This window comes from Mustelus asterias, chromosome 23 (assembly GCF_964213995.1).
Source record: "Mustelus asterias chromosome 23, sMusAst1.hap1.1, whole genome shotgun sequence".
NCBI classification, from domain to species: Eukaryota; Metazoa; Chordata; class Chondrichthyes; order Carcharhiniformes; family Triakidae; genus Mustelus; species Mustelus asterias.
Genome location: NC_135823.1, coordinates 51,516,811 through 51,580,775, shown reverse-complemented (window position 1 = coordinate 51,580,775; position 63,965 = coordinate 51,516,811). Strand labels below are relative to the sequence as shown.

At 48.0% G+C, this 63,965-nt stretch overlaps 2 protein-coding genes across 5 annotated transcripts in view; one reads left to right on the top strand and one right to left on the bottom strand.

The window, feature by feature from the left end:
• trrap (transformation/transcription domain-associated protein) overlaps positions 1 to 1,615 on the bottom strand; it is a 210,915-nt gene extending 209,300 nt beyond the window's left edge. For 3 of the 4 annotated variants that reach the window (XM_078240635.1, XM_078240637.1, XM_078240638.1), the window contains exon 1: positions 1,418 to 1,455. The gene's annotated coding sequence lies outside the window, so the exon portion shown is untranslated. Of the gene's footprint in view, positions 1 to 1,417; positions 1,456 to 1,537 lie in introns of those variants that run through there. The other variant, XM_078240636.1, reaches the window with a different exon arrangement.
• Positions 1,616 to 9,460: 7,845 nt separating this feature from the next.
• Positions 9,461 to 29,540, top strand: tmem130 (transmembrane protein 130). The gene is made up of 8 exons (XM_078239833.1): positions 9,461 to 9,574; positions 9,882 to 10,193; positions 11,208 to 11,379; positions 12,542 to 12,684; positions 14,161 to 14,245; positions 17,858 to 18,063; positions 23,737 to 23,849; positions 28,751 to 29,540. The coding sequence occupies exons 1-8, from the start codon at positions 9,526 to 9,528 to the stop codon at positions 28,970 to 28,972; spliced, it is 1,302 nt and encodes a 433-aa protein (XP_078095959.1). The 5' UTR covers positions 9,461 to 9,525; the 3' UTR covers positions 28,973 to 29,540.
• The last annotated feature ends 34,425 nt before the right edge of the window (positions 29,541 to 63,965 follow it).

Sequence of the window (63,965 nt, the reverse complement as noted above, 5' to 3'; positions counted from 1 at the left end):
TGGGGGGGGGGAGGGGGGTGGGTTTGGGGGGGGGGGAGGGGGGGGTGGGTTTGGGGGGGGGGGAGGGGGGGTGGGTTTGGGGGGGGGAGGGGGGTGGGTTTGGGGGGGGGGAGGGGGGGTGGGTTTGGGGGGGGGAGGGGGGGTGGGTTTTGGGGGGGGGAGGGGGGGTGGGTTTGGGGGGGGAGGGGGGGTGGGTTGGGGGGGGAGGGGGGGTGGGTTTGGGGGGGAGGGGGGGTGGGTTTGGGGGGGGAGGGGGGGTGGGTTTGGGGGGGGAGGGGGGGTCTGTTTGGGGGGGAGGGGGGCTGGGTTTGGGGTGGGGAGGGGGGCTGGGTTTGGGGTGGGGAGGGGGGTGGGTTTGCGGGGGGAGGGGGGTGGGTTTGCGGGGGGAGGGGGGTGGGTTTGCGGGGGGAGGGGGGTGGGGTTTGCGGGGGGAGGGGGGTGGGTTTGGGGAGGGAGGGGGGTGGGTTTGGGAGGGAGGGGGGCTGGGTTTGGGGGGGAGGGGGGCTGGGTTTGGGGGGGAGGGGGGCTGGGTTTGGGGGGGGAGGGGGGCTGGGTTTGGGGGGGGAGGGGGGCTGGGTTTGGGGGGGGAGGGGGGCTGGGTTTGGGGGGGGAGGGGGGCTGGGTTTGGGGGGGGAGGGGGGCTGGGTTTGGGGGGGGAGGGGGGCTGGGTTTGGGGGGGGAGGGGGGCTGGGTTTGGGGGGGAGGGGGGGTGGGTTTGGGGGGGGAGGGGGGGTGGGTTTGGGGGGGGAGGGGGGGTGGGTTTGGGGGGGGGAGGGGGGGTGGGTTTGGGGGGGGGAGGGGGGGTGGGTTTGGGGGGGGAGGGGGGGTGGGTTTGGGGGGGGGAGGGGGGGTGGGTTTGGGGGGGAGGGGGGGTGGGTTTGGGGGGGGAGGGGGGGTGGGTTTGGGGGGGGAGGGGGGGTGGGTTTGGGGGGGGAGGGGGGTGGGTTTGGGGGGGGAGGGGGGGTGGGTTTGGGGGGGGAGGGGGGTGGGTTTGGGGGGGGAGGGGGGTGGGTTTGGGGGGGGAGGGGGGCTGGGTTTGGGGGGGGGAGGGGGGTGGGTTTGGGGAGGGGGGGTGGGTTGGGGGTAGTTTTGGGGGGAGGGGGGTTGGGTCTGGGGGGAGGGGGGTGGGTTTGGGGGGGGAGGGGGGCTGGGTTTGGGGGGGGGGGTGGGGGAGGGGGGCTGGGTTTGGGGGGGGGGAGGGGGGTGGGTTTGGGGGGGGGGTGGGTTTGGGGGGGGGGGAGGGGGGTGGGTTTGGGGGGGGGAGGGGGGTGGGTTTGGGGGGGGAGGGGGGTGGGTTTGGGTGGGGGAGGGGGGTGGGTTTGGGGGGGGAGGGGGGGGGAGGGGGGTGGGTTTGGGGGGGGGGGGGGGGGTGGGTTGGGGGTAGTTTTGGGTTTTGGGGAGTTCCCGGTTTCTCTACCTGAGCGCGAGCCCGGCGCTGCACGGACTGCCCGCCAACCGCCTCACCCCCCCACACCGCCGCGCTCCCTCCGCCATCGCTGTGAATTCCACCCCCCGGACTCAGCCACACGGCCTTTACCCCGGGCCTGGCATCCCCGAGCGGCCTCTCGCAACTCCCACCCGTCCCGACCGGGCTCTTTCTCCAGCGCTGGCTGCACAATAACCCAGCACTGATTCTCCGCGGCGGAGGAAGCAGCGAATGGCGGAGCGGCGCTAAGACCATCGAATTCGAGTGTCTTCGGACGTCATCAAAGCGCGACCACGGGCGCGGAATTTTGAAGAAACTTTATTGATAATTGTTCTTTGCAGTTTGGAGCATTCAGGTGGGAATGTGGGTGGGAGAACTGTCCAGCTGGGTTCATCTGTCAACTGCAAGAATTGTTTGGCAGCTGATGCAGCACAGAGGATTGATGAGGATATGGGGTCTATGAGCTGTAAATGGACTTTCGAAAGACATTTAATAAAGTGCCACATAATAGGCTTCTCAGCCAAGTTAGAAACAAGGGCTGAGTGGCAGAAAACAAATAGTAGTGGTCAGCAATTTTTTTTGGACTTGTGGAAGATATATGAAGGTGATTCCCAGGGAGCAATATCTTCTCAGGGAAGAGAGGTCAAGAACTTCTCAGACCATGATTTGGACACCTTATTGCATGAGGTTGAGCAAAGGAGAGTTCACATTTTGGGCCGTGGAAAATCTCAGTGTGTTTATCATTAGGATTCTTCTGCCTTGCTTACTTCAATTATAATAATATCAAATTTAACACTTCTGTTTTGATGTTTCAATAAAGCATTTGTATGCAAAGTATGTAGATGTTTTGTTTTAATATTTCAAAAGAACAATAGAATTTTGTCAACTTTACTGGAAAACATTTAACAAAAATAATATTATAAATACAAAGCTTTGATGCCATGTTAACATTTAACAAAACATTTTATTTGAGTAGCTGATATTTAATTGCCTCATCTTTTCAAAATCCTTACAAAATATATTTTTCTCTTTAAGCCAACGATCAATAAAATATTTTTATACATTAACACAATAGTTCTGTTGTTTCTAAACAAGGAAGTAAGGGAGGGAGGGACATGAGGAGGGTTAAAGAGGGTGGGGGAGGGTTTGGACATAAAATTGTACATTTTATATGTTGCCTGATTCTTCTGCACCTATGTCAAATCCTCAAAAAGTTTGAGTTAAGAAGCCAAGCTAAAAATGTGATGTACCAGCGGTGATGAAACACGACTGCAGATTTTCAATCTGCACTGGATTCCGCAATATCCATCATACAGAGAGTTCACATCAGTTTACAGGAGACCTGCATATGCCCTCTTAAGGATTACACTTTCCTAAAACATTTGAAATAGCCAAGTTGCATACTTCCCACGATAAATGTAGAACTCTTTTCACCAAGAGGCTTTGGAGGATCAACATTGCATCAGAGAGACTCTTAAAAGTGAGATAAACACTGATTAAAATACATAGCAAAATCCAAATGGACTTTAGCTGAAACTTATTGCAGACACTAACATTCACCTTGTAATATATGAACATACTTTTTACTGGAAATAGTATGTCATGACAATGTTGTAAAAAGAAATTTATAATTTTTTTTCACTTTGCGCATTACATATATTTTAAGAATCTTTTTAAAATATTCACAAAACATGAACTCACCCAAAGAACATCTGCTGCCTCTACTCACTGCACCTGGACCAGAAAAAAGTGTGTAAGTAAATAAGTGCAAATACTCACCTATCCTCAGGGCAAGTGAGGGAAGTTAGAAATCATAGAAACCCGACAGTACAGAAAGAGACCATTCGGCCCATCAAGTCTGCACCGACTACAATCCCACCCAGGCCCTACCACCATATCCCTACAGATTTACCCACTAATCCCTCTAACCTACGCATCTCAGGACACTAAGGGCAATTTTTAGCATGGCCAATCAACCTAACTCACACTTCTTTGGACTGTGGGAGGAAACCGGAGCACCCGGAGGAAACCCACGCAGACACAAGGAGAATGTGCAAACTCCACACAGACAGTGACCCAAGCCGGGAATCGAACCCAGGCCCCTGGAGCTGTGAAGCAGCAGTGCTAACCACTGTGCTACCGTGCCGCCCTTTAGGGAGAGACTGCAGTGCAGTGCTTTAATACCTGCATCTTTACAAAACCGAATCAGAGGCTTCAACTTGGCGTGCTTCCAGCACGCATGTTAATGCGTTGGGACTTCCATATTGTCCCAATGCGCATGCGCTGTGCACAATCCACTGAAGTTAGGATTCGGGTCAGAGGTTAGGGGCCAATAATTTTTCTTAAATAAGAGGACCAAAACTGCTCACGGTACCCCAGATGTGGTCTCACTGGTGTCTTGTACAGTTGAAGCAAGACTCCCCTACTCTTATGCTCCAACCCTGTTGAAATAAGGGCAATCATTCCATTAGCCTTCCTGATTACCTGCTGTACCAGTGTGCTAGCTTTCTGTATTTTGTGCACAAATACCCCCAAGTCCCTTTGTGTTGCAGCTTTCTGCAGTTTTTCTCCATTTAAATAACCCACACTCACTCTGGCTGTGTCTCACTCAGAATGTGCTGTCTCCCACTGCTTGCATGCAAGCTCACTGGTGGACATGTGGGTGAGCCAAATATCCTCATTCTGTTCTGTTTGTTCTATGATCCTGCTCTATTATGCTAATGTGATGATACTGTGTCTTTAAGAAATGTATTTGAGCCACGGTCTTGTTTAGAAACATAGAAAAACTACAGCACAATACAGGTCCTTCAGCCCACAAAGTTGTGCCGAGCATGTCCCTACCTTAGCGATTACTAGGCTATAGAAACATAGAAACATGCTTCTAGCTAGAATGTTTCTAGCAGTCTCTTCCATTTTATCAGTGCCGTTCTGTCTACAACCGGTAACCTCTATTGTTGCTACAGCAGCATAATTGTTCCTAATAGCTAGAGGGTTGGTTATAACCTAAATGCTCTTCTGCTGTTTTCCCCTGGGATTTTGCAGAGTGGGGCTTGATTGGGATGATTGGCAGTTATGGTCATGTGACGGGGAAGCTGGACTTACACAGAATATGCAAGCAACAGGGCGGCACGGTGGCACAGTGGTTAGCACTGCTGCCTCACAGCACCAGAGACCTGGATTCGATTCCCAGCTTGGGTGACTGTCTGTGTGGAGTTTGCACGTTCTCCCCGTGTTTGCATGGGTTTCCTCCGGGTGCTCCGGTTCCCTCCCACAATCCAAAAATGTGCCAGTTACGTTGATTGGCCGTGCTAAATTGCTTCTCAGTGCTAGGGGGACATCAGGAAGATTAGCAGGGTAACTGCATGGGGGGTTACGGGGATAGGGCCAGGGTGGGATTGTTGTTGGTGCAGGCCTCCTTCTGCACTGTAGGTATTCTATGATTCTTAGATGCTGATTTTTAAGTCGCGAGAGAGCAGAGTCTCTCCTTTCCCCTCTCTGAAGTAGGAGACTGGAATTTGCCAGGAGATAAGTTTCTTTCTTGGAGATTCTGCTGTGTGAGAGTAGATTTTTCTCTGAGAGCTGCTGCTTTGGAAACTGCTGTCTGGATCGCTGTCCAGAAGTGTTAAAAGATTGAAAGTTCAGTATTACGTCAGCATACTTGTTTTTGTGCTACCTAATTCTGAAGAAGGATGTACGTCTATGGGACATTGCTTTAAATTGGATCAGAGATAGCAAGCTGTTAAGGATTATACTTTGCCAGTCTAAGTATTTTAATTGGTAGAAGTTATACTAATTCTTTCTGGTATATTCGGACTGTGTTCTTAAATAAAGTTTGTTTTGATGAAAGCTTCCTAGTGGGTCACTTGAATCATACCTGGAGTGAAACACCTTTTGCTCACCCGAATGCCAAAACCAAATGCAAAAGTTGAGGTATAGGCTAATTTACCTTGGTGTTTCTGGTCTGGGCCTTAACACTCAGAAAAAGGTTGTCAAGAAACATTCTTCAGGGAACAGGCCCTCTCGGTGTGAAAGCTCTTGCACAAAAAATGCCAACTGTCTCTAACTAAAACCAAACCTGGGATCACTTCCTTGAAGCGTATTTGTGTCAGGTGTACCCCAATAGATGCTGCACCAGATTTCTTTTTTGTTCAGGAAGCAGGAAAAAGATTGCAAGGTCACTTCGTTTTTAAGCACTTTTGATGTGCCTGGCACAGAGAGATCAGGAAGGAAGACTTGTACTTGTCCAGTGCTTTACATGACAGCCTCTGAACAATATTGTTCCACGTTGGGTCCATTCTGCCTTAACCACTGGCAGAGTGAGATAGAATGACTCATTTACCTATGGGTCTCAGGATATTCTGAAGCATTTTACAGCTAATGATGTACTTTTGAAGTGGAGGTGATGGCCTAGTGGTATTATCGCTAGATTATTAATCCAGAAACTCAGCTAATGTTCTGGGGACCCGGGTTCGAATCCTGCCATGGCAGTGTGTGGAATTTGAATTCAGTAAAAAAATCCGGAATGAAGAATCTACTGATGACCATGAAACCATTGTCGATTGTCGGAAAAACCCCATCTGGTTCACTACTGTCCTTTAGGGAAGGAAATCTGCCGTCCTTACCTGGCCTGGCTTACATGTGACTCCAGAGCCACAGCAATGTGGTTGACTCTCAACTGCCCTCCAAGGGCAACTAGGGATGGGCAATAAATGCTGGCCAACCAGCGAAGCCCATGTCCCACGAATGAAAAGAAACTTGGTGGCCAATTTGTGCACAGAAAGCTCCCACAAGCAGCAATGTCAAGATCATTCTTTTTCTAGGTGTTAATTGAGAGATAAAGAGCACTAGGGAAAACTACTCTTCTTCAACATCGTGCCATGGGATCTTCTATGCTCACTTGACAGGGCAGATGGGACCTCAGTTGAATTTTCATTCAAGAGATGGCACACATTCAACACCGCCATGCACTGATGTTGGAGCCCAGGTTGAGAATGTTAATTGAACCCCCAACCTTTGGACTCAGAGGCCTGGCTGTAAAGCATGATTGCCAATAATTCAAGAGGTTTCACCACATGGCATCACGCTGCCCACCACCTCATCTGGGCAAGCAGCCCTTTACACTTTCTGATATGTTTATAAATAATGTGAGCACATTCAAGGCAAGTTTAAGAAACATGTGGTGCAGCTCACAGCAATGCCCTGGAGGTTCGCCACTAGAACTGGGAATCCCAGGAGAAGCGTTCCTCTCTTCAGAACCACCCCTAGTTCTGATCCCATCTGGAAAAAGCTCAGAAAGGAAAGGTGTCCACCTTACTTCCTGAGGAAAGCACGGTGCAGGTCAGATGAGGCAGAGACTTGCTGTCTGCAAGCCCTACCCCAAACCTCTGCTCCCGCTCATCCCTCCAGTATCCCAGATCCACCAAAGGAGCCAGAGGATCATTGGCACAAAAACGTTTTGCCTTTTAACTTACACAGCAGGTTTTCTACATGTCCATTGTATTCCAGGCCGCAGCACTAATGTTACTGGATGAGTAATCCGAGGGATGTTGCAATCATCAGAGGGATGTGAGTTCAAATCCCACGCGGGACAATTTGAATTTAATTTTCTTTTAAAGATTTCGAATTAAAAAGTCAGGATCTTTTAAAGTGAACATGGAGCTTTCATAATGTCCTAAAAATCCCAACGGGTTCACTAGTGTCCTGTAGGGAAAGAAATCTGCTGTTCTGACCCAGTCTAGGACCATATGTGACTCCAATCCCACAGCAGCATGATTGACTACTCCCTGAAGCAACCTAGCAAGATGCTCAGTTGTATCAAAGTCAGGCCAGCCAACTCGGGATGGACAATATATGTTGCCACTGATGCCCAAATTCTGACAATTGAACATAAAACTTCAATCATCTCCTGTGTAGTTCTGTTGGAAGTGTAGGCTGTGTGAGTTCATCTTTAGCCTTTCCAGCTCCACTTCCCTCCCCCCTACACCATCCTGAGTAATGGGGGAGTGCTGATGGAGAGGTGCGAGGTGGGCCACAGCTTGGTGAAGCCAGGGCTGCCCAGGAAGTGTGAACCTACGCTGCCTTTAGCTGTGGTAGATCAGTGATGGATCTCCCTGGGGAACAGCCACTGGGGAAGGTAGCAAGATCAGGTGGAGTCAATGCCCTGAGGACATCTGTACTTACAGGGAAGTGTCACCCACTGCGACTCCCCTACTGCACAGTCAACAACAACAACAACTTGTATTTATACAGCACCTTTAGGATCCCCATGTGATTCACAGGAATAACATCAGACCAAATACGGCACTGATTCACATAAGGAAACATTAGGACCAGTGATCAAAAACTAGGTAAGGAGATATGTTTTATGGTGCATCATGAAGGAGTATTGAGAGGGGAGAGGTTTAGGGAGGGAATTCCAGAGCTTCAGACCTTCATCACCAATGGTGAAGCAAAGGATCTTGGGAATGTACACAAAGTTGGAGATGTGCAGATATCTCAGAGGGGTTTTTTTGTTCATTCAAGGAATGTGGGAGTTGCTAGCAAAGCCAACATTAGTTGCCCATCCCTAATTGCCCTTGAACTAAGTGGCTTGCTAGGCCTTTTAGAATCATAGAAACCCTACAGTGCAGAAAGAGGCCATTCGGCCCATCGAGTCTGCACCGACCACAATCCCACCCAGGCCCTATCCCCGTATCCCTACATATTTTACCCGCTAATCCCTCTAAGTTACACATCTCAGGACACTTAGGGACAATTTAGCATAGCCAATCAACCTAAGCCGCACATCTTTGGACTGGGCATTCAAGAATCAACCACATTGCTGTGGGTTGTGAGGCTGGAAGAGGTTGCAGAGATAGGCAGAGGTGGGGCCGTGGAAGAATTCGAACAAGAGGATGAGCATTTTAAATTTGAGATGCTGGTGGATGGAATGTCAATGCAGGTTATGAAGGATGAATGGGTTGCTGCGGGCAACAGATGCTGATTAGGTTATGGGTACCACACCTAATAGAGAAAGAAAGGATTGCATTTAGACAGCAACATTTCTGACCACAGGAATCCTAAAATGCGCTTAAACTGTAGTCATTGATGTAGTGTAGGAAATTCAGCAGCTAATGTGCGCACAGCAAGATCCCACAATAGGAATGTGACTTGAATCTGCTTGTGGTGTTTGCTGAGGGATAAATATTGGCCAGAACACCAGGAATGGTTGTTTGTGTCAGATTGGGAGGGCAATAGGGGTCTCCATTTAGCATCTTATCTGAAAGACAGCGCGTCGGACAGTGTGGCATTCCCTCACTATTGCGCTGGAGTATCAGCTTAAATTTTTTGACACTCAAGTCACTGGTGTGGGACTTGAAGCCACATCATTCTGTCTGAGGTACAGCTGACCTTCGTTCATGGAAGGTGGACGATGGGTGGACAACAAAGAGGGGATGGGAGTCAAAAAACAGAAAATGCTGGAAAATCTCAGCAGGTCTGACAGCATCTGTGGAGAGAGATTAGAGCCAACGTTTCGAGTCAGGATGCCAAAGAGTTGGCTCCATTCTCTCCCCACAGATGCTGTCAGACCTGCTGAGGTTTTCCAACATTTTTTCTGTTTTTGTTTCAGATTCCAGCATCTGTAATATTTTGCTTTTATCTTAGGAGATCGGAGTAGTCTGGTTTGGAGATGACAGAAGTTTGGATGGGGGTGGGGAGGGTGCGGTCTGAGGGGGTTTTGTGGGAAGGTGGGGAGGCTGAACAGCACTCACCTGGGCTGTGACAAGGCAGGGCAGTCTCAGAAAGTTGAATAAATAGATAAACTGATGGTCACCAGAAAGTTAAAAAATAGAACAGTAAAACGTAGGAAGTGATTGACACTGAATTGGTCTTGTGTATCTCCAGGAAATGAAACTCCAGGAAAAGTCATTTCCCAAGCTTAGCTGGCTTTTGGTTCTCCTTTTCTCGAGGCACAAGGTGGTTTGGACTGACAGGCTGACGTACTCGGAAGTGTAGAGAAAGTCAGCTTGCTGGTGCTGATGAAGGGGTGGGGAATCTCAAACTCTCACTGACACAGAGAGAGAGAGAGAGAGAGGTAGAAAACACTCACTCCATCAACCATGACTTCTCTCCGGCTCCTGTTCTTGGTGCACACCCAAGTGTTATCAGGTGAGTGGGGTGGAAGGGGGAGAGGAGACCACCAAGACCTTAGATCATAAATTCGGAAAGGAGAGACAGATTTATTACTTAATAAACAGGAAACAATCTGGGAGTGTCGCCGACTGCTTTTTAAAATAGCAAATTCAAAGCCATTTATATCCCCATCACAGTTAATCAAACTCACTCCCAAAGGACTCAGTTTGAGGATGAATTATATTTTATTCCCAAGGTTGAGATGTTTTTTAATGTTGTTTTTTATTTAATTGGAGCTTGGTTTCTGTTGTGAATGGCCAGACCTTTGTTTCCTTACCTTTAGGCTTGTGCTGGCAGTATGACCTGGTACTGAGCAACGATGGTCCCGTCACCACTGGTGCCCAGGGGAGGGTGGCGGCCAGACTGGTCCCCAGGGCTGGGAGCCGGCGGGAGCCTCTCCAGCCACCGTACACCTTCCACTGGTACCTGGAGAGCCCACTCTCCATCCTGCGGAGATCAGAGCAGGAACTCGGATCCTCCATCACCGTCCACAGCCTCACCCCCAAGCTGTACGCCCTGCGTGCCTGGGTGACCCGAAAGGAGTGTTCCTGGTGCCCCACAGTCGCCCATGGTTCCACCAAACTCCTTGTAACAGGTAAGAGCCTAACATGTGGCTGTCATTGGCAATGGAAACTGTTGTCTCCCATTCAATGGTTGACATATATTTGCAACAAATTTCAAAAGACTGATCAAATATTTCTGGATCAGCTTTAACAGCTGTTTTTAGCTGCATCATGTTGATTGTCATTGTTAATTACTAATTGATTATATTCCGTTATTAGTGAAAAAAATGTGAGCATTAATGACACCAGGTTGTCGGCGAATATTGTTCAATAACTACGTGTTATTTCACTATTGGTGAACGTTGTTGAATATTGTACTTGGAGCAAGTTATTAGTTTAATATTGGCCAATAACTGTTCTCACAGCAAGTTATTGGTGAATATTGTTGAATAACTGTACTCGGACCCATGAATATTGATCAGTAACTATATTCAGGCCAAGTTATTGGTGAATATTGACAAATAATGATTTTTTTCATTCATTTGTGGGACATGGGCGTCGCTGGCTGGTCAGCATTTATTGACCATCTCTAGTGGCCCTTGGAGGGCAGTTGAAAGTCAGCCACATTGCTGTGGCTCTGGAGTCACATGTCGGCCAGACCGGGTAAGGATGGCACATTTCCTTCCCTAAAGGACATTAGTGCATCAGATGGGTTTTTCCGACAATCGACAATGGTATCATGGTCATCAGTAGATTCTTAATTCCAGATATATTTTATTGAATTCAAATTCCACCATCTGCCATGGGGGGATTCGAACACACATCCCCAGCTGTGTTTCTGGATTAATAGTCTAGCGATAATACCAAACTTGGACCAAGTTGTTAGTTTAATATTGGTCAATAATTGTACCAAGTTATTAGTGAATATTGTTGAATAACTACTCAGACCAAATTATTGGTGAATATTGGTCTATAACTATAATAAGACCTGGTTACTGGTGAATGCTGTTTAGTAAGTAATTATACCAGGTTATTAGTACATCATCTTTAATAACTATGTGTATTCATTGTTGGCCGTTTGTGGCTGTTTCTCTTTCCCCGGACAGACTCTGTTGTCGGAACTCTTTCATTGCTGCAACCAAATGGCAGTATTACTTCCTCAAGCAAGGAATATGATCTGGCCACCCAGACCCCGACAAAGATCTCATTCATTCTGTACGATCCAAGCGATTATTTCAACACTGCTACATTCCAATACTTCTGGCAGTTTGGTGACGGGTAAATTCTTGACCCTTCATGTTGCTGTAATCCACATTTCGATGAATTAATTATCAGATCATTTTTATACAGCTGAAAGTTTGCGTGAGGATTTATAGATCCGTCCTTGGCCAAACAATCCCTTGTTGGGGACTGCGCGCGCAAAAGGACTGGGTGAAATCATTAGCTTATTTCAAATCATCGTGCTGGATCCCATTTTTCACCTGATGGATGTGTTGATCAAATGCAATTTGTAATGCGCAGAGTACAACACTAACCCCCTCATACAGCCTCACACATCTCAGTCATAATAAAAGGCGTCACAAAGATATCCCAAGAAGGGAAGCTTTCTTTCAGCCTCCCTATTGAATTTAAGAATAGATAAAGAGAAATATTTTACCCAGTGAGTTGTCGTGTTCTGGGATATGCAGCCAGAAAGGTGTTGGAAACAGATTCAATAGTAAAGTTTGAAAGGGATTTGGATAAATACATGAAAATGATAAATTAACAAGGCTATGGGGAAAGGGCAGGGGGAGTGGACTAATTGAAACCAGGTTATTCAGGTCCAGGCATCACTCTCCATTAGACAGAAACAATTGAATCATAGAATCCTAGAATCTCTACAGTGCAGAAGAAGGCCATTCGGCCCATCGAGTCTGCACTGACCGCAATCCCACCCAGGCCCTATCCCCGAAACTCCACATATTTACCCTGTCAATCCCTCTAACATACGCATCCCAGGACACTAAGGGGCAATTTAGCATGGCCAATCAACCTAACCTGCACATTTCTGAACTGTGGGAGGCAACCGGAGCACCCGGAGCAAACCCACTCAGACATGGGGAGAATGTGCAAACTCCACACAGACAGTGACCCAAGCCAGGAATTGAACCTAAGTCCCTGGAGCTGTGAGGCAGCAGGGTTAACCACTGTGCCACCGTGCTGTATGTATGAGGGGCCCCATTGCATAGCATTAGAGAAAGGTAACATAAGGAGACAGTGAACCACACAGCTGGTATGGGGATTGAACCCACACTGTTGGTGTTGTTCCGCATCTCAAAAGGCCAGCGCAGATATGATAGGCAGAATGGCCTCCTGCAAGATTCTAAATTGATTGTTGAGTTTCAAAAAAATAACTTTTGAGGTGGAACATTTACAATTGCTTTCTTGTGGCTGCATACAGGGAGCGAATGGTCACAAATAAATCGTGCACTCTTCATGTCTATCCAACACCAGGGATTTACCAGATGCACGTTGATGTTGTTGCATATCTCAATCACTCTCAACAAAAGACTGGAGTTTATGGCGCTTCACTGAAACTTCTAGGTAATGTTGCATTTATTTATAATGTTCTGCTGGACTGTCTGTGCTGAATTTTCTATCTGGAGTTGGGACCATTTCCAGGTCCTGACCCAGCGCGATGATGCCTTTAACAAAAAGGCCAATTGGTAACCATGGTGAGTGCTGTCCATCCAATTACGGCTCAAGGGGCTCCTGTTGACCCTTCTACACTTAGAAACAGCAGTCCCACTGTCAGAGGTGGGATGCTGCTAATGTAGGTAGGATGAGAGACAGCACGTCCGTCTTAAACTGCTGTGGTAATTTCTCAAATTCAGAGGCCACAGCCCCACTGCACAACCACGGCCACGGCCCAAGGGTATTGTGGGTGTGTAGGGGGATTGGGGGGGGTGGGGGCAGTGGTCCAAAAGCTGGATGGAGTGCCGCACCCGCCTACCATCATCGTTCTGCTGCCAGGAATCTGCCTAAATTTCTTGGCCTTAATTTGGCCTCAGCAAGGGCCTGAACGCCAACTGGAAAATTGATTACTGCCTGTTGGGTGACCTTAAGTGGCCCTCGAATTGGTCCAATGTGCAACCCATTGCTTGCGGGGCCAGTAGTCATCACTGCCCCAATCCTGCCTGAACAAAAATGGACCAGAGATCCAGGATCCTGGCGAGAAATTGGCATGCTGAGGGGTCGCAGGAAGTTGCAGGTCCATCTCTCTCTAGTCCCCCCCCCCCCCCCCCCCCACCCCCCCACCTTCTACCTCTCCACAGGCAAACAAAAATTCTGCCATTCGTGTGAACAGCACCAAGGCAGTAAGTGAACACACTTTACAGTATCTCTTCGCTGGAGGGGGTGCAGAGGAGATTCACCAGGATGCTGCCTGGGATAGGACACTAAAGTTATGAAGAGAGGTTGGATAGGCTTGGGTTGTTTTCATTGGAGCAGAGAAGACTGAGGGCGACCTGATCGAGATGTACAAGATTATGAGAGACATGGACAGAGTGGATAAGGAGCAACTATTCCCCTCTGTTGAAGGGTCAGTGATGAGGGGACATAGGTTCAAGGTGAGGAGCAGGAAGTTTAGGGGGGATGTGAGGAAAAACTTTTTTACGCAGAGGGTGGTGACGGTCTGGAATGCGCTGCCTGGGAGAGTGGTAGAGGCGGGATGCCTCACATCCTTTAAAAAGTGTTAATGATGTGATTGTCATGATGAGCACTTGGCACATCATAACATTCAGGGCTACAGGCCAAGTGCTGGCAGATGGGAATAGGTGGGAGTTCAGGTGTTTCTAATGTGTCGGTGCAGACCCGATGGGCCAAAGGGCCTCTTCTGCGCTGCATGATTCTGTGGTCAAACCAGTCAGTGCTAACCTTGTGATCCTCTGTTTGGGGTGACTCAAAACAAGGAAAGTTCTATGCCCTCCCATGACCAGAGTTGTGAAATAATCATTCCCTAATAAGCATGACGATGAAGTAATGGTATTACACATTCTCTACAAATCTGACTCATTCCAGATACCATCAAAAAGATTGAAGTCAAGAGCGTAGAAGACACCCAGGCAGACCACAGAATGGACTTTTACGTGTATGTCAATGGCAGGTAAGAGAATTTGCCAGCCGATCTCTCCTGACCTTCAGGGCTGCAAGGTGTCGGAATAAATCAAATTCTGCTTTTACTACATAGTTTTTTCACCAGTGATTTTGGACAAGCAGTCCAACCATTTCTGAACACATGTTACACGTACCTGGGAACACCACCACCTGCAAGTTCCCCTCTAAGTCACACAGCGTCCTGGCTTGGAAATACATCATCATCTCTTCACTTGTCGCTGGGTCAAATATACTGGCCGGAATTTTATGGGAGACCCGGAACGTTCCTGGAAACCCCATTGGTGGGACCAGAAGATCTCGCCGCCGGTCAATGGTGGGCCACCTTCCGCCGCAGTGAAACACGTGGCGGGATGCGCAGTGAATCCCGCCCACTAATTATTTATATCATTTATGGCTACATTGCAAATAAAAATCGTAATGAAAAAGTTGACAACGGGAATTAAGGTTTTGTAGACGGGACATGACATAGCATTTACAGCACAGACACAGGCCAGCAATTCCCGCCCGTGACTATACTCCACATGAACCTCCAGTCCTTTCCATCTCATCCTTTGATTTATTAACTCGTGGAACGTGGGCCTCGCTGGCTGGGCCAACATTTATTGTCCATCCCTAGTTGCCGTTGGAGGGCTGTTGAGAGTCAAACACATTGCTGTGGCTCTGGAGTCACATGTAGGCCAGACCAGGTAAGGACAGCGGATTTCCTTTCCTAAAGGACATTAGTGAACCAAATGGATTTTTCCGACAATCGACAATGGTTCCATGGCCATCAGTAGATTCTTAATTCCAGATATTTTTCATTGAATTCAAATTCCACCATGGAGGGATTCGAACCCGGTTCCCCAGAACATTAGCTGAGTTTCTGGATTAATGGTCTAGTGATAATACCACTAGGCCATCGCCTCCCCCATATGCTTATCTCGCCTCTCCTTAAATTAATATAAGTTATTTGTGTCAATTACTCCTTGTAATAGCAGGTTTCACATTCTAACCACTCACTGGGATTCTCTGGATAGTTAATGTATTAGATAGTTATAGGTACTGTGGTAACTTGACACCACAATAAAGGCAGTCGAATACATCGTTTAAAAGAAGGATCTCCTTCACATAATAAACTAACCAAGTTTAACAATAACAGTAACTCAGCAGAACGGTAATAACTGTAATAACTATGAAAACAGGAGCACTAGTAAAACAGGTCTCGTTTGCAGGACGTTCTCTTACAGACTGAAAAGCCCTCCAAAGATATGAACTCTTCGGTGTATGTCTGAAGATTAATCTCTGTCAGAGTAAGGCCTGGCACTCGGCTAGAGTCTCACGTTGACTTATAGGTCTTTTTATTAATTACGGATGTACAGGCTTCTGTGTCCACTTCCATCTCGATTTGCTTTCCATCCACCTCCACCATAGTATAAATACGCACTTCATTAACATTAAACATGTAAGTACGTTCCTCTGCCTGCTCCGAGCTTTTCATATAGGATGTAGCTGCTTGCGGCTTCCTCTAATTTAAATGTTCTTGCTCAGCCTTTGTCTTGCCTTTTGCGCCTCTGCATTTCTCTGCTAAATGCCCCCTCTTGTTGCTTCAGTGACGCACAGCGCCCATAAATTTGCAATGATTCGCATAGAGTGGCCCTCCACACCTAAACACTCCACTGCTTTCACCTCTCTGCTTACAGCTTCTTTCTGTGCTTGGTGTAGAGCCTCTTCCTGGGCATCAACATTAGCTACTGAATAGCTTTAACATTGCTGACAGCTATTTCCATGTGTTGTGAAGTTGAGTTTGTAAAGATGTAAAGAATATTTAGAAAGATGTAAAAGAATTGTAAAAGCTATTAGAGAGAAAAGAAACAAACGTGGTCCCTTTAAAAAGCTGTTTTGTGTTCAATGCTGAAATGTTTAAAATGCAGGTATACAGAGTACACAAATGGCAACATTTGTTTCAGACCAAAAGCACCAGGGTTGCCTTGGTAACTGGCTTTGCAGGTTTTTACATTTGTGTTAGCCTATGAGCTTAAAGAAGACACACAGCTAACAGCCAATGGGTTTAGAGAAAACCCTCAATGATTAAGACCTATCAAATTTGAATTTACTATTGTTGCCAATCTCAAGCCAATCCGAGTGCAGGAATGTTAATAGGTCATAAGGACTATAAAAGAGGAATGCAACTTGCGGGGAGTTGAACCAGAAGCAGGGCCAGACCTTTAACTGAAACAGTTAAAGGCAGCGAAGGGCAGTTAGATTAGCTGGAGCAGTTAATTCTTAACTCTGCCAGTTTCAGATAGGTCTAACCAGTGAAAGGTAAAGACTCCAGCAGCACTTACCGACAACAGACAACTATAGAAGAACTCCAGAAAGCTTCCAAATTCCATCAAGTCTGGTTGCATCATTTCTTTGAGAGTTACTCGAATTCCGTTATTTCTGCTTTGAGTAATGAATATTCCTTGTGTTATCCGAACAGCATTTTAGTCGAATTGTACCTGAGTTAATGTGTAAGTTGTTTAGTTAAAGTTCCTGATTATTTAAATGAAATATCTTGTTGATTCTTCACTTAAAGCAAGCGTCGGGCCTTTATGTTAATGAACCTCCAAACATTAATTAAGAACAGTTAATACCTTCCCAAATAATTAAGCAGATGTGAGGTAAAGGGGATTAACCTCTGTGTCGTAACACACACCCTGAGAGATTTCTGGAGCCTTCTTAAAAGTCAGTGAGGCTTCCCTGAACAACCGATGCTGAATGCTGTCCTCGCTAATGGCACAAACTAATCTATCTCTGAGCATACCTTTTAAAACTGCTCTGAAATAATCGTAGAATTCCTACAGTGCGTAAGGAGGCCATTTGGCCCATTGACTCTGCACTGACTCTCTAATAGAGTATTTTACACAGGCCCTCTCCCCACCCTATCCCGATAACCCCAAACATTTAGCATGGCTAATCCATCTAAGGGCAGCAGAGTGGTTAGCATTGCTGCCTCACAGCACCAGGGATCCAGGTTCAATTCCGGCCTCGGGTGACTGTCTGTGTAGAGCCTGCACGTTCTCCTCGTGTCTGCGTGGGTTTCCTCCGGGTGCTCCTGTTTCCTCCCACACTCCAAAGATGTGTGGTTTAAGTTGATTGGCCATGTTAAATTGTCCCTTAGTGTCAGGGAGATTTGCAGGGTAAATATATGGGGTTAAGGGGATAGGTCCTGGGTGGAATTGTTGTCGCTGCAAGCTCAATGGACTGAATGGCCTCCTTCTGTGCTGTAGCGATTCTATGATTCTCCTTGTCACCAGAAAGATGCAGTAACTTGAGACAATAAATAAGGTCGTCGAATGGATTGTTTAAAAGAAGGATCTTTATATAATAAAATAACAAAGTTTAACAGTAACTCAGCAGAACAGTGAAATCCTATGAGAACAGGAGCACTAGTAAAACAGGTCCTGCTCGCAGCCTGAGAAGCCTGGCAAACCTGCACATGTTCAGAACCCTCAACAGGACACCAGTGAACGCTTATAAAACCAATCTGTACTCAAAATGGCATTCTGTAACAGGTTTCTCAGTGTTCAGACTCTGTGCTGTTAAGCAAATGTCTCTTATTTGTATCCTTCTTCCCCAGCCCCCCTCTGCAGATCTGCTGGCTCATTTCTCGCAGCTGCGTCCCCGTCATTGGTCAAGGATGCCACCCAATAGAGTTGCTCAGGTCAACAGTCGCCAACCTGAGCCACACCTTCACTGAGCTGGGACCGTACACCTTCAACGTGAGGGCTGAGAATAGTGTCAGCGACCTGCAGGCATGCTACAAAATAACCACCTGGCAAAACGGTAAGCCCTGAGCACTCGACCGAGACCGATTGTGCACGGAGAGCTGTGGGGTGGAGAAACCAGGAGCTTGTGAAGGGGGAAATGACGGGAAGGGTTTTGACACTGCAGGGTGGCACGCTGGTTAGTACCGCTGCCTCATGGTGCCAGGGACCCGGGTTCGATTCCCGGCTTCTATGATTCAATGAACCGGCGTGGTACATTTCTTCCCAAGTAATGGAGCTGGGGCTGGGGGGGTGGGGAGGTGGGGTAGGGGTGGGGGGGGGGGGGGGGGGGTATTCTCAATGCCAAGCATTGTTAGAATTTGAAGAAGTGTATTTATTTCACCACTTACATTTGTGCAATGGAATGAGGAACGTTCCATCCAACAAGCACACTGCTCTAACATGGATCCTATTCTAACTGTTTAATCTCTTACAACAGACCAGATCGATTAAGTTGGACCCTATCAATTTAATCTCCATGTATAGATCCTCTATAGAGGTGGGGCAGCACAGTGGTTAGAACTAATGCCTCACAAAGCCAGGGACCTGGGTTCAATCCCGGCTTGGGTCACTGTCTGTGCAGAGTCTATACATTCTCCCCGTTTCTTCATGGGTTTCCTCCGGGTGCTCCGGTTTCCTCCCACAATCCAGGTGGATTGGCCGTGCTAAGTTTTCCCTCAGTGTACCCAAACAGATGTCGGAGTGTGGCGACTAGGGGATTTTCACAGTAACTTCATTGCAGTGTTAATGTAAGCCTACTTGTGACACTAATAAATAAACTTTAAACTATCACGTTTAACCTTTATCATTACAATCAAAGAATTACATTCCCATTAAGCTATTTGCACATTAGAATTGTCTGCGATCGACAGGGATTAGTACCAAGTGGCCAATTGATTTTTCAGTTATGATGTTGGCCAAAGCTGAAACCTCAGTGCAGTACTTAGGGAGTGCTGCTTTGTCTTTGGATGAGATGATAAACAGACACCCTCATGTGCCTGCTCGGGTTGATGTAAAAGATCCCTTGGCACTATTTTGAAGAAGAGCGGGGGAGTTCCCCCCAGTGTCCCAGCCAATATTTATCCTTCAATCGCCATCACAGATGTAGATTACCTGCAGGAGCTTGCTTCCTACACGACAACAGTCGCTGCACTTCAAAATGTACCTCATTGGCTGCAAAGCTTTGAGACATCCAGTGATTGTGAAAATGCTAATAAATGTGCAGTCTTTTTATTCCTACGATCAATGGACCATGCAGGAACAAACCAGTTTCCTGTCTCTGTCTCCAGCATCGTGGATGGGAGAATGGGTCTGAGATGTGAGGTTTGCTCTTCAGTTCCATTTAATGTCACTCCGTCAGTCTTCTTTGGCTCCTCTGAAAGACGTGCTGGATTGGCCGTGCTAAATTCTCCCTCAGTGTTACCCGAACAGACACCAGAGTGTGGCGACTGGGGGATTTTCACAGTAACTTCATTCCAGTGTTAATGTAAGCATTACTTGTGACAAATAAATAAACTTTACTTTCGGGGCAGCATAGAAATCATAGAAATCATCATAGAAACCCTACCGTACAGAAAGAGGCCATTCGGCCCATCAAGTCTGCACCGACCACAATCCCACTCAGGCCCTACCCCCATATCCCTACATATTTTACCCACTAATCCCTCTAATCTACACATCCCAGGACACGAAGGGGCAATTTTTTAGCATGGCCAATCCACCTAACCCGCACATCTTTGGACTGTGGGAGGAAACCAGAGCACCCGGAGGAAACCCACGCAGACACGAGGAGAATGTACAGACTCCATACAGACAGTGACCCAAGCCGGGAATCGAACCCAGGTCCCTGGAGCTGTGAAGCAGCAGTGCTAACCACTGTGCTACCGTGCGCATGGTGCCACAGTGGTTAGCGGTGCTGCCTCTCAGCACCAGGGACCTAGATTCAATTCCCGGCTTGGGTCGCTGTCTGTATGGAGTCTGTACATTCTCCCCATATCTGCGTGGGTTCCCTCCGGGTCCTCCGGTTTCCTCCCACAGTCCGAAAGACGTGCTGGTTAGGTGGATTGGCCGTGCTAAATTCTCCCTCCATGTACCCGAACAGGCACCAGAGTGCGGCGACTGGGGAGTTTTCACAGTAACTTCATTCCAGTGTTAATGTAAGCCTTACTTGTGACACTAATAAATAAATATAAATTGAAACTCTCTCTCTGGCTGTTAACAGAGCCACAAAAGGAAGGAGAGGGGCTGAGAATCCACACACAGCTGGAGCAGCTGCTTGGTGGGACCTGATAGAGATCAGCATCCTCACCCGTGACCCCCCCCTCCCCCGCACCCCTCCCACCCCCCGCCTCCCCCTGCCCCGATTAGCTCCCATCGCCACACTCAGAGAGCTGCTGTCACAGGAGTCCAATGATGCAGCATTCCTGACCACTTCCACTTTTGCTCATCTGCAGTCCCAGCAGGAAGGCTGCACACTTTCACATCAGCATCAAGTGACAGGAGTCTGGCAAAAGAGCATTGAAGATTAAAGGATGATCGAATTGAGGCATTTGAGATGATTAAAAGGTTGAGCACATCAGAGCCTGGGAGAAAGTTGCTGGAGTAGCCCGTCAGGCCCTTCGAGCATTCTCCACCATCCAATAAGAGCACAGCTGATCTACCGCATCAGTTGCACCTTCCCACACTACTCTATATTCCTTTAGCATCCAATTCCCTCCCCAAACCCCATTTTGGAGGGCACGGCCATCATCTAAGAGTGCTATATTCTGTCAAAGGCCTTCTCCTGGTCCAGGCGAATGTCATGATGTGGAGATGCCGGCGTTGGACTGGGGTAAACACAGTAAGAAGTTTAACAACACCAGGTTAAAGTCCAACAGTAATTTTGCTTTTGCTACCAAATAAACCTGTTGGACTTTAAGCTGGTGTTGTTAAACTTCTTACCAGGCGAATGTGGCTGGTGTTCATCCTCCTGTCCTGCACGTAGACAATCATACCTCAGAGTAGAACAAGGCCAGCAGAGGTCTTCCTGCCGGATACAGCGCAGGTCTGGTCAGGGTGGATCACCAACTCCAGAGCAGGTTCGAGCCGAATGGCGATCATCATGACCAGAATTTTATACTCAATATTCAACAGTGAAACTGGTCACCAATTTCTCATCTCCTCCCGCTCCCCCTTCCGCTTGTAAGTGAGGGTGATGATGCTTTTCTTCATGGACTCTGACCTGCTCCCGCTCTGAAGCAGACTCCTGTACACTCCCAGTAGGTCTGGCCGATCCAGCCCATCGGACCAGCAGTTCAACTCGTCTCAAAGGACTTGACCGCTTTGTTAGCTGGCCCAGAGTTAGCAGTTTATCTAGATTCTCCCACTCACCATGGCGGTAGAGAGGGCACCGTGGTTAGCACTGCTGCCTCACAGCGCCAGGGGCCAGGGTTCAATTCCTGGCTTGGGTCACTGTCTGTGTGGAGTTTGCACATTCTCCCCGTGTCTGCGTGGGTTTGCTCCGGTTTCCTCCCTCAGTCAGAAAGACGTGCGGGTTAGGGTGCATTGGCCATGATAAATTCTCCCTCAATGTACCCGAACAGGTGCTGGAGTGCGGCGACTAGGGGATTCTCATAGTAACTTCATTGCAGTGTTAATGTAAGCCTCCTTGTGACACTAATAAATAAACTTTAAACTTAAGTCAAAGTGTTTGTCAAAGCTGTTTTTCAAATTGTGCACTGTAATTTCTTGGTTATGCCACAAGATGGCATCACCAAGGGGTGATGTCAGAGGCACTTCTTTACACAAAGGGTAACAGAAATCCGGAACGCGCTCTCCCTCACCAGCTGTTGAGACTGAGGATCAGTTGTGAAATTTGAAGTCAAGATTGGCTGCTTCTTGCTTGATGGGAGTATTGAAAGATATGGAATTAAATGGAGTTTGTGGACAGATTGAGGGACCTCCTGCTGTTACTCAAAGTAAGAAGTTTAACAACACCAGGTTAAAGTCCAACAGGTTTATTTGGTAGCAAAAGCCACACAAGCTTTCGGAGCTGCAAGCCCCTTCTTCAGGTGAGTGGGAATTCTGTTCACAAACAGAGCATATAAAGACACAAACTCAATTTACATGAATAATGGTTGGAATGCGAATACTTACAACTAATCAAGTCTTTAAGAAACAAAACAACGTGAGTGGAGAGAGCATCAAGACAGGCTAAAAAGATGTGTATTGTCTCCAGACAAGACAGCCAGTGAAACTCTGTGGGGGTTACAAATAGTGTGACATGAACCCAATATCCCGGTTGAGGCCGTCCTCGTGTGTGCGGAACTTGGCTATCAGTTTCTGCTCAGCGACTCTGCGCCGTCGTGTGTTGCGAAGGCCGCCTTGGAGAACGCTTACCCGAATATCAGAGGCCGAATGCCCGTGACCGCTGAAGTGCTCCCCGGAGGGCTTGTCTGTAGTCTCCTCGGATGAGGAGGATCGCAACAGACACCTCCAGACGCTGAAAGATGCCCTCATAAGAACAGGATATGGCGCTCGACTCATTGATCAACAGTTCCAACGCGCCACAGCGAAAAACCGCACCGACCTCCTCAGAAGACAAACACGGGACACGGTGGACAGAGTACCCTTCGTTGTCCAGTACTTCCCCGGAGTGGAGAAGCTACGGCATCTCCTCCGGAGCCTTCAACATGTCATTGATGAAGACGAACATCTCGCCAAGGCCATCCCCACACCCCCACTTCTTGCCTTCAAACAACCGCACAACCTCAAACAGACCATTGTCCGCAGCAAACTACCCAGCCTTCAGGAGAACAGTGACCATGACACCACACAACCCTGCCACAGCAACCTCTGCAAGACGTGCCATCATCTCACATGAGAACACCATCCACCAGGTACACGGTACATACTCTTGCAACTCGGCCAACGTTGTCTACCTGATACGCTGCAAGAAAGGATGTCCCAAGGCATAGTACATTGGGGAAACTATGCAGACGCTGCGACAACGGATGAATGAACACCGCTCGACAATCACCAGGCAAGACTGTTCTCTTCCTGTTGGGGAGCACTTCAGCGGTCACGGGCATTCGGCCTCTGATATTCGGGTAAGCGTTCTCCAAGGCGGCCTTCGCGACACACGACAGCGCAGAGTCGCTGAGCAGAAACTGATAGCCAAGTTCCGCACACACGAGGACGGCCTCAACCGGGATATTGGGTTCATGTCACACTATTTGTAACCCCCACAGAGTTTCACTGGCTGTCTTGTCTGGAGACAATACACATCTTTTTAGCCTGTCTTGATGCTCTCTCCACTCACGTTGTTTTGTTTCTTAAAGACTTGATTAGTTGTAAGTATTCGCATTCCAACCATTATTCATGTAAATTGAGTTTGTGTCTTTATATGCTCTGTTTGTGAACAGAATTCCCACTCACCTGAAGAAGGGGCTTGCAGCTCCGAAAGCTTGTGTGGCTTTTGCTACCAAATAAACCTGTTGGACTTTAACCTGGTGTTGTTAAACTTCTTACTGTGTTTACCCCAGTCCAACGCCGGCATCTCCACATCGTTACTCAAAGTCCCAGGTTCAACCCCAGCCCCCAGTTGATTGAGGTAGGGGTGGTTACAGAGAGGAATGGTTACATGTACCAATCGCTCATTGGGGTAGCATAAAGAAACGTCTCTTAACCTCCTCTCCCTTCATCTTCTCTACAGGTACCCATCCAATTTGGTTTATTGTACCGTGTGTTACCCTGTTCACTGCCATTCTCCTCTTCACCCTCTCCATCGTCATGAGAAAGAGCAGAGCCCAGAAGGATGCGGTTGAGGTAAAATTTAAACCTTTTCTGATACCGTTTCATATCAGGGACTCAAAGCGACAAGAGTGGGAAAATTATTTCATACCTGGACTTCATCCATTCAAGGCCGGAGATTTTCAATGGTCTTAATGTCACCTCCACTCGCATCAGGCAAATAACTTCCTGGTGTGTTAAATCCAGGATAAATCAAATCACTTACTGTACACTTTGATGTACATGTCATTGGTCAGAACATTGAACATTGAATACAGTAGTTGGATTGTCTTGTTGAAGTTGTACAAGACATTGGTAAGGCCACACTTGGAATACTGTGTACAGTTCTGGTCACCCTATCATAGAAAGGATATTATTAAACTAGAAAGAGTGCAAAAGAGATTTACTAGAATGCTACTGGGACTTGATGGTTTGAGTTATAAAGAGAGGCTGAGGGGTGATCTTATAGAGGTCTATAAAATAATGAGGGGCATAGATCAGCTCGATCGTCAATATCTTTTCCCAAAGGTAGGGGAGTCTAAAACTAGAGGGCATAGGCTTCAGGTGAAAGGGGAGAGATACAAAAGTATCCAGAGGGGCAGTTTTTTCAGAGGGTGATGAGTGTCTGGAACAAGCTGCCAGAGTTAGTAGTAGAGGCGGGTACAATTTTGTCTTTTAAAAAGCATTTAGACAGTTACATGGGTACGATGGGTATAGAGGGTTATGGGCCAATGCGGGCAATTGGGACTAGCTTAGGGATTTTAAGAAAAGGGTGGCATGGACAAGTTGGGCCGAAGGGCCTGTTTCCATGCTATAAACCTGTATGAGTCTATGACTCACTTTGCTTGCTCGCTAATCCTTCCACAACCATTCAATTCCTCCACCACTGACAAACAGTGGCAGTCTCCTACCATCTACAAGATGCACTGCAGGAATTCACCAAGGCTCCTTAGGCAACGCCTTCCAAACCCACAACCACTACCATCCAGAAGGACAGCAGATACCTGGGAACACCACCACCTGGAAGTTCCCCTCCAAGTCACTCACCATTCTGACTTGGAAATATATTGCTGCTCCTACACTGTCGCTGGGTCAAAATCCTGGAATTCCCTCCCTAACAGCGCTGTAGGCGTGCCTACACCTCGGGGACTGCAGCGATTCAAGAAGGCAGCTCACCACCACCTTCTGAAAGGTAATTGGGGATGGGCAATAGTTGCTGGCCAGCCAGCGACGCCAACATCCTGCAAATAAGAAAAAACAAGAACAAAGTGTTTACTTCCTATTCCTTGTCTATATGCTGCCTCTTAGCAACATCACCCAAAAAAACCATGGCAGGTTTCACATGTACGGTGATGACACTGTCAGATGGTCAGTGCTGAGGGAGTGCCGCACTGTTGTAGGGTCAGTACTGAGGGAGCATTGCACTGTCTGAGGGTCAGTGCTGAGGGAGTGCTGCACTGTCAGTAGGTCGGTGCTGAGGGAGTGCTGCACTGTCAGAGGGTCAGTACTGAGGGAGTGCTGCACTGTCAGAGGGACAGTACTGAGGAGTGCTGCACTGTCAGTAGGTCAGTGCTGAGGGAGTGCTGCACTTGTTCAAGGGTCAGTGCTGAGGGAATGCTGCACTGTCAGTAGGTCAGTGCTGAGGGAGTGCTGCACTGTCAGTAGGTCAGTGCTGAGGGAGTGCTGCACTTGTTCAAGGGTCAGTGCTGAGGGAATGCTGCACTGTCAGTAGGTCAGTGCTGAGGGAGTGCTGCACTGTCGGTAGGTCAGTGCTGAGGGAGTGCTGCACTGTCAGTAGGTCAGTGCTGAGGGAGTGCTGCACTTGTTCAAGGGTCAGTGCTGAGGGAGTGCTGCACTGTTCAAGGGTCAGTACTCAGGCAGTGTTGCATTATCAGAAGATTAGTGCTGAGGGCGTGCTGCACTGTTGTAGGGTCAGTGCTGAGAGAGTGCTGCATTGCCAGAGGTGCCACCTTTTGTTAAACTGAGACCTCGCCTGCCCACTCAGGAGGATAGAAAAGATTCTGTGGCCACAATTTTATGGAAGACCAGGGAATTCTTCCCTGTGTCTTGGCCAACCTTTATTCCTCTACCAACGTCTGGTCATGTGGTATGCGGGAGCTTGCTGTGCGCGAAGCTGACTGCTGCGTTTCCTACGGTATAACTGTGATCTTATCTCAACACACTTCATTGGGTGTAAAGTGTTTTCAGATGTTCCAAGGTCAGCGATTGTACCGTTATGGTCTCTTTACCTAAGGAAAGATGTACTTACCCTGGAGGCAATGCATCAACAGTTCACTGGATTAGTTCCTGCAATGAAGGGATTGTCGTAGGAGGAGAGATGGAGTAGAGTAGGCCTTTACTCCCTGGAGTCTTGAAGAATGAGAATTGGTGGAATGGGAACATATCAAACTCTGAAAGGGTCTTGGCAGGGTGCTGGATCAATGTTTCCCCTGGCTCGAGAATCCACAGCACAGGAGTCAGTATCAGAATAAGGGGTTGGATATTTAAAGTTTATTTATTAGTGACACAAGTAGGCTTACATTAACATTGCAATGAAGTTACTGAGAAAATCCCCCAGTCGCCACACTCCAGCGCCTGTTCGGGTACACTGAGGGAGAATTTAGCATGGCCAATGCACCCTAACCAGCACGTCTTTCGGACTGTGGGAGGAAACTGGAGCACCCGGAGGAAACCCATTTGGATTGAGATGAGGAGAAATCTTGTCACTCAGAGTTTGTGAATTTTTGGGGGTTCTTTATCCCAGAGAGCTGTCACTTGTCGAGTTTATTTAAGACCGAGGTCTTTCGAGTTTTGGACATGGAGGGAATCGAGAGGGATATGTGCAGGGTGGTGGGGGTTGAAGTTGAAGCTGAGGTTTTGATGTGACGGAACGGTAGGGCTGGATCAAAGGCCTAATCCTGCTCTTATATCAAGGGTTCCCAAACTGCGAGTTGTGACCTCCAGTGAGGTCATGGACCGAGTCTTTGGGGTCGGAAGCTCCCTCGGCTTCGAGGCAACAATGGCCTCTGTGGGAGTGCTCACCCTGGTATTGGCGTGATGTTGTTTTTTTCTCCTGGCGCGGTCCAGTGGGCCGAGGTCTCATGAAATGGGCTCTGAGACCCTGTCACTGCAACCAATAGAACCTGCTCAATGTCAGGGGAGAGAAAACACTGTCGGCAGCTTTCTAACCACAAACCACAGCCCGACAACCACCTCTCCCGCAGACCCCCCACTGCAACCCCCCCCTCCCCCCTGCCAACCGCTGCCGCTCCCACAGACCCCCCACCCCCCCGACCGCTGCCACTCTCACAGACCCTCTGCAGCCCCCCCTCCCCACCACTGCCGCTCCCATAGACTCCCTGCCCCCTGCGCGACCGCTGCCGCTCCCACAGACCCCCCACTGCAGCCCCCCCTCCCCCCTGCCAACCGCTGCCGCTCCCACAGACCCCCCACCCCCCCCGACCGCTGCCACTCTCACAGACCCTCTGCAGCTCCCCCCCCCGCTGCCGCTCCCATAGAACCCCTGCCCCCCGCGCGACCGCTGCCGCTCCCACAAACCCCCCCCCGCGCGACCGCTGCCGCTCCCACAAACCCCCTGCCCCCCGCGCGACCGCTGCCGCTCCCACAGGCCCACTGCACCTGGCCCCTCCCCCGACCACTGCTGCTCCCACAGACCCTCTGCAGCCCCTCCCCCAACCGCTGCCGCTCCCACAGACCCACTGCACCCACCCCCCTCCCCCCTGCCAACGGCTGCCGCTCCCACAGACCCTCTGCAGCCCCTCCCCCAACCGCTGCCGCTCCCACAGACCCCCTGCCCCCCCGCGCGACCGCTGCTGCTCCCACAGACCCACTGCACCCGGCCCCTCCACCCCACCATGCTCACAGTTTGACGCCCACTGCCACTCTGACAGTTCTATCCCCTCAACTGCCCCCCCACCACTCTCTCAGTTCCACCCCCCATTGCCCTCACTACTCTACACCCCCCCCTCCTCCCCCACATGCCTCCTGCGCTCACAACCACCCCATCCCACAGCACTCAAAGTCTCCTCCCTCGCCGCTCTCAATCTGGGCTCACACCAATGTTCTGATGTCAAAATTGATCCCGGGGGCGGAAACGTGGGGGGCACTGCCTCACATTGTGAAGTAGGAAGTCTCACAACACCAGGTTAAAGTCCAACAGGTTTATTTGGTAGCAAATACCATAAGCTTTCGGAGCACAGCTCCTTCGTCAGATGGAGTGGATATCTGCTCCAACAGTGCACAGACACAGGAATCAAGTTACAGAATACTGATTAGACTGCAAATCTCTACAGCCAGCCAGGTCTTAAAGGTACAGATAATGTGGGTGGAGGGAGCATTCAACACAGGTTAAAGAGATGTGTATTGTCTCCAGACAGAACAGCTAGTGAGATTCTACAAGCCCCTCACAAGCATCTCACTAGCTGTTCTGTCTGGAGACAATACACATCTCTTTAACCTGGTGTTGTGAGACTTCTTACTGTGCTTACCCCAGTCCAACGCCGGCATCTCCACATCATCACATTGTGAAGTCAGGTGCATGGGCCATGCTAAATCCTCCCTCCGTGTACCCGAACAAGTGCCACAGAGTGTGGCGACTAGGAGATTTTCACAGTAACTTCATTGCAGCGTTAATGTAAGCCGACTTGTGACATTAATAAATAAATTTAACTTCTTCAAATTGTGCTCTGTAGTTTCTTGATTATGCCACATGATGGCAGTGCAGCACACACAATGCACAGTGGATTCGAGGCCCTTAGTGATTGAATCAGAAAATCCCACTGCCACACAGGGAGGCCATTCGGCCTTCATACTGGTGCCAGCTCTTTGAAAGAGCTTTCTAATTTAGGTGTTTGGTTTTGTGTCCGAAAGCAAGATTTCTGACTGCCGCTCGCTTTGTTCTTTCTTTTGTTTTCAAGGTGGCAGATTTTGATTTCTCCCCGTCATCGGACAAGTCGATGAAGGATGTTTGGGTTCCCTCACGGAGGAACGTTCAGGTTTGCTGCATCCCCTGCGGCCGTCTGGAGAACACCTCACGCAGCCTCAGTGGAAGAGAGGTCCATTCACTCCTGAGCTTCAGTCACAGCCAGCTCCAGGATTACACCCGAAGGCCCAAGATGCATGCCTCCAGCCCGCTGTGAAGGTGGCCTTGCTTCATTTTGCTGAATGGTCTCTTATCAAAGAGCAGGCATGGATTATACAACTGATCGGGGGTGGGGTGGGGGGAGGGGGTTGTTCCCTCCACTCCAGTGCAGTACTGAGGGAGCGCTGAACTGCTCGAGGGACCCCCTCTCAAATGAGACTTTAAACCAAAGCCCCATCTGGCCTCTCAGGCGGAGAGGCGCTATTTTCAAAGAAGGGCAGTGGAGTTCTCCTGATGTCCTCCACAATATTTATCCCTCAACCCAGCATCAGCTGAAAAAAAAACAGATAATCTGTGGGAGCTTGCTGCTCACAATAATGGCTACCATGTTTTATACATTAACAACCGTGACTGCGCCTCAGTAATGTGTAATTGGCTGCAGAGTTAACGGGGACGCGTACTTGCTATGTATTTAAAAGGGTTGCAGGTTGCTTTAAGAGCTGATCACATGATTTGATGGTGATGTCATTAGAGCGTGAGCTCAGGCTGCCGTTTTACCCTTAGTTTTGTACATGAGACCCGTGCAGAGAGCAGCTCTTCAATAAAACCTGTTGTGTTTTTGTTTGAATCTCTGTGTGCAAACCAAGGCCGGAATTCTCCCAAAAACCATTGTCGATTGTCAGAAAAACTCATCTGATTCACTAAAGGGCAGCACGGTGGCACAGTGCTGCCTCGCAGCAGCAGGGACCCGGGTTCAATTCCTGGCTTGGGTCACTGTCTGTCTGGAGTTTGCACGTTCTCCCCGTGTCTGCGTGGGTTTCCTCCGGGTGCTCCGGTTTCCTCCCACAGTCCAAATATGTGTGGGAAGGTGGATTGGTAAATTGCCCCTTAGTGTCAAAAGGATTAGCAGGGTAAATGCATGGGGTTATGGGGATAGGGTCTGGGTGGGATTATGGTCGGTGCAGACTCGAGGGGCTGAATGGCCTCCTTCTGCACTGTAGGATCCTATGATTGTGAAATCTGCTGTCCTTACCTGGTCTGGCCTACATGTGACTCTAGAGCCACAGCAATGTAGTTGACTCTTAATTGCCCTCAGGCAACTAGGGATGGGCAATGAATGCTGGCCGGCCAGTGACAACCATGTCTGATGAATGACTAAAAAAAACACACTGACACAAAACCTTGCCATGTTTATGAAGCCATTCATTATAATTCTATGTCTCATGGAAAGCAGAAGCATTGCTGTTTTTCCTCAGTGCTTCTTTACAGTTCAGTGAGATTCCGAGGGTGCTAAAGACTGGGGAACATTATTCACTCGTGTTTCAAGTCCAGGATCAGCTGTGTCTCATTTACCTCTGGGTCAGAAGCTTGTGGGTTCAAAAAATGGGGCTGGACCTTTGGTCCCTGGCCTGAGGGCAGGCTGCACTTTTGGAGGACACCCTTTTTGGGATGAGGCACTAAACCGAGGTCCCCCCTGCTGTCCGGGTGGGTGTAAGGAATCCCAGCCGGCATTTCAAAGTAGGCCCGGGAGTGGTGTGTGTGTGTGGTTTGGGGGGTGGGGGGGGGGGGGGCGGGGGGAAGGGGGCTTGCATGGGGGGGGGTTGCTGGGAGGCTGGCGGGGTTCCCTGGCCAATATTTACTGTCCTACTAACATCTGGAGGAAAAAAAGTAACAGATGATTGGTCATTGTCACATTCTGTTTGTGGGAGCTTGCTTTGCGCAAATTGGCTGCTGAGTGTCCCACATTATACCAATGGCGACGTTTCAGAAAAGTAAATTAATTGGCCGTAAAGCACCTCGGGACATCCATTGGTCATGAAAATTGTGATTTAGATGCAAGTCGTTCTTCCTTTCAAAATGTACTCCATTGCCCTTGAAGTGTCCATGAAAGGTGCTATATAAATGCAAGCTTTCAATTTCCTCCCCAGTTGTTGTTGTTGTCAGTTGACTCCAATGCACCCTTGTTCTTTTTGTCCTTTAGTTTTGATATTTCAGCCCCCATTCCTGATTTGTTCCCAACTGATTTTTAGCATGATGCAGCAGAGGAGGAGGCCATTCGGGCCATCAGGTCTGGGTCGGGCCATTGCTGGTAATTTTCTTAAGATGATTTTTGGTGTGAATTTGGTCTATGGGCTGGTAGTGAAGCTGCTCTCCTGGTTTTCACACTGAACCCAATGAACTCTCTGCAGGGAAAGCAGCTGGAGATATGCTAACTGTGTCTTTCCAACTACTGTAAGAGGTCTCACAACCACCAGGTTAAACTCCAAGAGGTTTATTTGGTATCATGAGCTTTCGGAGTGCTCGTGATACCAATGAACCTGTTGGACTTTAGCCTGGTATTGAGACTTGTTACTGTGCCCACCCCAGTCCAATGCCAGCATCGCCACATCATGGTTTCCAGCTACTGGCATAGGTCGATCCCAGACCCATCCTCTTCCCCTACCTCTCCCGGGTGGAATGATTCCTGTCGAGCTACGAGAGAGATAGCAGCACGTCCCTCCCCAGGAACTCCTTCAGTGATGGAAGGAGTGGAAGAAACATCCTGCTGTTCCGTAGTTCGAGATTGCCAGTGTGCGGAGGTAACTGGGACCCCTCCTTGTCAATGCAGAAGACCAAAGTCAAGGCTGAGAAACTGCTTCAAAAGGAACTCGATGACAGCTTTGATTATCAGCTTCTGACACGAGAGGAGTAGACACACAAAAATTGGACTGGATCTCTCCGCCCACAACCTAAAAGCAAATGACGGCGGATGCTGGAATGTTCAGGTAGTATCTATGCAGAGAGAAACAGAGTTAATGAGTTGGATTTTATGGCTCTCTTGGCAGAGAGTTGGCAGACCCGTGGGCACCGTGCCCACTGCCTACCCGCTCACCCCCCCACTGCAATGTGAAGAGTGACGAGCCCACCCACACATTGATCCCTTCAATGGCCAAGTCATTGTCACTTCAGAGCCAATGGGAGTTAAGCAGCAGCAGGAGATGAGCACTGGTGGTGGGCAAGGTGGGTGCTCCTCTTTATGGACACCTTGGGCCCATGGGAGAGCCCTTCCGCCCCTTCCTCCCCCCCCGCCCGAAAGGACTTCCCTGCTCCCTATTTAACCCCTATCCCGAATGCACAGTTTTGTAACAACAATCAATGATAGCTTCATGAATCAGACTTACAATGGCCAGATTTATTCATTAACTGAATTGAAATTCCCCCCCCAGCTGCCGTGGTGGGATTTGAAACCACGTCACCAGAGTATTAGCCTGGGACCCTGGATTACCAGTCCAGTGACACTACCACTACGCAATTACCACTACGCGATTACCACTCCCCCCCTCCCCCAGCCCCTCCCCCTCCCCCTCTTCCACAGCTTTGATGATTGCACCAATTGGGACTGCAAGGCCTGAACAAACTGGCATTCAACCCCTTGGCTCTGTGCCAAGAGCCTCCTTCAGTCTGTGACACAGAAAGAGGTTGCCAGCCAGGCCTGTGTACTTCCCTCTTCAATCACACTCCAATGTTAGTGCGCTGAGACACAGTGTGGGCAAACGGTGACACCTAGCTAAACAGCATCATCGGAAAAGCAGCCAGGACCCCGCGCATCCCGGACATTCTCTCTTCCACCTTCTTCCTTCGGGAAAAAGATACAAAAGTCTGAGGTCGCATACTAACCCACTCAAGAACAGCTTCTTCCCTGCTGCTGTCAGACTTTTGAATGGACCCACCTCGCACTCTACACCCTAGCTATGACTGTAACACTACATTCTGCACCCTCTCCTTTCCTTCTCTATGAACGGTATGCTTTGTCTCTATAGCGCGCAAGAAACAATACTTTTCACTGCATACCAATACATGTGACAATAATAAATCAAATCAAATCAATCAAAAATACAAGAAGCTGGTTGTTTTGTGTGGGTAGCAACTTTTCGTCCATCTCTCACATTTCTGGTCTTTGACGAATTGTTCGGGTTGGGTGTTTCTGTAGAGTACCCGGATCGACGCCATTCCCAGGACCGCAGGTGAGTATCATAAACGGACAGGGTGGAAACCGCGGCTGTGAGCAGCACAGAACCCCGGGCATTGCCATGAACTGAGTCACACACATCTGAATTGTACAAGATGCAAGGATTTCTCCCTTCAATCTGGCAACCCTGTACAAATGAAAGAAAATGCAACTGGAGAAGAAGGAGAAAGAACAAAGACTTGGCTCTGTCTTTTCATCTTTCAAACAAGTGACTCACACTGTGTGTAAAAAAAAAATCCATATTGGAAAGATTCATATAAACAGCACCGTGAAGAGGAGTCCACAATGCACATCTCGCAAATAATTGTCTCGAACCAATAACATCTGCAAGCACACCTAAAACATTCTATAAATCTTTGACTGCATGTTCTGTTCCCTTTTCTGTTCTGGTGTTGCATACGATTGTTGAACAATATGAGAAACTTTCAACACTACTCGTTTCAGCTGTGAATGGGCCCACTGGCCTTCTTCATCAGTTTTGACTGGACAAAGGTGAAACATTGAACTTCCGTTTTAATACAGATTATTACAGCTATTGTTTTATTTTAAACCATTGAATGCCTACAGTGCAGAAGGAGGCCATTCAGCCCATCGAGCCTGCACCAACAATTATCCAACCCAGGCCCTATCCCCGTAACTCCACCTATTTACCCTGCTAATCCCCCGACACTATGGGGTAATTTAGCATGGCCAATCCACCTAACCCGCACATCTTTGGACTGTAGGAGGAAACCAGAGCACCCGGAGGAAACCCATACAGACATGGGGAGAATATGCAGACTCCACGCAGACAGTGACCCAAGCGGGGAATCGAACCCGGCTCCCTGGCACTGTGAGGCAGCAGTGCCATCCAATGTGCCACCGTGCCCCCCAAAGGTTGGAGTGGAAGGTACATGGCTTGTGCGCCACTTGAAGTGTCATTATTTTGATATTATGTCAAGGATAACTAAGTTTGAAAACGATTATAAATCTACAGATTGTCCTGGTTACTGTGTTCACCTTCTCAATGCAACATACATCATGGTTGGATTTTGATGGATGATAATGTCCACTTGACTCCTGTACTGATGAGAAAAGAATCACCTAACCCAGGTGACAGTAAATACCTGGATGAGTGTTGAGAGCGAGCGCCCAGCAGAAGTGACACCAGTTAAACTGGAGCAGCAAAGGTGGATGGGAATGTAGTAGAACACATCCACCTGCCCATTCATCCCCCCCTTGCCTGGATGGGTACAGCTCCATCAACACTCAAAGAGCTTGACACCATCCACAAACATTCACTCCCTCTGCCATTGATGCACGGTAATAGCCGTGTGTACTGTCTACAAGATGCACTGCAAGAACTCACCTAGGCAAGACTCCTTAGACAGCACCTTCCAATCCCATGACCGCTACCATCTGGAAGGACAAGAGTGGCAGATATATGGGAACACCACCACCTGGAAGTTCCCATCCATACCACACACCATTCTGACTTGGAACTACATCGACATTCCTTCACTGACACTGGGTCAAAATCCTGGAATTCGCTCCCTAACAGCACTGTGGGTGTACCTACACCACACGGAGTGCAATGGTTTAAGAATCATCACCTTCTCAAGGGCAATTAGGGGTGGGCAATAAAAGTGCTGGCCCAACCAGCAATGTCCACATCGAACAATAGAATCCCGACAGTGCAGAAAGGGGAGATTTGGCCCGGGTCTGTACTGACTCTCCGAAAGAGCATCCCACCCAGCACCACCCCCCCCCACCCCCACCTCCAACCTCCCCCACCCCCAACACACCCCACCCCCACCACCCCCACCACCACCCCAACCCCCTCCACCACCCACCCCCCCACCCCCCCACCACCCCCAACCCTCCCCCACACCCCCACCACCCCCAACCCCCCCCACCCTCACCACCCCCACCCCCACCCCCAACCCGCCCCACCCACCCCCACCCCCCCCACCCCCCCACCCCACCCCCACCCCCCCACCCAGCCCCACCCCCCCACCCACCCCCACCCCCCCACCCACCCCCACCCACCCCCACCCACCCCCACCCACCCCCACCCCCACCCACCCCCACCCACCCCCACCCACCCCCACCCCCACCCACCCCCACCCACCCCCACCCACCCCCACCCACCCCCCACCCCCACCCACCCCCACCCACCCCCACCCACCCCCACCCACCCCCACCCACCCCCACCCCCACCCACCCCCACCCACCCCCACCCCCACCCACCCCCACCCCCCAACGCGTCAGGAGGGGGGTGGTACTTGGGTGATTTTGGAATCATCGGGTTTGCCAGACTGACTCCACAGATTCCTAAATTCACATCGCTGCTCCATGTTCTTTCATGTGTTCACAGCAGCATGCTGCATTCAATTCCCTCGAGCCATCAGAAGATGTTCAACGCACAAAGATCATCTGATATTTAGTGCCCCAAGGCCTATTTGCTTCATCAATAACTCATGTGAAGCGGTAGTGACGCCACTGGAAGCGAGATGGCGAGGTCTAGCTGGACAGAAACCCTAACATCACAGTCAGGCATTTCATGGCCCACCCACTGTGAATGGTCCAATGGGTAAACTAGCTGCTGGGAATTAAACAACCCAAACCCCAGGCTTTGCTGAAGATATCAGACAGAGAGGTGTCAGAGAATTCAAATTTTGCCCCCATTGCACTTTTGGGGCTTGTGAGAGAAATGAAAAGCTCATTTTGAGATGAATGTTTCTGTGCTTTTCTGTCACCCCACTCGCCACCTTAACCCTTCACTCCCACCGGCGCACTGTGGAGTTTATGTAATTTTGACGCCATGATTTTTAACATGGGATGTTATGTTTAGAAACAGCTAAGGAGGATCATGCTGGTGTCTACGCTTCCCACAAACTTCCCTCCCGTCCTTACACAAAAGTCAAAGTCTGTAGAGGCTGCAGGTTGAGGAAGAATTTCTTCTCTCATGGAGCAGCAAATCTGTGGAATTCTTCACCGCAGAGGGTTGTGGAGGCCGGGCCGTTCAATATATTCAAGGTTGAGTGTGGTAGCGTGGCCCCTTTAAGACCACAAGACCATAAGATATAGGAGATATAGGATTTGGCCCATTGAGTCTGCTCCGCCATTCAATCATGTCTGATATGATTCTCCTTCCCATTCTCCTGCCTTCTCCCCATAACCCTTGATCTCCTTATTGATCAAGAACCTGTCTATCTCTGTCTTAAAGACACTCAATGACCTGGCCTCCACAGCTCTCTGTGGCAATGAGTTAAGGAGTAATCGTTGGCGGGCCACATAACTGGGCCAGAGTGAATGGAGCACGAGTGCACGAACCTGGGCCAATCGGGTGTGAAGGTGAGCATTCCTGGGGCTGGAGGGCTTCAGCTGGAGTCAGGGCGTAGTTAGGAATAGACCTGTATAGCTGTGCTGTTAAACCCCTTTATTGTATATAGTTCTTCTGATCAATAAACTCTTTAGTTAGTTTTTGCCACATTGAATCATCTCGAGTTATTACACTGGCGACTGGCGGATCAGTCGATGAACGCCCGCAGTGCAGAGTTGGAGGGGGCGGAGAGGGATCACTCAAAGTGCAAAAAGGTAAAGATTCTGGCTAGAATTTTACTGGCCTGCCCACCATGGGAATCGGAGTGGGCGAGGGGCGGACCATGGACAGGTCTGTTGACCGTGGGCAGGATTTTACGGTTTTGGGATGAGTGAGGCTGGAAACTCCTGCCTTCTGTCTTCAAAAAATCATAGAATCCCTACAGCGCTGAAAGAGGCCATTCAGCCCATCGAATCTGCACCGCCCACAATCCCACCCAGGCCCAATCCCTGTAACCCCACGTATTTACCCTGCTAACCCCCTTGACACTGAAGGGACAATTTTACATGGCCAATCCACCTATCCCGCACATCTTTGGACTGTGGGAGGAAACCGGGGCACCCGAAGGAAACCCATGCAGACACGGGGAGAACGTGCAAACTCCATACAGACAGTGACCCGAGGCCGGAATTGAACCTGGCTCCCTGGCACTATGAGGCAGCAGTGGCAACTACTGTGCCACCGTGCCATCCTAAAGGTTGGAATGGAAGGTACATGGCTTGTGCACCACTTGAAGTGTCATCATTTTGATATTATGTCAAGGATAACCAAGTTTGAAAATGCTTATAAGTCTAAGATTGTCCTGGTTACTGTGTTCACCTTCTCAATGCAACATGCACCATGGTTGGATTCTGACAGATGATAATGTTTACTTGACTCATGTACTATGAGAAAAGAATCACGTAACCCAGGTGACAGTAAATACCTGGATGAGTGTTGAGAGAGAGCGTGCAAACCCCACATAGTGACCCAAGCTGGTAACTGAACCTGGGTCCCTGGTGTTGTGAGGCAGCAGTGCTAACCACCATGCCACTGTGCTGCTCCAGATGCCAGTAAGACGCCACTTTTGGGAAGATGGAACCATTTGACCCAGAGATCGAGAGGAGGGGGCATTGAGAGGCCGCGGCACTTCTTTCATGGTGAATGCAATAGCAGCTGAGGACAAGTGAAGGTGCTGCGGCTCACAGTCTACGGCCCACCCATTTACAAACTGGGGAGCAGTTTGATGTCAGCCAAAGCTCCGGACACAAAGACTTTCACCCAATTAGTCAATTTAGTTAAGGATCACCATAATCCCCAACCTCCTGTAACCATGATACAAATTACATTCTGTGGTTAGAGAGGCAGCGGACACAGTCCCCGGCTTGATGGACAGGCTTCGACAGCTGGCTGAGTGGAGGGTCCACTCATTCCTTTGAACAGACGAGGGGTCTTGGTATGAGTTATAAAATGGATTTCTTTTATTGAAAGAACTTAAAGAAAATTAAATTGTGACAGAAGCAGAGAAAAAGCAAAGCAAACTTGGAGAGGCTGGTTTTTTGGGTGGCACGTTGGCACAGTGGTTAGCATTGCTGCCTCACAGCGCCAGGGACCCGGGTTCGATTCCAGCCTTGGGTCACTGTCTGTGTGGGGTTTGTGCGTTCTCCCAGTGTCTGCGTGGGTTTCCTCCGGGTGCTCCGGTTTCCTCCTACATTCTGAAAGACGTGCTGGAGTGTGGCGACTAGGGGAATTTCACAGTAACTTCATTGAAGTGTTAATATAAGCCTTACTTGTGACTAATAAATAAACTTTACTTGTTACTTTTTACTGTCATCCCCTGTAGTGAGACACACTGAACCGAATCTTGAAAACAACCTGCACAAACGCACACTCTGAAACCAAAACATGTTTCAACCCTTATCTCATTATTGGAAATGTTCTCTGTAAGCTGTCTCTGTCTAGAGAAACAAGTCTTACAGCTGCGGTTGTTTGTCTGCATTGTGTACTCTTCAGGAACGCGGTCAATTTTTAGATAACCCAGCATGCCTTCTGAGTTTTAAAATGTAGTTGCATAGGCGGAAATATCTTCAAATGAGGTCTCTGCATAGACTGAAGCTAACAGGGCTAAGGTACATAGGTTATCTCACTGAGCACTGCGAGTTTGGGCCTTCATTGAGAGACACGTTGAGGGACTTTTTTGGTTTGTGATTTCAACACCAGCATCCAAAATAAACTGCCAGCTGAAACCAACAACCAACCACTGAAGAAAACACACAAGACGGCCCGAGTGACTGAGTGAGCTGCAGGGTGTGTGTGAGCTGCAAGGTGTGTGTGAGCTGCAGGGTGTGTGTGAGCTGTAAGGTGTGTGTGAGCTGCAGGGTGTGAGTGAGCTGTAAGGTGTGTGTGAGCTGTAAGGTGTGTGTGAGCTGTAGGGTGAGTGTGAGCTGCAGGGTGTGTGTGAGCTGTAAGGTGAGTGTGAGCTGCAGGGTGTGTGTGAGCTGTAAGGTGAGTGTGAGCTGTAGGGTGAGTGTGAGCTGCAGGGTGTGTGTGAGCTGTAAGGTGAGTGTGAGCTGCAGGGTGTGTGTGAGCTGTAAGGTGAGTGTGAGCTGCAGGGTCTGTGTGAGCTGTAGGGTGAGTGTGAGCTGTAGGGTGAGTGTGAGCTGCAGGGTGTGTGTGAGCTGTAAGGTGTGTGTGAGCTGCAGGGTCTGTGTGAGCTGTAGGGTGAGTGTGAGCTGTAGGGTGAGTGTGAGCTGCAGGGTGAGTGTGAGCTGCAGGGTCTGTGTGAGCCGTAGGGTGAGTGTGAGCTGTAGGGTGAGTGTGAGCTGCAGGGTGTGTGTGAGCTGTAAGGTGTGTGTGAGCTGCAGGGTGTGTGTGAGCTGCAGGGTTTGTGTGAGCTGTAAGGTGTGTGTGAGCTGCAGGGTTTGTGTGAGCTGTAAGGTGTGTGTGAGCTGCAGGGTCTGTGTGAGCCGTAGGGTGAGTGTGAGCTGTAGGGTGAGTGTGAGCTGCAGGGTGTGTGTGAGCTGTAAGGTGTGTGTGAGCTGCAGGGTGTGTGTGAGCTGTAGGGTGAGTGTGAGCTGCAGGGTGTGTGTGAGCTGTAAGGTGTGTGTGAGCTGCAGGGTGAGTGTGAGCTGCAGGGTCTGTGTGAGCCGTAGGGTGAGTGTGAGCTGTAGGGTGAGTGTGAGCTGCAGGGTGTGTGTGAGCTGTAAGGTGTGTGTGAGCTGCAGGGTGTGTGTGAGCTGCAGGGTGTGTGTGAGCTGTAAGGTGTGTGTGAGCTGCAGGGTGTGTGTGAGCTGCAGGGTGTGTGTGAGCTGCAGGGTTTGTGTGAGCTGTAAGGTGTGTGTGAGCTGCAGGGTTTGTGTGAGCTGTAAGGTGTGTGTGAGCTGCAGGGTGTGTGTGAGCTGTAAATGTACAGAATCAGGAGAACCAGTTCTGGTGAGCAGTGGCTGCTGCTGGGAAAAGCTGGAGTGAGGGCACAGCAGAGCCTGGGAAGAGTTGTTGAGCACCAGGATGTGAGACATGTTTTATTTGAGAGGGAGACTACCCCCAACATGCTGATGTGGGAATGTTGTCTGCTTTGAATGTAAAAAGAGGGGATACCTGCAAGCTATGTGCGGAGCGAAGCAGGCTCCACAGAACACTCCAAAAGAGGAAACACTTAGTACAACCTCTGTTAAAATGCTGGTGGAGGAACCAAAGGAGGAATCTGAGGTTTATATACTTAATCAAATCCAACTCAGCAAGGTACCACCTATGGAGATTATCCTCGTGGTAAAGGACTGCCCCCTGAAGATGAAGGTTGACACTGGTATGTTGGCTCCTGTCATCAGGGAAAATACATTCAAAAATCTCTGGAAGGAACTACAGCCCTTAGGTCTTAGCCATTCTGAGGCTACCCTCGTGACGTACACTGGAGAACAATTAAGAATATTGGGGGGCAACCTCTGTGCCAGTATCAAATAGGAGCCAGTCTGCTCAGCTGCCCACCATAGTTGATTGAGGACAGAGGCCCTGTCTCATGGGGCGGGATTGGGCGGCACGGTAGCACAGTGGTTAGCACTACTGCCTCACAGCTCCAGGGACCTGGATTCGATTCCCAGCTTGGGCCACTGTCTGTGTGGAGATTGTACATTCTCCCTGTGTCTGCGTGGGTTTCTTCCGGGTGCTCCGATTTCCTCCCACACTCCAAAGAGGTGTGGGTTAGCCATTGGCCATGCTAAATTGCCCCTTAGTGTCCCAGGATGCATAGGGATTAGAGGGATTAGCGGGGTAAACATGTGGGGTTGCGGGGATAGGGCCTGGGTGGGATTGTTGTCGGTGCAGACACGATGGGCAGAATGGCCTCCTTCTGCACTGTCGGGATTCTATGATTCTATTCTAAGTAAAACTGGACTGGCTGGAAATATTTAATGTCCAGTAGAGAGGATTCCAGGAACTCCTGTGTAAATATCAGAAGGTGTACCAGAGGGAACTTGGTCGAATAAAAGGGGTTAAAGCTAAAAGTTATTTGAACCCCGAGGTTACGCCTAGGTTTTTCCAAGCTGGCCATGTAACATACACATTACACCAGAAAGCAGAGGTCAAACTGAAAAGGCTGGAAGACCTGGGCATCATCAAACCCATACAGTTTACAGGATAGGTCACCCTCATCATTCCCATCCTGAAACCAGGCTGCACTGTGAGAATCTGCGGGAACTACAGGAGACCAGTTGCATCATTACCCCATTCCTAGGATAGAGGGTCTCTATGCTAAGTTAGCAGAGGGCCTCATACACACTAAGCTAGACCTAAATACACTTATCAACAACTGGAACTGGGAGAGGACTCCGGAAAGTTAGTTACAATAAATGCCCACAAGGGTTATATCAGTATCAGTGGGTGGCACGGTGGCACAATGGTTAGCACTGCTGCCTCACAGCGCCAGGGACCCGAGTTCAATTCCGGCCTCGGGTCACTGCCTGTGTGGAGTTTGCACATTCTCCCCGTGTCTGTGTGGGTTTCCATCGGGTGCTCCGGTTTCCTCCCACAATCCAAAGATGTGCGGGTTAGGTTGATTGGCCATGTTAAATTGAACCTAGTGTCAGGGGGATTAGCGGGGTAAATGTGTGGGGTTACGGGAATAGGGCCTGGGTGGGATTACGGTCGGTGCAGACTTGATGGGCCAAATGACCTCTTCTGCACTGTGGGGATTGTATGATTCTATGTATGATTCTAGCACACCAGATTGTCATTTCGTGTCTTGTCAGTCTGTACCACTTTTCTGCTCCTCCCTCTTATGGTGATAAATGCTGGGAACATCCAATGGATCTGGCTGTATTTGTGGAGAGAAAAACCGAGTTAATCTTTCAGGTTAACAATCTCCCATCATGACTTATCTTTGGTCTCTGATGAAAAGTTGTTGACCTGAATTTTCCCAGTCCAGTGGAGATGGATAAAAGAAGAAAGTAGAGCTTTCCCAAGCCGTAGCCCCTGCTCGTGACTTTCCCAGGAATGGGCTGCCCCAGCAATTAACAGCTCATTCCATGGGAGCCGATAGGTAAAGAAGCCAATTAAAACCCAAACCAAGGGCCATTTTTCCTCCAACACTGCAATCTGCAATGGGTCTCTGTTGTGTCAGGATCCCGCCAATATTGCAGAGATGGCCAGGAGGCTACTGGCCCAGTGGGCTATGGATGGCTAGATTGATTGGCAGGGAGAAATAAATCACAGGATTGTTAGGACGCAGAAGGAGGCTATTCAGCCCATCATGTTCGCACAGGCTCTCCAAATGAGCATCATGACTTGGTACCATTCCTCGGCCTTTTCCCTCTACCCTTGCACATTGTTTCTATTCAAGTGATCATCGAATGTCCTCTTGAACGCTTCGATTGAACCTGCCTCCACCACACTTCCAGACAGCACGTTCCAGACCCCAACCGCTCGCTGTGTGAAAGGGTTTTTCCTCACATCACATTTGCTTCTTTCGCAAATCACTTTAAATCTGTGCCCTCTCGTTCTTGATCCTTATATGAGCGGGCACAGTTTCTCCCTATCTTCTCTATTCAGCCCTCTCATGATTTTGAACATCAAATCTCCTCTCAGCCTTCTTCTCTCCAAGGAGAACAATCCCAACCTCTCCAAACTATCATCATAGCTGATCTTTCTCATCCCTGGAACAATATTCACAGGGGATCAGGACCAGCTGCAGGCACTCTTCTGGATAGGTCAACCTGCCACCCAGTTCCCTCAGAATACTTGTCATCTTTTACACCACTGAAGACCCCAGTTTGAGGTATTCACGAAGTCTTCCTCACCTCTCCCAATGGTACCACCCTCTGGACATCGCCATGGGCCCCCTTATTGAGTCTCATGCCTCACTTGTCCATCCACAGTCCATAATTGGACAGCAGATGCAGAGGAAATTCTGTCCATTACTAGTCAATGGGATAACTCCCAGAAATGACAGGGATTTGGCTGTTTTCACAACCTTTTTCTGGGAGTTGGATCAGGAGAAAAGCGGAACCTTTACACAATTTCAGGACCAGGGACTATTTCCAGAAAAATCCGAAAGGTTGAGGTAATGTTGACTGCGATCCCACACACTCTCTCTTTGCAGTTTACTGAGTGTCTCTGGGTGCCTGTGTGAGGGTGGTAATCTTTACTGAGATCCCACATACTCCCGGGTCCCTGCAGTTCACTGAGTGTCTCTGGGTACCTGGGTCTGAGGGTGTAATGTTTACTGAGATCCCACACACACACGGGTCCCTGCAGTTCACTGAGTGTCTCTGGATGCCTGTCTGAGGGTGGTAATGTTTACCGAGATCCCACATATTCCCTGGTCCCTGCAGTTCACTGAGTGTCTCTGGGTACCTGGGTCTGAGGGTGTAATGTTTACTGAGATCCCACACACTCCCGGGTCACTGCAGTTCACTGCGTGTCTCTGGGTGCCTGTCTGAGGGTGGTAATGTTTACCGAGATCCCACATATTCCCTGGTCCCTGCAGTTCACTGAGTGTCTCTGGGTACCTGGGTCTGAGGGTGTAATGTTTACTGAGATCCCACATACTCCTGGGTCCCTGCAGTTCACTGAGTGTCTCTGGGTACCTGAGTCTGAGGGTGTAATGTTTACTGAGATCCCACATATTCCCTGGTCCCTGCAGTTCACTGAGTGTCTCTGGGTACCTGGGTCTGAGGGTGTAATGTTTACTGAGATCCCACACACTCCCGGGTCACTGCAGTTCACTGCGTGTCTCTGGGTGCCTGTCTGAGGGTGGTAATGTTTACCGAGATCCCACATATTCCCTGGTCCCTGCAGTTCACTGAGTGTCTCTGGGTACCTGGGTCTGAGGGTGTAATGTTTACTGAGATCCCACATACTCCTGGGTCCCTGCAGTTCACTGAGTGTCTCTGGGTACCTGAGTCTGAGGGTGTAATGTTTACTGAGATCCCACATATTCCCTGGTCCCTGCAGTTCACTGAGTGTCTCTGGGTACCTGGGTCTGAGGGTGTAATGTTTACTGAGATCCCACACACACACGGGTCCCTGCAGTTCACTGAGTGTCTCTGGATGCCTGTCTGAGGGTGGTAATGTTTACCGAGATCCCACATATTCCCTGGTCCCTGCAGTTCACTGAGTGTCTCTGGGTACCTGGGTCTGAGGGTGTAATGTTTACTGAGATCCCACACACTCCCGGGTCACTGCAGTTCACTGCGTGTCTCTGGGTGCCTGGGTCTGAGGGTGTAATGTTTACTGAGATTCCACATATTCCCTGGTCCCTGCAGTTCACTGAGTGTCTCTGGGTACCTGTGTTTGATGATCTCATCGACACCCTGGATAACAAAGACACTCTGTTCCCATAATGAATCATTCTTGACAGCTTCAGGACACCGTGCACCTGAGAGAAGCGACTCATGGAAAATAACACCTTGTTAAAATACATCCTAACCTTCACAATACTGATCCTTTTGCTTGATTGTTTGGGAGGTTCAGTATTGGGTTTCTGGAGGCTGGTAGATCTTTTTTTATTCTATAATCCTCAGATTTATTGTGTAAATGTTGATTTTAACTTTACTGAAATTGTTTGAATTATTCCCATCTAGAAATGTGTTTCAATGGCCTGGGATGGTTAGCTATAATACTATATATGGATCACTAATTCCCATCTTTATAACAATGCCAGCCTGCACCCCGTACCCATCCCTCAGCCTGCCACTTTGCCACCTCACCGTCCTTCCCAGGTCCACTCAATAGTAACTCCAATTTATCCATAACTCCAGAGGGCAGCACAATGGCACTGCTGCCTCACAGGGACCCGAGTTCAATTCCAGCCTTGGGTGACTGTCTGTGTGGAGTTTGCACATTCTCCCTGGGTCTGTGTGGATTTCCTCCGGGTGCTCTGGTTTCCTCCCACAGTCCAAAGATGTGCGGGTTAGTTGGATTGGCCATGCTAAATTGCTCCTTAATGTCCCAAGATGTGTAGGTTAGGACGATTAGCGAGGTAAATGCAAGGGGTTACGGGGATAGCACAGGGGTGGGCCTCGGTAAGATGCTTTGTTAGAGAGTCAGTGGAGACTTGATGGGCCAAATCGCCTCCTTCTGCACTGTAGAGATTCAATGGAAACCTTTGAGTATATACCACATTAAAGTAGCTAAATTTGCCACAGTGTTTCAAGGATGTTGTGTATTGTGGGACTGACACTAGGAAGCACGGAGGATTAAAAACTAACAGAGCTTTATTGACAGGGTGTGTTCACTGCAAGGCTGCTTCTTCACTCAGCTAGTTTCCACCACTAGCGGCTTGTGATGTGGCTTCCGGCAGTGACATGCATATAGTAATACTGTGCTCACTGCAGCTACTAAGACTCACTATAAAATATATGCATATTAACAGGAGCCTTAAATAAAAAACTGACACTGAACCACATTAGGAGGTATTAATACAGATGACCAAAAACTTGGTCAAAGAGGTAGATTTTAAGGAGGGATTTCATAGAATCATAGAATTCTACAGTGCAGAAGGAGGCCAATCGGCCCATCGAGCCTGCACCAACCACAATCCCACCCAGACCCTATCCCTGTATATCCATGTATTTACCCTGCTAATCCCCCTGACACTAAGGGGCAATTTAGCATGGCCAATCCACCTAACCCGCACATCTTTGGTCTGTGGGAGGAAACGGGAGCACCTGGAGGAAACCCACTTAGACATGGGGAGAACATGCAAACTCCAAACAGATAGTCACCTAAGGCCGGCATTGAACCCAGGTACCTGATGCTGTGAGGCAGCAGTGCTAACCACTGTGCCACCGTGCTGCCGACTTAAAGAAGAAGGAGAGGTGGAGAAGTTTAGGGAGGGAATTCTAGAGTTTAGACAGCCAATGACGAAATGATTACAATCAGGGATGCTCAAGGAGACCAGAATTGGAGGAGCGAGGATATCCCGGAGGATTGTAGGGCTGGAGAAGGTTACAGAGCTAGGGAGAGACATGGCCACAGAGGGATTTGAAACTCATCCACTGCTTTCTGCTGGAAACAAGTCAATTGCTTGACTGGGAAAGCTGGACTTCCACAGGTGTTTGCTATCTGCTCCCGCTGTTAGCCCTGAGATGAATTATCTGTCACACATCCCTCAAGCCTCGGTATTCCAGTCCCGGACCATTCTGATGCAGTGAGATTAAATAGACTGGCATCTCTAAAGCACACTTCACAACCTCCGAACACCCAGAAGATCTTTACAGCCATTGAAATACTTCTGACATGTGCTCATTGTTGGAAATGCACTGCACGATCCCACAAACAGCAAGGTGATAATGTACCATTCATCTAGTGTCGATGGTGGCCAGGATGTGGAGATGCTGGCGTTGGACTGGGGTGGACAAGATGAACGGTCACACGACACCAGGTTATAGTCCAACAGGTTTATTTGATATCACAAGCTTTCGGAGCACGGCTCCTTTGTCAGGTGAAGTGAACTGCAGCACACTTATCAGTTTTGTACCGGTGTACCAGCCCAGCTGATGTGCTCAAATATCTGGAGTGGTGCCTTCAACACACAACCTTCTGAATTCGAGCTGAAGTGCTACACTGAACTCACAGCTGTCCCCAAGACCACAGCTGCTCACCTGCATTCTGAATTGCAATATTTTTCTCAAACAACGGCAAAGCGATGCTGAAAAAAAGCAGCCCACCGCATGATTTTGGATTACTGTGAGAAGTAGATTAATGTGGCTTCCCTACAAGGTTGCTCAATCTAAAACCTTTCAAAAGATAATCCAGTAATTCCCAAATCGGCAATGAGATGCCTACAACACACAACTCCCTAAATGTCCCATTCCCACTCACCTGAGAAAGGAGCAGTGCTCTGAAAGTTCGTGATTCCAAACAAAAACCTGTTGGAATTTAACCTGGGTGTTGTGAGATTTCTCACTGTGACAACTCCCTAATGTGGAGATGCCGGCGTTGGACTGGGGTAAATACAGTAAGAGTTTTAACAACACCAGGTTAAAGTCCAACAGGTTTATTTGGTAGCAAATGCCATTAGCTTTCAGAGCGCTGCTCCTTCGTCAGATGGAGTGGAAATCTGCGGATATCTGCAGATATCCACTCCATCTGACGAAGGAGCAGCGCTCCGAAAGCTAATGGCATTTGCTACCAAATAAACCTGTTGGACTTTAACCTGGTGTTGTTAAAACTCTTACTGTGACAACTCCCTAAAACAGAACAGAGCTGTCTTGCCAGAAATGTGAATCTAAGCCATTCAGATAGGCTTTTCAGGCAGCTGTACAATCGAACCATAGAATCCCCACAATGCAGAAAGAGGCCATTTGGCCCATCGAGTCTGTACTGACCCTCTGAAAGAGCATCGTACCCAGGCCCACCCCATCTGCCCTATCCCCATAACTCCGGATATTTACCATGGCTAATCCTCCTAACCTACACATCTTAGGACACTAAGGGACAATTTATCTTGGCTAATCCACCTAACCTGCAGATTTTTGGACTATGGGAAGAAACCGGAGCATCCGGAGGGAACCCATGCAGACACGGGGAGAAGGTGCAGATTCCACACAGACAGCGACCCAAGCTGGGAATCGAACCGTGGTCCCTGGTGCTGTGAGACAGCAGTGCTAACCACTTTGCCACCATGCAGATTTATGATGTGCACCAAACAAAAAGCAAATAGGTTCTTGCAACGTCCAATTGTAATTTTCCCCCACAGCATATTTTGAAAACCAGGCTCTTTCTGTCTCTAAAATGAACAACATAAATCTGAAAACTGCAGGGAATGACGAGATCACAGAAAGGATAGAATGAAGAAAGGCCACAGAGGTCCTTAAACCAACTGCTTTTATTGATCGTGTAACAACCTGGACTCTACCCAACCCACCGATCATATACAGCCTCAGCTCACAGACAAGAAAACAGAAAAGGCTGGAAAATCTCAGCGGGTCTGGCAGCATCTGTGGACATAGAAAAATGAAGATCTCAGTCGAGTCTGTGAGACTCTTCAGAGCTCCCTGAAGAAGAATCATCCAGACTCGAAACATTAACTCTGTTTCTGTCTCCACAGAGGCTGCCAGACCTGCTGAGTTCATGCAGCATTTTCTGTTTTCAATCCAGATTTCCAGCATCCACAGTATTTTGCTTTTATTACTTATCTCATAGACACTACACAACCCATTGATCATCTACGAACTCCACCAACAGAATCTACCCATAATAGATAGATAGATAGATAGATAGATAGATAGATAGATAGATAGATAGATAGATAGATAGATAGATAGATAGATAGATAGATAGATAGATAGATATGAAAAGACATTATGTAAGGTTGCTAAATCTGCTGGTGACATAAAGATTGGGCAGCAAGTTGTGAAGTGGACTTAAGAAGTCTGCAAAGGGATATCGATATGTTAAGTGAATGGTCAAAAATTTGGCAGATGGGATATAATGTGGGGAAAATGTGAACTTGTCCATTTTGGCAGGAAGAATAGAAAAACAGCATATTATTTAAATAGAGAGAGATTGCAGACCTCTTGAGGTGCAGAGGGAATCATTGCTGTATTATCAGCATCACAATTATTTGGATTCTCTCCTGGCTGCATCTCCACCCACCCATCCTCTGGCCCTTTATTGCCCACTGCCAAGGTGTGCCTCCCATAAAAAAATCTAAGGCACAACATGCCTCCATGCCAAGCTGTGCCCTCCACCTCCTATTGCCCCTCAAGTTGTAGCCAAGGTATGGACCTCCATGCCTATACACTGTATTGAAACAGTAAATGCTCTAGTGACAGCAGGAGGCATGAAAAAAGTTCTATTAAAAGATCATCCATTGTTAACTTTCCACTTTCTTATTTTCTATTACAGCCCAATTCAAGTGCCAGTCACCCAGACCATTTAAAGTTATCAACAGCTGAAACTACAAGCAACCGAAACCTTCATCTTGTGTAAATAAATATTGTGAGATTGACAGCATAGATCAGAGACCCAGAACTGTTCCTTGTGGCTCGGATATTTCAGAAGGCAAATGGATTTAAAATCATAGATTTCTGGGTTCTCAGCCAGGAATACATAATGGGGCTTGGCTGAGAGCCAGAAATTATTCCACCTTGACATGGGATGCGCGAGGCAGGCTTTTTGAACTTAGGCTCATTCATACAAAACTCTGGTTCACGACACCTCACAGATGCCTTTGAAAAGCTAGCTCATGAAATTCGAGGCAGACTAGGACATGTCTTTTCCCGCAATGGAGCCAGCCAGATCAGGGAGTGCAGGGGGTAGGCCTGAACCAGCCCACACCCATAAAAGGAAAATCGGAAAACCAGGAAATGGGGGTCAGTATCCATCATTCTTAAAGGGCTCCCGAGCCATCCTGACTGAGCGAAAGTCTAGTCGTTTCTGTATCTGTTGTAGACTCATTGCTAGAGTTTGATTTCTGTGATTAATCAACAACTCCATTATCATTGTATTATATAATAACCACAGGATGGTGGATGGTGGACTCGATGGACCTTGATTTTTCTTTTCAATCTATGAATCATTATGTCTCCCTGACCAAAATTGCATTCTACATTATTATTATGCATTTCTTTCGAATCTATCATCCCTTCTCTGCTCCCGTAACACCACTAAATGACAGAAATTACCTAGCTGCTTAAAAAAAGGCTTGCATTTACATAGCGCCATGCACAACCTTAGGCCACCCCAAAATACTTTACAGCCAATGAAATACCTATGAAGGTATACCTATACCTATTGGGTGGCACAGTGGTTAGCACTGCTGCCTAACAGTGGCAGGGACCTGGGTTTGATTCCCGGCTTGGGTCACTGTCTGTGCGGAGTCTGCACGTTCTCCCCGTGTCTGCGTGGGTTTCCTCCGGGTGTTCTGGTTTCCTCCCACACTCCAAAGGTGTGCGGGTTAGGTTGATTGGCCATGTTAAATTGACCATTAGTGTCAGGAGGGTTAGCAGGGTAAATACATGGGATTACAGGGATAGGGCCTGGGTGGGATTGTTGTCAGTGCCGACTCGATGGGCCAAATAACCTCCTTCTGAACTGTAGGGATTCTATGGTTCTATGAAGTGTAGTAACTGTTGTAGTTTTTTTCATTCGTGGGATATGGGTGTCGCTGGCTGGGCCAGCATTTATTGCTCATCCCTAGTTGCCCGAGGGCAGTTGAGAGTCAACCACATTGCTGTGGCTCTGGAGTCACGTGTAGGCCAGACCGGGTAAGGACGGCAGATTTCTTTTCCTAAAGGACATTAGTGAACCAGATGGGTTTTTCCGACAATCAACAATGGTTTCATGATCATCAGTAGATTCTTAATTCCAGATATTTTTTATTGAATTCAAATTCTACCATGGCAGGATTCGAACCCAGGTCCCCAGAACATTAGTTGAGTTTCTGGATTAACACTCTAGTGATAATACCGCTAGACCATCACCTTCCCTATTGGTTAATTGGGTAATGTGAAAATTCTCACAACCCACAATGTGATAATGATTGCATAAGCATAGGGGAAGCAGTGGTGTAGAGGTATTATCACTGGACTAGCAATCCAGAAACCCAGGGTAATGCTCTGGGGACCCGGGTTCAAATCCCACCATGGCAGATGGTGAAATTTGAATTCAATAAAATATCTGAAATTAAAATCTAATGGTGACTGGAAATGATTGTTGTAAAAACCCATCTGGTTCACTAATGTCCTTTAGGGAAGGAAATCTGCTGTCCTCACTGGGTCTGGCCTAGATGTGACTCCAGACCCACAGCATTAAAGAACAGCACAAGAACAGGCCCTTCGGCCCTCCAAGCTTGCGTCGATGTGGTTGACTCTCACCTACCCTTTGAAATGGAGGGCAATTAGGGATGGACAATAAATGCTGGCCCAGCCATGATGTCCACATCCCGTAAAAATGAATATTAAAAACAACATCTGTTTTAATTACCTTGGTTGAGGGATTAACTGTTGACCTGAACACCAGGGATAATCCTTCTGCTCTTCTGCACAGAATAGTGCATGGCATATTTTATCTGCCCCTGAGAGAGCAGACAGGCCACTGGTATAACATCTCATGTAACAGTGCAGTACTCCCTCAACACCGCAATAAGGATCAGCCTAGATTGTTGGAAGACTCTGGGTGTGAGACTGGATGGGTGGCACGGTGGCACAGTGGTTAGCACTGCTGTCTCGCAGCGCCAGGGACCCGGGTTCGATTCCCGGCTTGGGTCACTGTCTGTGTGGAGTTTGCACATCCACTCTGTGTCTGCGTGGGTTTCCTCCGGGTGCTCCGGTTTCCTCCCATAGTCCAAAAATATGGACTTAGGGTTAGGTTGATTGGCCATGGTAAATTGCTCCTTCATGTCAGGGGGATTAGTAGGGTAAATGTGTGGGGTTACGGGGATAGGGCCTGGGTGGGATTGTTGTCAGTGCAGGCTTGATGGGCCAAATGGCTTCCTTCTGCATTGTTAGTATTCTATGACTCTAACCCATAACCTTCTGACCCAGAAACAAGTGTGCTACCCATACAGTCAACACATGCGTGACAATCATTCTCAAACTATATTTGAGGATGGTTTTCAATTCTACACAAACCTGACAGCTGGAGACAAACTGGGTCATAAGGGATGAAAATGGAGATAATCCTAACCTGAAACAATTAGGGAGATTCAGCAACAAATCCAAATTTGACCCAATTCAGATCTACTCGTGTGGGCCTATCCCTTTAAGTGCTTATATTTTCATGCTCATCCAATCAGAGATGTCGGTGGTGGAGAATGAACACTTTGTCAGTCATTCCTGTCCAGAATCTGGCACCCCCCCCTCTCCCCCCCCCCCCCCCCCCCCCCCCCCCCCACCCCCCCACCCCCCGCCCACCAATGTTGCCTCACAGAGCCAGGGACCCGGGTTCGATTCCTGCTTGGGTCATTGTCTGTGTGAAGTCTGCACGTTCTCCCCGTGTCTGCGTGGGTTTCCTCTGGGTGCTCCGGTTTCCTCCCACAGTCTGAAAGACATGCTGGTTAGGTGCATTGGCCATGCTAAATTCTCCCTCAGTGTACCCAAACAGGCGTCGGAGTGTGGCGACCAGGGGATTTTCACAGTAACTTCATTGCAGTGTTAATGTAAGCCTACTTGTGACTAATAAATAAACTTTACTTTAACTTTAGACACCCACTTTAGACACACTCAAACTGAATTAGCTCCCATTCCTGACAGCTTCTCCACTTGCCTCAACCCCAACATCTTTGATAGGGTCCACGCGATACTCTCAGCATTAACCCCTCCTACTTATAGATCACACTGGCAACCATTCTGTCCCAAAGGGTCATCTGGACTTGAAACGTCAGCTCTTTTCTCTCCTTACAGATGCTGCCAGACCTGCGGAGATTTTCCAACATTTTCTCTTTTGGTTTCAGATTCCAGCATCCGGAGTAATTTGTTTTTGACCATTCTGTTCTATTCAGTTATCCCAATCACCAGAATCCTGAATAATATTGTAGGAATGCTTCATGCCTTCACGTGAACAGGCTCTCGCTGGTATTTTAGGGAAGGTATGAACCTACTTTCAGTGAATGAGTTAAATCTTTTGTGAAAAGCTGTGTGAGAAATTGCAGAGGGCTGGGAATGAAGACATGGGGTACGGACACATTCACCAGAATGATACTGGGTCTAAGAAGGTTAAATTACAATGACAGACAGCATAGACTGGGTCCTTTGAGTATAGAAAATGAAGGTGTGATCTAAGGTGTTTACAATGATTAAAGGAAAACAAAGGGGTGACACGGTGGCACACAGGTTAGCACTGCTGCCTCACAGCACCAGGAACCTGGGTTCAATTCCAGCCCTGGGTGACTGTCTGTCTGGAGTTTGCAAGTTCTCCCCATGTCTGCTTGGGTTTTCTCTGAGTGTTCTGGTTCCCTCTCACAGTCCAAAGATGTACGGGTTAGGTGGATGGGTTGTGCTAATTTGCCCCTTAGCATCCAAAGATGTGTAGGTTAGGGGATTTAGCAGGGTAAATGTGTGGAGTCGAGGAGATAGGACGCGGGGGTGGACCTGGGTAAGATGTTCTTTCAGAGAGTCGGTGCAGACTCAATGGACCGAATGGCCACCCTCCTGCGCTGTAGGGATTCTATGATTTGTAGGGCAGATAAAGAGAAATCATTAGTTCAAATCAAGGAAACATAACCTAAAAATTCGAGTTAGGACACTTAGATGTGATGACAGGAAACACTTCTTCACACAGAGGATAGTAGAAACCTGGAACTCTCTCCCACAAAAAGCTATTGAGTTTGGGCATCAACTGAATGTTTAAAAGCTGAGATTGATAGGTTTTTGCTGGCAGGGGTAGTACAGTTTTGGTGAATGGTGAAACATGCTTGAGGGGCTGAATGGACTCCTGGTTACTGCTATGTTCTTTGAAGGGTGAGCTTCGCATCAGATCCCACTTATTGGATGGAATGTGGAGTGATGGATCACAGAGTGGAAATGATCTGGAGTAAGAAAGAGTAGAGTCAGAGGAAATGGTGAAATTTATTTTATGCAGCAACGTGTTGTGGTCTGATTGCATTGCCTAAAAGGGAAGTGGAAGTTAATTCAAATGTAGGCCCAACCCTCTTTAGCTGCTTCATCGGTGATCTTCCGTCCATCATAACATCAGAATGGGGATGTTTGCTGATGACTGTACAATGTTCAGTCCCACTCCCAACTCCTCAGATACTGACACAGTGCTTGTTTATGTGAAGCCACGCCAGGACAACATTCGGGTTTGGGTTGATAAGTGGCAGGTAACATTCGCGCTACACAAGTGCCAGACAATGACCAAATCCAACAAGAGAGAATCTAACTATTGCCCCATGACATTCAATGGCAATGCCATCGCTGAAACCCCCACATCGACATGGATCAGAAATGGAACTGGACTGGCCATATAGATTTCGTGACTACCAGAGCAGGTGAGAGGCTGGAAATTCTGCAGTGACCTCCTGACTCCCCAAAGCCTGTCCACCATCTACAAGGCGCAAGTCAGGAGTGTGATGGAATATTCCCCACTTGTCTGGATGAGTGCAGCTCCAACAACACTCACGCCCGGTCGATTGAAAACGCATCCACCACTTTCAACATCACTCCCCCCACCATTGATGTGTGTACCATCGAAAAGATGCATTGCAGGAACTCACCAAGACTCCTTCAATAGCACCATCCAGATCCTGGACTTTTACCCCCTAGAAGGACATGGGCAGCAGATACATGGGAACGTCCCCTCCAATCCACTCACCATCCCGACTTGGAAATATATCGCCACTGTTGGTAGGTCAAAATCCTGGAACTCCCTCCCTAACAGCGCTGATAACACAGCCGCACCAAAGCTGGGAGGTGGGTGAAGGATGGAGCAGCGGCTAAACAGGAGAGGCAGGAGATGGATGGGAAGGGAGGTAGGCTGTCTGGGTTTCCTTTAAATATGGCACCCAGACATTTGAGCTCACAAGGGCACGGTGGGGATGGCAACTTCCTGCCCGGTCCCACAATTCACCAGTGACCAAAACTGGTGAATGGTTTGTCCATCTCACTATTGAGAATAAACAAATTTACCGCCCTTGATCTCTCCTATTGCTGATATCTGTGTGACTTTGTAAAGAAATACATTTCAATGTCTTCAATGAATGGTGGGAAGCTTTTTCCCAGGTCGGTGGTGACGTTCACGAGGGGTCATAGGTTCAAGGTGAGGGGGGGAGGTTTAACACGGATATCAGAAGGACGTATTTTACACAGAGGGTGGTGGGGGCCTGGAATGCGCTGCCGGGCAAGGTGGTGGAGGCGGACACACTGGGAACGTTTAAGACTTATCTAGATAGCTACATGAACGGAGTGGGAATGGAGGGATACAAAAGAATGGTCTAGTTTGGACCAGGGAGGGCCGAAGGGCCTGTTCCTGTGCTGTATTGATCTTTGTTCTTTGTTCTTAATGCTATTTCTTTTCATTTAGTTTAATGATATTATTAAAAATGCAAAGGGCTCTTTAATACTCCTCACCATGTCACCCAGTCTAACACCGATATCTCTCTGCTGGTGATCTCTCTGCCACTAGAAAATCCCTTAACAACAAAACACTTTCATTTATATAGCATCTTTAGTGAAGTGTCCCAAGTCACATCACAGGAATGCAAATCAGACAAAAGCTAATTGACACTGATCTAAATAAGAGACATTAGGACAGGTGACCAAGAGCTAAGCCACAGAATTTGTTGAAGGAGGAACGTTGGAGGGGTTCAGAGCAAAATTTCCAGTGTCTAGGAGCCTGGTGGAACTGAAAGCACAATAATTCCTAGATAAGTTGACAATGAAAGCCGCTGAGGAATGGAGAAGGAACTAGATGAAGTTCCTGTACTGTCTAAACCAGATTTCTGAGCTCGTCTCTATGTGAATGCAAGCAGCAGTCCAAAAGAGGAATAAAAGGAAGGATTATTTTGTGGGTGTGAAAGTCAGACACTATCCCACAGTTCACATTTACATTCCAGCGCAGTCAGCAGTGGAGAAGTTACAGTGATCGAGACATAGACTAAACAACCTGCACAAACCGCTGAAAATCTTTAGCTAGTAGGTGTGAGGGTTTAACTCAAGTTAACCAATTCCTCCACTGTAACATTGCCAAACCAATTCAAAGCCTCGTTCAATAAAATCCTCCTTCCTCTAGTCCTATTTGATTTTAATGCTCTGTCTCTCGCTCTCTGGGTGGCACAGTGATTAGCACTGCTATATCTGGAATATAAAATTAGTCTCAGTAATAGTGATCATAAAACTATCATTGATGGTCATAAAAACACATCTGGTTCACTAATATCCTTCAGAGAAGGAAATCTGCCATCCTTACTGTAGTGACTTCAATCAGGCTATTGAGGCTGGCCTATTGGAGTATGAGCTCCCTGATTAAGGATCCAATTGATGGGCAAATCAGGGGTCTTTGCCTTGTACTTAACCTGAAGTGTCAACTCCTCTGACACCCCCAGAGGTAGACTGCTGACTGCTAGCACTCTGCATACTGCTGTTAGAGTTTGTAAATAAAGGGATTTTGGTGAAGGGACTTCTGCCTCCGAAGACTTATTACACTTACCTATGACTCCAGAACCACAGCAGCTATGTGGTTGACTCAGAAATGGCCTAGCAAGCCACTCAGTTCAAGAGCAGGTCGGGATGGCCAACAAATGCTGGCGTTGCCAGCAACATCTCAGGAAAGAATAACATTTTCAATATGTTTTGGGAATAGCGAATAATTCCTGGGCAAGATGGCTGACATTTCAGCAGGTGAAGATTTTGTAGAGATCCAAGATTTATTTAGAGAGTTGTGTGCGAGCTGGCATTTTCAACGTGCTCCCTCAGAGGGAGTTTCCTCTCCAGCAGCTTTGCAGGGGAACTGGGTCGCAAGACTGATCACATAACATCATTGCCTGTTTGCATGGGGAAATGGACAGTTTATCTTAGCAGCCTTTACTGCTGACATCCCTTCAATAAAGCTCTTCATTCCTTTAAACCTTCGAGGCCTTCATCCCATCTTTTAAAACTACCTTCTCATAATCAATTAGGGGTGGACAATAAACATTGACTTGCCCACATGCTGTGAATTCATTTACAAAAAAAGCCCTTTGCTTTTATCAAGCCATAGTTCAAGAAAACCGCCTACCAACGCCTTCTCAGTCATATATAAATATCACCAGAGGATTAACATTTTAACAGATCATTTGCAAACTGCTTTCATTACAGGATCTTGCAAAGTAATGAGCATTGGTGTAAAATAATTAAACATAATTGAACCACAGTGTTATGGAGGAAATGGAACCTGGGAATAATAATGCACCAAAAGACCATAAGATATAGGAGCAGAATTAGGCCATTCAGCACATCGAGTCTGCTCCGCCATTCAATCATGGCTGATATGATTCTCATCCTCATTCTCCTGCCTTCTCCCCATAACCCTTGATCCCCTTATTGATCAAAAACCTACTTATCTCTGTCTTAAAGGCACTCAGTGACCTGGCCTCTACAGCCCTCTGTGGCAATGAGTTCCACAGAGTCACCATCCTTTGGCTGAAGAAATTCCTTCTCATCTCAGTTTTAAAGAAGCGTCCCTTCACTCTGAGGTTGTGCCCTCGAGTTATAGTCTCTCCCATTAGTGGAAACATACTCTCCACGTCCACTCTATCCAGGCCTCTCAGTATTCTGTAAGTTTCAATTAGTTCCCCCCTCATCCTTCTAAACTCCATTGAGCATAGACCCAGACTCCTCAACTGCACTTCATATGGCAAACCCTTCATTCCTGGGATCATAGAACATAGAACAGTACAGCACAGAACAGGCCCTTCGGCCCAGGATGTTGTGCCGACCTTCATCTGAAACCAAGATCAAGCTATCCCACTCCCTATCATCCTGGTGTGCTCCATGTGCCTATCCAATAACCGCTTAAATGTTCCTAAAGTGTCTGACTCCACTATCACTGCAGGCAGTCCATTCCACACCCCAACCACTCTCTGCGTAAAGAACCTACCTCTGATATCCTTCCTATATCTCCCACCATGAACCCTATAGTTATGCCCCCTTGTAATAGCTCCATCCACCCGAGGAAATAGTCTTTGAACGTTCACTCTATCTATCCCCTTCATCATTTTATAAACCTCTATTAAGTCTCCCCTCAGCCTCCTCCACTCCAGAGAGAACAGCCCGAGCTCCCTCAACCTTTCCTCATAAGACCTACCCTCCAAACCAGGCAGCATCCTGGTAAATCTCCTCTGCACTCTTTCCAGCGCTTCCACATCCTTCTTATAGTGAGGTGACCAGAACTGCACACAATATTCCAAATGCGGTCTCACCAAGGTCCTGTACAGTTGCAGCATAACCCCACAGCTCTTAAACTCCAACCCCCTGTAAATAAAAGCTAACACATTATAGGCCTTCTTCACAGCTCTATCCACTTGAGTGGCAACCTTCAGAGATCTGTGGACATGGACCCCAAGATCTCTCTGTTCCTCCATAGTCTTCAGAACCCTACCTTTGACCCTGTAATCCACATTTAAATTAGTCCTACCAAAATGAATCACCTCACATTTATCAGGGTTAAACTCCATTTGCCATTTTTCAGCCCAGCTTTGCATCCTATCTATGTCTCTTTGCAGCCTACAACAGCCCTCCACCTCATCCACTACTCCACCAATCTTGGTGTCATCAGCAAATTTACTGATCCACCCTTCAGCCCCCTCCTCTAAGTCATTAATAAAAATCACAAAGAGCAGAGGACCAAGCACTGATCCCTGTGGCACTCGGCTAGCAACCTGCCTCCAATCCGAAAATTTTCCATCCACCACCACCCTCTGTCTTCGATCAGACAGCCAGTTACCTATCCAATCGGCCAACTTTCCCTCTATCCCACACCTCCTCACTTTCATCATAAGCCGACCATGGGGGACCTTATCAAACGCCTTACTAAAATCCATGTATATGACATCAACTGCCCTACCTTCATCAACACACTTAGTTACCTCCTCAAAAAATTCAATCAAATTTGTGAGGCATGACTTGCCCTTCACGAATCCGTGCTGACTATCCCGGATTAATCCGCATCTTTCTAAACGGTCGTAAATCCCATCTCTAAGGACCTTTTCCATCAATTTACCAACCACCGAAGTAAGACTAACCGGTCTATAATTACCAGGGTCATTTCTATTCCCTTTCTTAAACAGAGGAACAACATTCGCCATTCTCCAGTCCTCTGGCACTATCCCCGTGGACAGCGAGGACCCAAAGATCAAAGCCAAAGGCTCTGTAATCTCATCCCTGGCCTCCCAAAGAATCCTAGGATCCATTTCATCAGGCCCAGGGGACTTATCGGCCTTCAGTTTATTCAAAACTGCCATGACATCCTCCCTCCGAACATCTATTTCTTCCAGCCTATTAGCCTGTAACACCTTCTCTTCCTGAAAAACATGGCCCCTCTCCTTGGTGAACACTGAAGAAAAGTATTCATACATCACCTCGCCTATCTCTACTGACTCCATACACAAGTTCCCACTACTGTCCTTGACCGGCCCTAACCTCACCCTGGTCATTCTTTTATTCCTCACATAAGAGTAAAAAGCCTTGGGGTTTTCTTTGATCCGACCCGCCAAGGACTTCTCATGTCCCCTCCTAGCTCTCCTAAGCCCCTTTTTCAGCTCATTCCTTGCTAACTTGTAACCCTCAATCGAGCCATCTGAACCTTGTTTCCTCATCCCTACATAAGCTTCCCTCTTCCTTTTCACAAGACATTCCACCTCTTTCGTGAACCATGGTTCCCTCACTCGGCCATTTCCTCCCTGCCTGACAGGGACATACCTATCAAGGACACCCAGTATTTGTTCCGGATGCTCCTTGCATTGAAGTAGACACACTTCAACCCACCTTCCTGTCTACCGGTACCCACCCTTGACCCTGATACCTTCCCCAATACCTCACCACCCTCACTAACCTCTGGACTACAACTCCTTTTCCCACTCCCCTGACAATTTAGTTTAAACCCCCCTGAAGAGCCGTAGCAAATTTTCCTTCCAGGATATTGGTGCCCCTCTGGTTCAGGTGCACCCCGTCCTGTTTGTACAGGTCCCACCTTCCCCAGAATGTGTTCCAATTATCCACGTATCTGAAACCCTCCCTCCTACACCATCCCTGCAACCACATGTTTAACTGCACTCTCTCCCTGTTCCTCAACTCGCTATCACGTGGCACCGGCAACGTACCAGAGATGACCACATATTTTGTCTTGGCTCTCAGCTTCCAGCCCAGCTCCCGAAATTCCTGCTTTAAATCCCCGTCCCTTCTCTTACCTATGTCGTTGGTAGCAATGTGTACCACGACTTGTGACTGTTTCCCCTCCCCCTTCAGAATCCGGAAAACACGGTCCGAGACGTCACGGACCTTGGCATCCGGTAGGCAACCTACCATCCGTGAGTCTCTTTTGCTGCCACAGAACCTCCTATCTATCCCTCTAACTAATGAGTCCCCAATAACTATTGCCCTCCCGCTCTGCCCCTTACCGTCCCGAGCCACAGAGACGGACACAGTGCTGGAGATCCTCTCACTGCGGCTCACCACTGGTATGTCATCCCCCTCAACCGTATCCAAAGCGGAATACTTGTTGCTAAGGGGAACGACCACAGGGGATCCCTGCATGGACTGCTTCCTCCCAGCCCCTCTCACCGTCACCCATCTGTTTTCATTCCTCGGAGTAACTGTATTCCTAAAGCTTCTGTCTATGGCCACCTCTGCGTCCCTAATGATCCTAAGTTCATCTAACTCCAGCTCCAGTTCCCTAACACGGTTTTGGAGGAGCTGCAGATGGGTGCACTTCCCACAGATGTAATCAGCAGGGACACTGTCGTCGTCCCTCACCTCAAACATAGTGCAAGAGGAACATAGCACTGCCTGCACACCCATCCCCTCTAGATACCTTGCCAGTACCAGATAGAAACGGCAAAAATGAATTAAACTCACCCCTGCTCGCCCTGTCCCCCGAAGCCCTGTGAGCCAAAGCCTTATAGCTCACACTCTGCTTCCCATGCACTCCACTGCCCGCTCCCAACGCTGCCCGCTGTATACTGCAGCCTAACTTTTATACTTCGCGCGCTTAAAAAACCCTTCCCAGACTCCTTAGCAGCCCACTTCCAGTTTTCACTTCCAGTCCCCACCCCCCGCCACTACCATCACAAATAAATGAGTTCCTGCATCCATGAGGCTCCCCATAGGGCAGGGCTGTGCCAACCTGTGCCAGGGCAATGCCAGGGGGCAATGCCAGGAGACAATGTAAGGGCATTGACTGGCCAAGTCTCTTTCCCACAGGGGCTATACTCACCTTTACACCCCCGGGGGAATCTCCACTACATTAACGTCTGGGTTAATCTGTTGTAAACCTCGCCGAGCATTTTGGCGTGGTATGAAAATACATCTCAGGGGAATATGTGGCAAGGGGAGGGGGCATATATAATTATATTAAAATTGATTTAAATGTATTAAAATCAGGTTCTTGCCCATTATGGGCATGAAACTGACCATGTCGCCAACAAGGGGCAACAAAAATCAGATATCGTGATCTCGCCACGAGATTGACAATTTCTGGGTTTCATTGGACCTTGAGCCCCTGCCACTTATTCCGCGGATATAGAAACATAGAAATTACAAGCAGGACCAGGCCATTCGGCCCTTTGAGCCCACTCCTCCATTCACTTTGATCATGGCTGATCATCAAATTCAATATCCTGATTCACCCCTTCCTCCCATACCCCTTTATCCCTTTAGCCCCAAGAGTTATATCTAATATCTTCTTGAAACCATACAACATTTTGGCCTCAGCTACTTTCTGTGGGACTGAATTCCACACATTCACCAGTCTCTGGGTGAAGAAATTTCTCTTCACCTCAGTTCTAAAAGGTTTGCCCCTTACCCCCAAACTATGACCCCTAGTTCTGGATCCCCCCCCCCCATCACTGGGAACATTCTTTCTGAATCTACCCTGTCGAACCCTGTTAGAATTTTATAAGTTTCTATGAGATCACCTCTCACTCTTCTAAACTCCAGTGGATATAATCCTAACTTAATCTCTTCTCATATGACAGACCTGCCATCCCAGGAATCAGCCTGGTAAACCTTCACTGTACTCCCTCTATAGCCAGGACATCTTTCCTCAGATAACAACACCAAAACTGCACACAATATTCAGATTTGGCCTCCCCGATGCCCTATACAATTGCAGCAAAACATCCCTATCCCTATACTCAAATCCTCTCACTATGAAAGCCAACATACCATTTGTCTTCTTTACTGCCTGCTGTACCTGCACGCTTATTTTCAGCGACTGATCACGAAGATCTTGTTGAGTATCCACCTCTCTCAGTTTACGCCCATTCAAGTAATAATCTGTCTTCCTATTATTGCTACCAAAGTAGGTAACTTCACATTTATCCACATTATACTGAATCTGCCATGCAGATGCCCTCACACTCAGCCTGTCCAAATCACACTGAAGCATTTCTGCAATATCCTCACAGCTCACCCTCCTATCCAACATTGTATCATCTGCAAATTTGGAGATAATACATTCAGTTCCCTCTTCCAAATCATTAATATATAATGTGAACAGTTGGGGTCCTAGCACAGTTCCCTGCAGAACCTCACTAGTCACTGACTGCCAATTAGAAAAAGACCCATTTATGCCAACTCTTTGCTTCCTATCTGCTAACCAGCTTTCTATCCATCTCAAGACATTACCTGCAATCCCATGTGCTTTAACTTTACATAGTAGTCTGTTATGTGAGACCTTGTCGAAAGCCTTCTGAAAGTCTAAATAAACCACATCCACTGGTTCGCCTCGGTCAACTCTACTAGTTACATCCTCCAAAAATTCCAATAGATTCGTCAAACATGATTTCCCTTTTGTAAATCCATGCTGACTTTGTCTGATTATATCACTGCCTTCCAAATGCCGAGTTATGAAATCCTTGATAAGAGACTCTAACAACTTCCCCAGTAGTGACGTTAGGCTCACTGGTCTATAGTTCCCTGTTTTCTCTCTACCTCCCTTTTTGAATAATGGGCTTATATTAGCTACCCTCCAATCTGTAGGAACTATTCCAGAGTCCAAAGAATTTTGGAAAATAACCAGCAATGGATCCACTATTTCCAGGGCCACTTCCTTCAGTACTCTCGGGGTAAAGATTATCAGGACCTGGAGATTTATCCACCTTCCATCCCATCAATTTCCACAAAACCATTTCTCCACTAATGCTGATTTCCTTCAGCTCCTCACTAAAATATGTTTCTCTCAGAGCTTCTGGTACATTATTCATGTCTTCCAGATTGAAGCAAAGTACAAATTTAATTCCTCGGCCACTCCTTTATTCCCCACTATGAATTCTCCTGTTTCTAACTGTAAGAGGCCTACATTTGTTTTTGTCAATCTTTTTCTTTTTATATATCTATAGAAACTTTTACACGCAGTTTTTATGTTCCCCGCTAGCTTACTTTCATACTCTATTTTTCCCTTCTTAATCAATCCGTTGGTCCTCCTTTGCTGAATTTTAAACTGCTCTCAATTCTCAGGCCTATTGCTTTTTTCTTGCCAATCTGTAAGCTTCTTCCTTGAATCTGAAACTATCTCTAATTTCCCTTGTAAGCCATGGTTTTGTCACAATTCCCTTACAACTCTTGTGCCAAACAGGAATAAACAACTTCTGCAGTTCACCTATTCGTTAATGACTGCCATTGCCTGTCCACTGTCTTTCCTTTCAGTAATGTTTCCCAGTCCATCATGGCCAATTCATGCCTCACACCATTATTATTACCTTTATTGAGATTCAGGACCCTGGTCTCAGAATCAACTACATCATTATCCACCTTGACAAAGAATTCTACCAAATTATGGTCACTCATCCCTAAGGGTTCTCTCACAACTAGATTGCCAACTAATCTTTTCTCATTGCACAACACCCAGTCCAAGATGACCTGCTCCCTTGGTTCCTCAACGTATTTCTCCAGAAAACCATCCCGTATGCATTCCAGAAATTCCTCCCCTATTGTACTGTGACTAATTTGACTCTCCCAATCTATATGCAGATTAAAGTCGCCTATAATCACAGATGTTCCTTTAGCACATGTATCTCTGATTTCCTGTCTAATGCTTTTCCCAACATTACCACTATGGTTTGGTGGTCTGTATGCCACCCCCACCAATGTTTTTTGCCTCTTGTTTCTTAACTCGACCCATACAGATTCCACATCATCTATGCTGATATCTTTCCTCAATATCGTATCGATATTATCTTTAATCAACAGTGCAACTCCACCTCTTTTTCCTTTCCGTCTGTCCTTCCTAACACTGAATAGCCCTCAGTGTTTAGTTCCCATCCTTGCTCACCTTGGAGCAGTGTCTCCATAATGCCAACTATATTATACCCCTTTACATCTATCTGTGCAACCAGCTCACCCATTTTGTTTTGAATGCTCCGAGCATTCAGGTACAAAACCTTAAGGTGGACACTTTTAACATTTATATTCCCTTTCCTACTACTTTGTACTCAGTCATTACCTGACTCTAGCCCTTGATTTCTCTGCCTATCACTTTCCTTATTCTCCTTACTGTCTTTTCCTCTTATTCTTAATTGCCCCTGCTCTGAACCCTTGCAAGGGTTCCCATCCCCCCCATATTAGCTTA

What these genes read in the sequence shown, in the direction of transcription:
- tmem130 (XM_078239833.1), top strand. Translation starts at nt 9,526, where the DNA reads ATGACTTCTCTCCGGCTCCTGTTCTTGGTGCACACCCAAGTGTTATCA. An exon ending in CACCAAACTCCTTGTAACAG is followed by an intron (nt 10,194 to 11,207) that starts GTAAGAGCCTAA and finishes TTCCCCGGACAG; the next exon opens with ACTCTGTTGTCGGAACTCTT. An exon ending in TACGTGTATGTCAATGGCAG is followed by an intron (nt 14,246 to 17,857) that starts GTAAGAGAATTT and finishes CTTCTTCCCCAG; the next exon opens with CCCCCCTCTGCAGATCTGCT.